The sequence below is a fragment of the Sipha flava genome, unplaced genomic scaffold (assembly GCF_003268045.1).
Source record: "Sipha flava isolate LNK unplaced genomic scaffold, YSA_version1 34_pilon_pilon, whole genome shotgun sequence".
Lineage (NCBI taxonomy): Eukaryota > Metazoa > Arthropoda > Insecta > Hemiptera > Aphididae > Sipha > Sipha flava.
In genome coordinates this window covers 1,772,654-1,843,886 of record NW_020273045.1, presented here as the reverse complement: position 1 = coordinate 1,843,886, position 71,233 = coordinate 1,772,654, and the positions used below count along the sequence as shown (strand labels likewise).

The 71,233-nt window shown below is 34.8% G+C and overlaps 2 protein-coding genes across 2 annotated transcripts; one reads left to right on the top strand and one right to left on the bottom strand.

Moving 5' to 3' along the window:
- Positions 1 to 21,530: 21,530 nt before the first annotated feature.
- Positions 21,531 to 24,421, bottom strand: LOC112687448. Its single transcript, XM_025560174.1, has 3 exons — positions 24,161 to 24,421; positions 23,043 to 23,428; positions 21,531 to 22,243 (listed from the first exon to the last, which is right to left on the bottom strand). The coding sequence occupies exons 2-3, from the start codon at positions 23,409 to 23,411 to the stop codon at positions 21,560 to 21,562; spliced, it is 1,053 nt and encodes a 350-aa protein (XP_025415959.1). The 5' UTR covers positions 23,412 to 23,428; positions 24,161 to 24,421; the 3' UTR covers positions 21,531 to 21,559.
- Positions 24,422 to 24,842: 421 nt separating this feature from the next.
- LOC112687447 (NK1 transcription factor-related protein 2-like) lies at positions 24,843 to 55,976 on the top strand. The gene is made up of 2 exons (XM_025560173.1): positions 24,843 to 25,789; positions 53,133 to 55,976. The coding sequence occupies exons 1-2, from the start codon at positions 25,168 to 25,170 to the stop codon at positions 53,801 to 53,803; spliced, it is 1,293 nt and encodes a 430-aa protein (XP_025415958.1). The 5' UTR covers positions 24,843 to 25,167; the 3' UTR covers positions 53,804 to 55,976.
- Positions 55,977 to 71,233: the final 15,257 nt, after the last annotated feature.

Genomic DNA, 71,233 nt, shown 5'->3' with positions numbered 1-71,233 from the left:
CCGGCCCGTAATTAAAAGCCAACAAAAATGGCGGCACCGGGGACGGGCGCACGCGCGCGCGCGCCCGGCACCAAAGCTCCCGGTCGTGTTTACACACGCCGCGGCGCTACCGTATAGCACTCGTCGTACGCACACCGCGTGCACGCGGCGCTATGCGCGCACCGACCGGCAGCCATGGCGAACGCGTAGCGCATGGCGGTTGCACTACGTACACTTTTGATAAATGCTTTTCCTACCCCCCCCCTCCTTTCACTCACGAACCATCGCATCCCGTCCGCGGGCAGGACACGACGCGTGGGGCGCGTGTTGTTTGCCTTCCCCGCGCCGGCCCTGGGGAATACCACCCCGTAGACGAGTCGCACGCCTGACTAATCATCATATCGGTTTCCATTTAATCATTTCTCCGCGTGCCGTTCCGAGAGATTGCCCCCGGACGGCTGCACCGCCATCGCCACCGTCGTCGACGTAATTTGTCTCAATGATTAACTAATTGATGTGCAAATCGTATGCGCCGCGAAACTCTCGTCGGTTGTAACGCACGATCTGTATAATCTCACGTCGGCACGAGATTCGATAATAACGAACGATATGCGCTGTACCCGTAAGTGGTTTGATCCAAAAGCAACGATGATGAAGATCACGATGTATCTATCTGTCTATCGTCGATCTAATCCGAAAAGTGTTAAACCTGAAAGAGACGATACCGCAAAGCAGAGCCGTACCAAGCTATTTTTTATCCCGAGACAGAACTGAGGCAATCCGCTTGTAAGGTTGTCACACTCACAGCTTTTAATATGTATAATACGGTTCGGAAAATCTGAAAAATTGTAATTAGGTTTCTAGCAAAACAAGAAATAACATTTCTTAAAATAAGTTCATTATTTAATATTTTTGCACCCCCCCCCCCCCCGATTCAGGCACCCGAGGCAAGTGTCTCGCTCGCCTCACCCTAGTTATTATTTATTTTTTAATCCATTTTTATCCTTGTGAACTATAAAATCCCGATTGATTAATTTGATACCTACCTAACAATTTTATTTTGCCTAAAAAATCATATTATGACATTTATATGTGGCATGTATCATAATATAAGAACAGGGTCGGACTCTGTGTCTCAATACTAATTTAGGGAAATAACTATTATCAGTTAAGACTTAAAATGCCCCCTCTCCGATAAGTCTCTGAAGCCGTAACAGCTTCTGGAACGTTTTACGAGGAAATAGTTCCAAGTACGAACTTCGTGTTACAACATCTACGATCCGTGGAAAGCTGCATCGAACTAATTTCAGGTTTAACGAATGAATATTATAGTATTCGTTTACGATTTACAAGAATGGACGTACAGTTTCAATGTATAAATTTATTTATATGGTACTTACGTAGAAACGTTTATTGTTTAACTGCTTTTATATAATATACACGCATGCGTGTATGTTATTAAATAGTTTACGTTCCGTTATATAATAACAAGTGTAATGGGTCTCGTCTTATTATATGTCTTTATACAGATATATTATTTCATTATTATTATTATATAAGACGTGTACATATACGTATAGTATACCACCCGTACCTATGTATAGAGCGTCCGTAATCGGAAACAAATAGCGACAGACATAAACAATGCATAATATTACGATTATCCGAACTCAATAAACGTGTGTAGGATAGTGTGTGTTATTAAACGAAAGCGAGACGGTGCAAAAGTAACAAGGACAAATGTATTTGTGATAGAACGGTGGGGAAGAAAAGGAGTGAAAGACAGACTTCACGTCACTCGTTCTTTCGCTATAATTGCGCGTGTCGCATTTTACAGGACGTTTTTCTCTCGGTCGCACGCACGCACGATCGTGACGCGCATACACCTGTGTTCATATATATATATATATATATATATATATATATATATACATATATATTCGTGCGTCCTCTGCCCCTCCTTAGTCCTTATTCGCGCGCGGGGTTACCACCGCCTGCACGATTCCGTCCGGCCTCGCATCCTGCATGCGAATAAAATGCGTGTAGTATTAAACGATTTACTTTTGCACGATCGTCTCATCGTCGTCGTTGCAGTCGGAACGCGGTGGTAGTCGTCGTCGTCGACGGTATATAGCCGATGGCGGTGGCGTGAAGGGCTCGGGGTTCAATGGGGTTCTAATAAAAATGTTAATGAAGTAGTTTGTATATACCGGCGGATTGATAAGCGCGACAAGGGGCCATGTCGCTAACACCCCAAAGTGATTTTCCGGTCGGCTGCAATCGAATTGCCGGCTGTAGCTTTCCATCCATTAACGGGTATCCCGGCGCAATCCTTCATCCGCCGCCGCCACCTGAACGACTATATATACGTATTCGCACCGCACTTCACCATCCCCTTCACTGGCAAGGGCGCGCGTGTATTCTCCTGTCGATCTGTCCTCCCCCGGTACAACTCCGTCTGCGTATCAGTGCATTACAATATATACTTCCGTATATTACGTTTACATTCACGCGGTTCTCTTGCTCTTTCCATCTCCACGCGTGCATGTTTACGGCATACACGTATATATATTTCCCGTAGTTTTTTTTCCCCCGGGAACGCATGCTCGAGTACGTGGACGGTTCGACTCGAACGGGAAAAAGGTTTCGTTTCACGTGTGTATAGTGCTTAAGAACGATTACAAACGAAAAACGCGCACGCACCCGGATTATACTATAACGATGCGTGCTCCGGCCGACCGTTGCGATGTAGTCATATCAATATGACATATAACTCGGTTTACTGTTCGAAGATTTTATTTTTACACGCGATATGGAATGATTTTCGATTTTTAAACCGATTGTGGAACTAAATATCACAATATATTGTTTAAATAATATAATTTAAATTAAATCTCGACCGAAGTGGAAGAATAAGTGAGTAAAAATTAACGGACCACCTAAAAAAAGATTTTCGGATACGTGCAGTTTTTTTTATTAATAAGCAAAGCTACGCGAAAAAAATTATACTAATACAACATAAAATTACAGTGGAGGGAGTTAGTGAATTTAATGTTATGTGCTTTAAGAAAAAAAAGATGTCGGATACAATAATAATAAATCTTTTTCAGCCTTATAATAAAACGGATTTGACTAGTTTGCACAAGATGCAGTTTGTTTATTTAACTAAGAGCTCATCAAAATTCACGCTATTTAAATAATACAGATATTTCTTCAGCTGCTTACCGTTAAATAAATAATTGTGACAAGATTTAAAAAACATAATATTTTAATTCACAAGATTAACTATCTTTTTTTTTTTCATATAAACGTTGTCGAGAATAATAAGATAAATAAGTAATGCTAACCGCATTTGTCTAATTTTTATAATTTGGAAATATATTTTATTCAGTATTCAGTTAATATTAGTACGTTCTATACCTGATAATGTATTAGTTATATATAAAAGTCAATTAACATTTTTAATTCATTATTTCAATGCACGACTTTGAATAGAAATTTTTTATTTTACCTTCATATACTAGTTAAATTAATTAAATTAATAGAAAATAGAAAATATTATTATTATTAATGTACAAAAAACGACAATAACAATCATAGTGAATCCCTACACAACGTCTGGAATTATTTCAGAATGATAATCAATAATTATTATTCGATGGTAGTGATTTAAAAAAAGAAACGAATAACTATTTTCAAAAGAGGTACGAGTATTAAACGATCATTTTAATTTAATTTTTCCATGCCGGGCGTAGAACAACAGTAGCGCGTGCGTGCGTAGGATGTTGGATCCAATTTGTGACTGAGCTAGAGAACCAATTACGGTCCGAGAGACCGGTAATTAGAAACGCTTGACAAATTATGTGTCTCGCGTTCCTCGATGATAAATGACACTGGGCTAACTTGGGAACGAAATGACAGAATAAAAAAAAAGAAAAAAAAAAAAAAATCTGAATAAAATAAAAACAAAGAGTAGGTATAATATTAATATATGCATAAAACGTTTCTTCATTATACGTATTAGACGTTGTGAGCCAATAAAATCCTCAACTTTTGACCATTAACTATATAAAATATTCTGTGATCGATGTTTTAAAGTTTCATTAGTATAATATAACACGATTATTCGATATAGTATATTACATTCAATAGGTAGTAATTATAATTAATATGAATATTATTAGTACGATCGTTTATAAAATCGTCTCGGCCCACAGGTATTTATATAATATACCTGTAAATGTTCCCAGTGACACAATGTTTCCGGTATATAACGATTTATTTTTAGACATCACGCAAATTGGCTGCAACAACTATTATACTAATTAATGGTATAGAAAGTTTTCCCCTTACAACCATTTTAAAAACCTAAGGCAAAAGATGGTTACACTGCGGGTGGGAAACTATTATTAATATATAATAAATGACGGCCGAACGTTTTTTTGTGATGCGGAAAATTCTTGTTTAATGAGCAAAGAAAGAGAGAGAGAGAGAGAGAGACTGAGAAAACGTCTGACTCAGAGTTGCCAATTTTAATAATTGGATGACATCAAAGATAAGTTAGGGCTAAACGGCATTTATTAGTAGAGTGAATGAAACGAAAGAAAGCAAAATGTAAAGAAATGAAAACCGGTGTATAAAAAATTAGTCTTTGACTTGCATGTATACATAAAGAACTGTAACAACATGGAATAATATTAATAATTGACTTAGATTTGAGTGTTTCAATTAAGCATTTATTTAGGTAGGTACGTTTTAATGTAAATATAAATATTTATTACTAAAATAATAAACCTCGACTGATGTGAATATTGAATAAATTAAAATACCATATTTTAAAGTTGCTAGTAGTTTAAAACATTGAATTTACTTATTATTAAAATATTTATACTGCATGTATAACACGACGTTTGAAACATTTAATTAGAGTATAATTCTGATTTAATTGCGTTGCCATAGTGATTTTTAATAAATATTATAAATGTCAAGTTAAAAATATATCTTTACAATGAAATACGTATTTAGACTTGCTGTTTATGAGGAACGAACAAAAAATGTAAATTTTACTTTAAAAAATACATTAAAAACATATTTACATGAAATAATATTTAATGCTTATTATATTTGCTATTTTTAAAAGCTTTAGATTTGCACAATTTTTTATACAACAGATTTCCTTAAGATGAATGGAAAAAATACTATATATCATGTAAAATATTTTATAATAATATTATTTCATATTATAAAGATAGGTATACGTTTCAGTTATAATAAATTGTTAGCAGTTTTGTGTACATTATTATTATCTTAAAAGTTATAATATTTATAAATAACCATTATCTTAAAGTTTGCACAGTTATTTCTCATTATTACCATTTTCGAATTTTATGCTAGTTTACGTGGTTTACCTGCTAGCGGCTTCGGTAACCCGAAAACAAGATGAATCATTTATGACCAAACCGTAATGACCATAAGTTGAGTTACAGCAATCTGATTACTCAACATAATTATAATATAAATTATTAACGACACTTCAAGTTTTAAGGGAAAATTAAATTATTTATTATTTATAACGGTTAGGTCTAATTCAGTTTAAGTTAAACCATAATATAACAACTCATGAATGTAAATTGACCGTGCAACAACAAACGTCTCATACATATTATATCCATTAGACAATTTAGGGTTGATAATCCTGTTAGCGAAGACTGTTATTGTTATTTTGTAATCGGAATTTAAATTTGGATAATTACTACTAAAACACGCTTACATACCATAAAATTATATTTGAAAAAATTAAAGTTAACATAAAAACCATCTTTGTACCGTAACTCCAGTTAGCATAAAAGGGAGACGTTTAAGGGACAAGGATGTGGAAACGTTACTTTTACGTGTATGCCTTTTATTTTAATAAACTGCGCGATTATAATAAAACAATAGATTTTTAAATAGTTTTCTGTAGTATAATTTTATCATTAAACTCGAATAATGTATAAGACTATGAAAAACGTGTGTGACTTGGATTCCTAACAGTTTTATACTTGTAACTATAATTTATTAAATATTAAAATGCATGTTTCGTTTAAAAGTTTATTCATAATTATACTGTTACATACAATTTTGATTATCATATTTTTCTAAAGTTTAAAAATATCAAGTACAATTAATTAGGCGTGTAAAAAACTTATCAGTAAACGTGTGCGCAACATAAATAAAATCGTTTACAAAAAATAACGTAACATAATATTACACGGTGCGCGGAAAAGCTAAAGATTATGAAAATCTCACAAAATATATATGATATGGTGAGCTCGATAATGTTTAGAGCAACTCGAAAAAACCGAATAAGTAATGATTCGGAACTCGAGGTGTTTTAACGGATGGAAAAAAGTTATAAGATTACGGATAAAAATAAAAATAAACGTTCACAACTCGCGCGAATAAATACTAACTTACAAACTAACCGACACGATAAATAATAATGCGAAAAACTTTGCCGACAACAGAACCGCGTGAATATTTGGACGAAAAACTTATCCGTAGCGTTTCTATTTCGTTGTTTCGATGCGATACCGTGTTACTCGGTATCCGGGTGGTCGACTCCTTCGTACGGTTCTCCGCCGAGTCCTGCGATCCGGGGGAAACTGATCTTGATCGCGTGATCCCGTACCATGTCCCGGACCACCGAGTCGACAACTGCCGACAACGAGAGCACGTCGTTGAGCCCGTGAGCTTCCAGCAGGCCCTCGCTGATGGCGGGCGCGCCGGACCGAACGGGCCGCGTCCGTACCGCGGTGACGAAGTCTCCCAGCAACCGGATCCGATGCATCCGGTTCAGCGCGTCCAGGTACACGGCCGTCTTGCGCTGTAAACACGTGTAGCTGACGGCCAGCAGACAGGCCACCATGTCCGGTGGTTCCGGTCGGTCATCGCGGGCGTCGGCCGGATGCTCGTACGACGGCACCAGTGGCGACCTGGGAAACGCCAGTACGCGGATCGCCCCATCCGCGACCAGTGGCGTCCCGGCGCAGTGCAACATGACCAGCGCCGTCCACGCGAGCGTCCAGTGCATTTAAGGGCCGCGACCGTCGATCACTGCGATCCCACGTGCCTATCCGTCCGGTACCACGGCGGTCCTGCTCTACGCACTCTCCGGTGTGCACTGACAATGCGGTTCCGTCGTGCGTGCCCTTGTACATCGGCCAAGACTTCCGGTGGTCCCCCGTTCGAGTAACGTACGAGTGAAATTTTTAATTACCGCGGCTCTGGTACTACACGATCGGGTCCGTTTACGATGTGTGCTCTTCCGTTCGCTCGGCCACGCCCGAATTCCACGATAATATGTTAACGACTTTGAGGAACGAAACACATTTGTACTTTCCGATGCGTGTATGTATAATATATACTGACTAACTCAGGTAGCACTTATAACTTGAAATCAGGCATACAACTTTCTCCGTGATGCATTTATCGTTGAAAAATGACGATTGGATGAATGGTTTCGGTGATTAACCATGACCGACAAAATACCGTTTCACATTTTTATATACATATTATATATATAGGCGTCACTTTATACTAGGGATGAAATCAGTTACCAAGTTAATACCGATTCGGAAGAATAACCGTATCGTTAAAAATCGAAAGATGAGGTTATTTATGGCACTTGCGTTTTAAGTTATGCTAATAAACATGGACACTCAAAGTGGAGGATCTAAAGCACATAAACGCCTTTGAGATGTGGGCTTAAAGACGAATGTTGAGAATATCTTGGATGGAAAAGAGGACTAACATCTCAATCCTAGACATGCTTAAAAATAAGACTAGCAGCGATTTGCGGGTAACAAGGTTTTCGGTCATATTATAAGAAGCAATGGATCGAGAATGATGATCGAAGGGAAGATTGAAGGGAAAAGGAGCCATGAGAGAACGCCGATGCACTGGATAAATCAGATTATAACTATCACAGGTTGACGTCTGGAGGACGTCATTAGGTTAGCTGAAAATCGTAAGCATTAGAAAAAAGATTGTTGTCGGTATTAATTGAAGGGTCACCTAAATTTCGTTTTTTGGAATATGAACTTAAGAAGATATTGTGTATATTTTTATACACCGTATTACAATAATATATATTTACACGTTGATGATCGACTGTATTGATAAAATTTTTACGTTCATCGCCATTGCTTGCGAACTCAATTGATTCATTAATTATTTAATTACATAACTTATATTTACCACGATTCTAAAATGACCATAAGATACCCACTAACAATTATATATTATTATTATGATGTAGTTATTAGAGCTAAAAAATCGATCGGCGTTTGTCAATTGTTTCGTCTTAGACGAAAGATAGGTACTGCAATAACTACCCCCCCTTCAATAAATTATGATAGATATTTTTATTTCATTTCGAGAGGATCATTGTTATTCACTCGTTTGTTACCACATATAAACGTATAAATATTAAAAATAAAGGTATATTAGCAATGAGTTTGTAATATAAAATAATTACTGCTCAACGTGTTAATTTGAGTCATTGATTGTTCTTATGTATACCCAATTAAAAAGTGCAAAATCGAAAATAATTTTTCTCGTTGAAATTATACTATATTATTACTGTAAAGTGACAAATTATAGTTTAGTAAGTAAAAGCTGGTTCGAAAGAAAAGTGATATCGTTATTGGGCGTGTAGTGTTTCATTAAAATATATGTTTGAAAACATCATATACCATTTCAAAATAAATCGCATGTCTAACTTTTGAACTCGTCACGGAACGAAGAATTCACGTCGTACAATGTTTGACGGAGCATAACCGCTCATAAGTCATCATAATATATATGTATGAAATATAGATTAGGTTCAGCTATGACGATAAAAAGACAAAAACGATTATAGGGAACAATAAATACATTTTCTATGTTTATTCAGTTTCTAGCTTTGCAAATGTTATGTCTGGATATATATAAAATATATTCAATACCTAAATTATATTAAATTAATTAACTATAAAAAATTGCTTATATTGCTAAATAGTACAATTTTACTTAATAGCACAGAATTGGAGGGAAATAGTACAGGATCGAGATAAGTGGGATGATTTAGTGAAGGCGGCAAAAACTCTTGGAGAGTTATGAAGGCCAGAAGAAGAAGAAGAAGTACAATTTTAAATTTTAATTTCAATACGAATAACGTTTCCCGTTTAGCTTCCCACATATGGTTGATTTACTATATAATATATTGATAGAAATAATTTAATGTCTTCATGAATATTGATCGTGGAAAACATAAGATATGTAAATAAAATATTATTGAATAGAAATAGAACTACTTCACAAGTTGTTTATGTATTTTCGAATTGTTTGGCTGATGATAAGTATTATATTATCAAAGTTGACATATTGAATGTTAGAATGGAAAATTGTTTGAATTGATAGAGCGGCGGAATTTTAATGGAGTTTCGTTTTACGTTAATTTTTATAAATTAATAATAATATACAATATCTAGTCGAGTTAAAAGGGTAGACTTAAGGTTTGCTGTTGTGCAAAAAAAAGACATGATAGATTTTACATTTGTTCATAAATACTATAACATATATGTGGGGAGTGGATTTATCTACTTAATTGGTGGTTATCCTCTTGTCTTGGATAAACGTTGCAACTACAATTTGAAAAGTTGCCACCGGTGGCCCGGAAAAACTAATCACTCGTCGCTAGTTAAACGCTAATGAAACGTGATATGAACAACACGTGGGCCACATTATTATAAATAGAGAGCCCTTCGTTCGTCCGTCAAAAAAAAAAAAAAAAAAAAAAGGAAGACAGAAAGAAAAGAAAAAGAAAGAAAAAAAAGGAAAAAAATTAATACACCGCGAACATAATGTTGACGAACAAATGGACGCCACATTTCAATTCGTATAACTGTTTATTCAGCCAGCATTTATTGCACGACGAAGAGATTTTGTATTATGTCCAAACGACGTCTCAATTTTCCTCTCCCGACCACCAGCACAATTTACGATCTACCCATAAACATTCTCACACACCTAATAATTCGTCGTCTTAAGGACCCTTTCCATTTATGTCACTCAGGCAAGACGTAATAACGTACTTTTTTTTTGTTTTGTTTCTAATTTAATTTTATACATTTAAATAAAGATAGTAATGGACCCGAGTGGAGATAAAAGTAACAACATCTACTCTATTTATTCCCGAGAACTTATTATTATGCGAGAATTATATTAAAATATTTGATGCTCACAGATTTTATTATTGAATAAATATAATTAGTATTTAATGTATGTTTTATTTATATACCGCTTAGTACATAAGATAGAAAAGGTATGTTTAAGAATGAATTTTGTGATTTAACATTTAAATTTGTCGATTATCGCCTAAGCCAGAATATATTAAAATAATATTAAATTGTCCCATAAAACCTAATCCCATGCATATTTATATATTGCTTGCAAACAATCGTTGTATAAATAAGTTCATGCTGTATAAACATTAAATTAATAGAAAGGGACTATTTATTTATTATTTATTCACTACAATCATAAATGGAAAATATTTTGATTTTCTCTTACCGATTAATTTATATAAAAATCAATCAAAAACCATGTATTCCCAAAATAATTGGTTTTATTCGATGAGTAGTTATAAAAAATGTAAATATGGATGATCCTGCATTTTCGATTACTCCGTAATTATTATTCAGTATGGTTTATCACCGATTGATTTAATTGTTTATCAAACATCAATAATTATATAAATAGGCTCTCTAAGCTTATGGTGAAGCATTAAGTTCTATAGGCACTGATAGTTGGTTAATTGTTGTGTGCAGTGCGTGTCATAAGATGAGCGTTAATCTCTAGCCACATTATTTACATAATTTTGAATTAATGCACTGCTACTGCCGAAAATCTGTAGAAATCAATATTTCTTTTGTACGAATTATAAAATATAATTTACATGGGTCGGTGAGTCGTATATTACTAAAGGGTGTAAGGAGTTAAAGTGAGTGAAAAATAATAGTATTATAACTATTTTAGAAACGATATCCGAAATTATTGACAATCATAAAACTATTCCATGGAAATTTGGAAATTATTCGCTTTGTTTGCCATCATTCAATGGCCATTTATTTTTTTCAGTTATTTTGGGGGAATTTGACACCGTTCCTCCTATTCTGCCTACAAGACAAACGATAACGTTCGTTCTTGATGGATGTTGGCATTTTAGGCATTCTGTGCATCATAAATCGCACATGCAGAACACGCGAAGATTGCTGCTACTATGCGAAATAAAAAAAAACCTTCGGCGGCTATCGCACACGCGCTCTAGAAAGAAAAGCCATACGTTAAATAAACAACCATCGGTTAGTGTGTGCGTTTGTGTGTTTATCACGGCGTGCAAATGACGAAGAAGTTAACGGGGCGCACGCGGGAAAAGATATGAAAATTGCGCCAGGGATCCATCTGCTGCGGTGTTCCGTGGAGGAGACGATGGTGGTCGTCGAACTCGGGGGACTTTTGAATTTTTTATCACTATCTGCCCTCTTCCATAAAAACAGAAAAAACATTTCCCGGCACTGATTCGTGTAGAGCTTTTCATTTTTACCCCTACCATTTTACTTTGGTCTTCGTCACTCATGGCCTACACCCTTGAAGCATATATTTTTTTTCTCCGTATATATTTCTGTTTTATTCGCTACCACGATACCACGATCTTCACCACCGTTATTATAATATGATTCCGCGAATCTCGCTGTATGGCGTCCATTAATACATCGAAAGTATATTGTGTAATTTCACTGTTTTTATTTTTTATTTTCAAAAATAGTAAAAACAATATGATTAGTCCATTCCTTGTCAATTGAACATTGTCTCATATCACTTTCATTGCTGTCATATAGTAGAATTATATTTGTTATTACTGTGACAATGCAAATGTTCAGTCTTAAATAAATTATTTAATCAGTTGTGACATTCCATCTTCAATGATTAAATACAGTTTTTTATAAACTATAAGAATACAAAAATAAAATAAGTATATTTATATAGAAATTTAAACTATATGTATACTTATTGTTTCTATGATAATACCGATTTTAGATACATTGCAGTTTTACACTACTATAACAGCAAAATGTAGAGCAACTATAGAAATAATTTAATAAAAATTGACAGAAAGACAATTTTTATGATTCATTTTAGTGCAATTTGATTAATTACATTTTGTGTATAATTAAAAACTTTATTTTCAATAATTATGCATCATTCATATAATTTTGATTTAAATATAATCTGGACCATTCGTAAGAGTGTGTATTAATTAAGTATAAAACTATCAAAATTGTTATTTTTAAGATAAATTCAATTATTATCTTTAATGTATTTAGAAAAATAAATCACTTAAAATCTCGTATTTCATTGATAGATGATAGATGATAAATGATTATATAACTATTATATTGTTTGTATATATTTAGTTTTTGAGTAGGTACAGAATAAAAAAATAAGCATAAGGTACAAGAAACCAATAATAAATTAGACAAATTTTTCCTAAATGAATATTATAAAAAAATTTTACTGCAATGTCTTTTTTTTAAAAAAAAAACTCTTTTCAATTTTTTTATTAATTACTTTTTATAAGATATTTTATACGTTCAACATATTTTTACAAAAGTTTAGAAGACTTCAGGTCAGTTAACTTTTATCAAAGTATGCTTAAATTATTTAATCATAATACGAGAAGGCACGAGTGCCTTATGAACCACCGATTCCGATTCCGATATAAATACAATATCGTCATACTTACGATAATACGTATAGTTGGCCAAAAATCTCGTGTAAACTCACAGTCAAGAATATGGTCACGCTGCGACATAGATTTACATAATATTTATGTAGTCATTTTTACAGTAATTATTATTATTATTATTAATATTATTAATATAAATATTTAGAGAGTTGTGTGCCAGCAACAGACGACGATGAAAACAGTATAACACCGCAACGTCAACACTGTGCGTTTAGTTAGGGCGAGCGCGTGCTTGCTGAGCTGCAATTTGTCATGGGGATTTTCTGCAGACCACACATGTGGATTTAATCGCCGATTCGCGTTTGGGCCAGTAGAATTATATTGTACACGTTTAATATTCTTCTTAGGATAAAACGGTGTATTTGCATAAATTTTTTGTCACGCATTATAACAATAATCACAGAGGCGACATCAATAAATATTAAATGCACGTATTCGCGTTACGATTCTACTTGTAAGCAAAATATTATTTCAATGTTTATAATACATTTAACGTTAAATCTCGTTCAATAATACTTCACGTAGAACACATTTTACTCTATATACGGTTATGTTATTGTGATTTATTTTGCTCAATTTTAGATCTAAAATGATCTATTATTTACTTAGTTATTGCGAAAAATAATTAAAATCTTAATCATCAATATATTATGTTTAGTAATAATTGGTATATTTGTTAGAAAAAAAAAATATATATATATATATATATTATGTACAATGATTGTAATTAACGGTGATTATAGTAAGAAATAGCGATTTTAATTTTTCTAGAACTGGAATAGATTACAAAAATCAGTATACAAAATTAAACGTTTCATTTAAAACGACACGTATCGTTAATTGCACATGTTGGCACGTTGCTAAAAAAATATAATAACTATATGGTAAATAGCATAATGCATTACGGTCTATTTCCAAAATGAAATGTAGCCAACAAGAATTTGATGGTTAAAAGGTTGATTAAAAAAAAATCGGGTTTTTTAAGCTGCCCGAATTAAATACCGACCTATAATTGGTATATACATTGAAATCAAAACCGAACCGTTTGCTATGTTCTGTTCACAGCACCGGAAATCAGATGTAAGGATTACCTGTTATGCGTATCACCTTAAACATCCACGTTGCCATTTACACGTGTTTCGGAATTTTTACACGGTTATGGTCAGACAGTCGAGCAAAACAACCCGTTGGAACGCTGTCGTCGCGCGAGCGTAGTCCATGCATAATACAGTCGATTCGGGGGTGGAGTTTTTTTTTTTCATTCAACCCTCGCGGTTTATCGCACCCCGGGGGACATTAGTTTTTAAACAAGTACAATTCTCACCGTAATCACGTTTACGCGCGCGCGCGCGCGATGTAAGCACATATATTTTTCATGCCATATTTATGGTCTCGGCGCATCGCGATGGCGGGCGTGTACAGTATATTACGTACAAATATATATGGTATACGCGTGTATACGTTGTTGATGGTGAACGAGGGAGAGGTGTACGCTCGTTACTGGAAAATGATCACTTTCCGAAAATATATATAATATATATAAAATAAAACGCGTACGCCCTCTGTGTCCGCAGGGAAAGTGGTAGTGGACGTCGAATCTCTACCGCCCGTACGGTGGGCCAACGAAGATATTATTACATAACATATTTATATCGCGAATCGCGCGCGCACACTGTCTTATATAAGACGATAACTTCGCGTTTAAATGGAGACGGTCATACGGTACGCGTTGTGCACGGGTGTTCCGTGGTTTCCAAGCGTTTCTAAATCGTATTATTCGTACTGTTGTAATATTATCGTGCCACGGACCGCAGTTTGCGATCCGATCTAGGAGTAGCGCATACCTTATACTTTGGAATAATTACGGCGGTGGCAATTCGCTAAATTTGTCTAAACCCAAATATTCACATATTCATTCTAAAATGACGAAAAAAATCTTCACTACAGACTCGAATTCTACACTCAAAATAATAAAAATACCAATAAGAGTGATGTGAATAAAGAATATATCGATGGCGTAGCGCAAAAATGTGATAAGTGACATTTTCGTGATTGTTCAGGAGAACGATTTTTAAGTTTGAGCTGTAATAACAATTCAAAAATGTAACGAACTGTAATGAACTTTTTGTTATGTTTTACTTGACATGTAATGAGTAATGAGGATTAAAAAACTTGCAATTACCACATTTGTATTCTTAAAAAAAATTTTAAAAAAAATAACACATCACATTTTTCTTCTAATTTCACTAAAAAACAACAATTACTTGAATAATGTTATAGTTTCATTTTTGCGTAGTGTCCAGAATTTTATGATTAAATTGAATATGCTCTTAACTCATTTTTCAAAAAAAAAAATGTCACTTATCATACTCATGCACTACGCCATCGATATAAAGTATAAATCGTATACTTATTTTTTTAATATTTTTAAAATGTTTTCTACAGAATCAATTAAAATTATTTATTATAGTATACCATAGGTTTTTTTTTTTTTGGTTTGTCTACGGTAAAGAAAGAACTTGTGTCAAAATTGAAAATGTGACAAAATTATGTACGGTTAAAATATAATTTTTTTTTTTTTTTTGTAAGCATAACTGCTGCAGAGGTGCTACAAGCAGATATTTGGCAGCTCGTAATAATAATAATATAATATTATGCTGTTCTGATTCCAATTAGTCGGACGACGACACAAGCATCGTTGACAGACAACCGACAGTGGTGGTGGTGGACCCATACTAATAATACTTGTACACTTACGGACGTGCATATAAGCGAACCGATTTATTAATGTCAACTTAAAAACTAATTTACGCGTTTAGATGTAATACCCTGTGTGAGGGGTTTTTGTAGATAGGTTCATTTCTTTTTCGTCATTCATACTCACGTCCGTACAACAGACACGTATTAATATATATATATATATATATATAAACACATTTTTTTTTTTTACTCGCAGGCAGGGTGGAGATTTATTACTTGCGGCAACGACAAATAACGTTCCGTGCGAAAGGCGAGAGCAAGTGACACGGTTAATCGTACTGTAGTTTGGTACAAACTTGCTTTTTGGTTGAACGGATACATCTCACGAAAGGAAAGGCAGTCTTCTATTGCCACTATACTTATAGACTGGAGTAGTCCGACCCAGGCTATACCCAACCCGACCCGTACCGGGCTCGGACAGGGCCGTGTCATAATATAAATATTCAGGGGTTGGTTATGGGTGGGATCGTAGTATTTTTTTTCTTTGAAACGGGCCGGTCAAAAATAAAACTACCTAAACATAATATAAGAGTACAATACTAATGCCGATTATTGGCGTTAGATAAGGGAATGTTTCCAAACTGATGGAATAGGCATGTCACAAATCATAATAAAAATATGTCTATATTATTAGTGTATGTGATATTTATAATAATAGATCACTGATGAAAACAAATAATGAATATTACGAACGAGCCCAGTGGGGTTGAACTTCAAAAAAAAATTAAGGGCCGGACTTAGGTGGGGGCATTTTGTAAAATTAAGTTTCGGGCCGAAAAAAGACGGTCCGTGCAGATCTCTATTATAGACTGTGGGTTCTACTTCAACATGGTCTTCTTAGTAAAATTTAATATAATATATATATTATGATTCAATATAATTTAATTCAATAAACGGCTGACGGTTATTAATTATTATATTATGAGCACGATTTCACCTGTTAGTGGTTACAATTTTGGTAACGAGTAAGTTATTTAATATTAAAGTGAAATTATTTAAAACAATAAAACATTTAACTCGAATTTCTTATAATTGTGAACAGTTTTTGTTTTTATTTTGTGAACAATATTATAATACTATTATAAATGTTGGTTTCAAATTATCCGTTGATTACATTAATGTTTAATTTAATATTCAAAACTTTAAAAGCAGAGCCATTTGCGGTTACCACGTGGTAAATATATAAAAAATATGTAAGCGCTGCTGCTTGCTGACTATATATAATGTAATTGTACGGTCGTTTAGTACGAAAGAATATTTTATACTTTGAAGAGAAATTTTAAAAAGTACAAAATTGTGTTAGAATCAAACAGTTTTAAAATTAATTTAACATTGTTTATCTAAGCTTTAGTTTTCATAGAAATATCAGCATTGTTGTGTACTGTATTCGATTATTATATAATAGGTAATAATGTTAGTAAATTTGCTTTTTTAATATGAGAATAATGAATAGAGCTGAATGGAGTTATTTATATTTTATGTGAAAGCATTATGTCATACGAGTGTATATAAACTAAAAAAAAAAAACGCACCTCGTTAATATTTTTAAAAATAAAATATAGCAAATTTAAAATTATTTAAAAGTACCATGTAATATTTTAGCGAGGATAATTCATAATGTGAAGTTTAAAATTGTATTCATTAGTTAACAACAATTAAAATATTATTTCAGCATCATACTTAAGTTAAATAGTTATATTAATTACCTGCATTAAGTTCGATCATACATACATAACGACTAACATAGCTTGTAGAATTTATAGAAAAAAACAATATTTCACGTAAAATGATATCGTCTTGGAAACATTGTTTGACGATGACATTATTGTATAGTATACATATAAATAATAAATATATAATACGCAACATAGGTTAATGTCTAGTGTGTGGTTTATGGTACACTTCAGTGTATTCCGACGTAACACATTGAAATATATAAAATATGAATGACATTAGCTGTGTTATAAAATTTCCATCGGTATATAAAATATGTTTTCTTTATTCATAATTATTGTTATATGTATATTATTTTGTTATATTTTCCCAGCACATGTAATCATTTAGTTCGTTGAGGTAATAATATATATTATAATTTATCATTGTAATTTATCTAAATGGCTTGTAAATAAAAATTATACGAGTAGAGATTCTAACCATCAACAATTAGTTTTATGATAGCAATTAGACGTAAAATATTTATAAAAAGTACATTACACAAAGTAGGTATATAAAATGAGAATTGAAATAAAAATACTTACGAGAAGTTTAGTCAAGACTACCGGCCCATGTATTACGCGTGGATTCAGATTTTGACCGGGCAGCACATGTTTTTTTATAACATTAAATCCGTAATCCTTCAGTATCAGAAGCCGTTAAGAGAGTCAACAATGTTATCATTGTCCTTTCGTATTTTCCAAATAAAACCAAAATATAAATTAACTTAGCTAATTTTATTCATTTTCCTTATCCTTTAGCAAATAAGTGGATTAGCAAACGTTATCATAGACATAGTTGTTTCAATAAAATAATTGTTTTAGAATCGAACAAAGATTTTTATCTAAATCCATTTTATTATGGTAAAACTGAAAATGATTTTAATAAATTGTACATCATTTTCGTCTTGGACTTAAGATTGAGACTACAGACCATATAATGTAAAGGTTAGATGACTTTGAACACATACTAATTATGTAGCTTCTACTTAGATTCCAACTTTAATGTTTAACTAAAATGCACGCCATACAATGTTTACCTTAAACTGTAATCAATAAAACTAAAAGTTGCAAAGATATTTTTTTTCCAAGCATTATTATCAAGACTTCTCTTGACCTATACACGAATAAATTTAATATTTCTTAGCTTTTGAAATTTTATTTAAGAATTTTTGATTTCAAATGGTTTTTTTAGAAGCGTTATAATTGTTGACGGGAAAAACGCTGGGCATTTCCCGCCTGGTTTCATCCCGGCACTGGTGATGAACAGTCGGCAGTGGCGCGAGGAAAAATGAGAAATCGCGCTCGTGAGAAATAAAACACGTTAAAATCGTGTATAGGGCGTTGTAACACGCGGAAGTACGCGTTTTATACGTAATAAAATGTATGTTTTGCTAGAACGGAAGCGTAAAAAAAATAAATAAATATTACGCAATGTCAAAACGTCGTAGTTGTGGCGGATGCGTAGTCGCGTACAACACGGGCTTGCTTTCCATACGTAAGTATGTGTATATTATATAACGATATTTCGACGAATATACGTATGTAATAATGTGTGCGTATAGAAGTCCGGATGCGCTAAACGAATATAAATATTTTGCTCTAAACATCCATTTGCGCTCGACGGGCGACGGGATTTATTATTCATATTCCTATTTCGGCGTGGCCCGTTCGCTCGCGCGTTTCGCGACACATTGTTGTGCGCGCCGGGGGCGGTATTCTGCCCCCCCCCCCACGCGCTTCGCAGGGTTACCGTTGTCGTTGCGAGAGGGGGTTGCACCACGCACACGCGTACGTCGTGCACGTTAAAGCGCTCGCGATGATAACGAGAAAACCGTTAAGGCCGTACGAGACGTTTAAAATATGAATGAGATTGGCGTCGGGGGACGTGTACGCGTTTACGTATAAATATATATATATATGTATATAGGTGTAGAGTCTCCACAGAAGTCTGGGCAGGGGTACGCAGTGTGCGCAGGGTGGGTCGCAGTCGAAGGAAGGAAACCGCCGTGTATTATATTATTATTATGATTGTACGCGAGCCGCGAAAGCGCTGTAGTATATATGTGTATTATACACTACACTGTGAGACTGATAGCGACGACGACGACGACGACAACAACGACTTGTCCGGCGGAAGAGTTGTAGGAGTCGATACTGAACTCGTCGGTTTTAATATAACAGCCTTCAACCCTCTCACGCGCCCGTCGTGTCCTGTGCACGTGCGCGTGGCTCATAACTAATACGGAGTTTTTGTGCAAACGACGCTTAACAAAACGTGCGTTGCTGAGCGCACGTTCTTTTTTTCTTCGTCGGGAATGCCATGAATGAGATCCGAGCTTTGTGTGCGCACTAAGCATTCGATTTCGCTAACGCATTTAAAAGTTCCGATCGGTGGTAAGTAAGACAAGTCCGTTGCGAAGTCTCCTTCCGGAAGAATCGTGGTTATCGGGCACAGCGATAGAAAGAAAACACGTTTAATCGGTAGTCCGTACGGGTAACGTTTGTTTTTTGCACGGAGAGAAGCATTAGTCAGTCACCTACTGCTATTTCATTAAAAGTTTTCTCAGCCGTTTTCTGGTCACGCTTTACACGCAAACTTTAATCGATCATGTGCGACGTGTCGTATCACTCGTATAATTCGGCGAGACCAGTACATGGTAACATCTTCACGATGTAGTTGTCAATATTGTCAAGTGTTTCTTTTTTTCAACATAGATATGCATTGAGACAAAGAGAAATTTAAAAGAAAACGACTGAGCGACCGTACATTTTTAATTCATATAACATTGTACGGTAATACGTTCAAAATAATATTTGCTTTGCGCAAATGTTTTTTAGTCAAAATCTTTCCCACGCTATTTGCTTTAAAGACCACGCGTAACCGTTTTATTCACATCGATATAGTATCATGTATATAGTTTCATATAATTCCACTTGAAACGATACCATTTTATTTCCAAATGTTATTATCGCCGTATTATAATACAGGCTTTATTGTTCGTAAAGTGCTTTGGTCGAATCGTCTATAACTTCTATATATACGTACCATATATACGCCTACGACCCCGAGAACAAACGTTAATTTCACGGTCTGCATTAGTTATTATTATTCTCTCTCTCTCTCTCTCTCTCTCTATGTCACATTGTTTTTTCTCTCCGTATCCAATATTATCGCGACCCCCACGGGATCTCAACAAACACTTGTTCGACAACATTCGCATCCGTATTATATGACTTTAAAAATCAGTCTATCATGCGTACACCTCCCCGTCATCCACGCTGGTTTCGTCTATCCGCATCGGTTCCACTCACCACCGACCCGTGCATGCGCATTATGTCAACACTTTAGGGTGTTTTACTGCGGTTATAAAAGAGTATCCCCTAGCGAACCATTATCAAACAATACAGGTCCCTTGTGTTGACTTAAAAATAAATCTAATTTCCCTCTATTTTGCTCTACGTATATATATATATATATATATATTTATAATTCATTATACATGTATACGAGTGCGTGCAACGCGGATGAGGGTCGCACACACGTATTATAATAAAAAGAACCGTTGGGTTGAACGAAAAAAAAAAATCATAATCATCTAGGAAGAGCGTTAATGATACGGAATCAAATGTTTTATTCAAGTTGATACGAGTTTTGAAATCATTTTAATTGTATTCGCGAGTTAACCATCTGCCACTGTATTTTTTCCGAGTTTAAATTCGAACAAAAACGTGGCATATTGTCAAATTCTGAACACTGATAAAAGCACAATACTTTATGGTAGCGGTGTTATTTCGAGGGATATAATTTATCAAGTTCTAACGCGTTAAATGTTCGGACGAAAAATAAAAGCATTGTTTTTCATTTATATTATACTTTTTTATTGCTGATAATTTGATTACAATATGGTTTTAGAAGATGTAAGAGTTAGCGATAACATTTATTAACTTAGGTTAACAATATAACCAGCTATGATAACCGGCATGTTATAATAAGAATCGCCGTCAGTATAGTCAGTTCAGTAGAAAGAATTTTTGAAACGTTTTTCAATTAAAAATGTACATTAAAATTATTAAGAAAAAAAAATAAAAATCAATACTGTGATATAAGTCAAACTGATACTATATTATATAGTGTATATAGAATATTGTATATTATATTATATAATATAGTATCAGTTTTACTATAATATAAATATTGACTATATATAATATGTCAGTTATCATAACTGATTATATTGTTAACCTAAGTCGCATGTATTTGATTTTGACACGGAGATTATAATTCGTATTCTTCTTCGGAATCATAATAATTAATTTTCCTATTAAAAACTGATGCAACAATACCCTGTAATTTGTCGTTTTTCTTTTGTTCGGCATTTAGCTGTTTTTCTAACGATGTTTTATGTATATCCATAGTATCGTAACTCTTTATCATGTTCATTAAGTCTTTCTTTTCTTTCTTTAGTAGTGTGATCTGATTTTCAGCGATCTTCATACTTCTCTTTTTTTCCAATAACTCGTTTTCGAGTAAATTAAATTTTTTTTGGTATATTAACAGTGGATTTTTCGCCGGTTTATTATTTAATTTATTGTCCAATACGACGCCAAATTTTTCTAAGTGCTCTTTGCAAATAGAGATTAGTTCTGGTCCAATAAGCTCGGATTCTTCTCCTTTTTCCAATGTTAACGCGACATGAACCATTACATCTTTGAGATTTTGAAATTGTTTTGTATCAACAATCTGTGCGAAGCTTTGGTGATACATTTGGTTAGCTTCGACTGCAAGCATAACGTTTTGCAAAAAACATTTGTCTGCATCGGTAATGGTTTTATCCAGCTCTGGTGTATCAGTTTTGGAATCAAATTCTATAGAACTTAAGAATTTTGAATCTATTTGAGGACTTTGATTTTTTAATATGTCTGTAATAGCTTCGTATTTTTCAGATACATGATTTTTAACCTGAATAAACATTCATAAATAAGTTTTTGCATTAAATTAAAAATAATATCATTACTAATTGAAAAATTTAATTTAAGAAAGGATATAACTAAGTAAATTATACTGTTTACTGTGTACTGCTGTTAGGTTAGTGTTCACTCAAACAATAATGTATTTTGTTGTATTTAAGTGAATTGAATGGACTAACATAACTATAAAATTCTATATTTTTTTTATTGGTTTATTACAATTGAAATAAATAATATCTAGATGTAAAAAATGAAAGAAATGTGTTACTTCTATACCAAATTGATATGATTATTTCTTGAATTTCTGTCACTTTAATTTAAATCGATGATATTATATAGCAATTTTATCGTCAATATCTGATATAACATAAAATTATTAAACATTTTGTAGAATACATTTATACTGCCTAGCAAAGTGTATATTCTATAAGTTTTCTAGGTATATTTTATAATAACAAGACTTCTAGCAGATAGTATGTATTATAATATAGTTAGGCAATCTAAAACAAAAGTACCCAATATAGATAAAATTACTACTCGGTAAAAAAAACAAATCTGGCGGAGCATTAAAAAAAACATGTGTCGACATAATGTACATTTATACCTACATATGTTCAATGTAGGATTAGCAATGATCTAAATTATACATTTATATCCACTTTCTTGGCTCGCTATTAAAATCTAGTCAACATACTTTGGCAAACGTATTGGATGATTACTACCCTTGATATACATATATTTAATGTTCACAACAATATTATATAATTATTAAATAAATAATAATTTCTTACGAAATCGTTAACATCATCCACCCGATCCATATCACCTTTCATATTTCCACAACTATCGAACGATTTTGCCATGTTTTGACAAGCCATGTTGAATAATTTTTTTTTGATTTTATAGTTATTTGCATGAGCATTGAGCCGTTTTTCTTGAATTAAATTATTATTATAGTCGATCAAAGCTTTTACATTAGAACGCTTTTCAGTGGGCTTATCGACTTCTCGATTATCAACGACAGCAGCGTTGAAAGTTTTGTCAGACATCATTGAATGATCTGAAGCAGGTAATATGGACGGCATTCCAATACAGGGTACAGATTTTGTACATCCGATTATGGATTGATTTTGTGGTACATCTGTGTTGTCGTTTATCATGTTATCGCTATAAAACCCTGTAAATAATTTTTTAAGCATTTTTTGCATTAAAATTTCAATAATAAAACTAGATATTAGTAAAAATAAAAATCAATATTAATTTATTGTCGGTTAGTATTTATGTTATTCTCTCTAGGCAATACACGTTATTATAACAAGCTATTTTCATAATATTTTCGTGTTATTTTGAATACTTATCATAAAATATATTATATTCTCATAATGTATAATCAATCGCGATTGGAATTAAAATTCAGATACATTAACAACATCGCAACGAATATTTTACTTCAATAATAATGCGTATATTATTAACAATATTGTAACAAGAAAAAGTATAAAAACATAGAAGAACATATATTATCAACACTCGCAAGAATATAATAAATGTAAATCAGAATATCATAAACAAAATAAAAAACGAAACGTAATTCACTCCGATGCTCTACCATAGCGATTACACTTAAGTGAACAAATCTGCACACCGATATATACCTGTATTATAATTCTCGGTATTTCAAGTATGCTCACGTAGACACCTACCAAATAAAACGATACGCGATGAGCGATAAATTATATTAGGGCGAGAAGGGCTGATTTCGATTCGTCAAAATTAAGTTGCGAATTAAATCAAAAGTGTTGCGTTCCATTAGATGTAAGCATGCGAGTGTATCATCTTACAGATCGACAATATATCAAGTTTTTGGTAAAAAAACACCTATGAGACACTTCAAACGTTCGAGACTCACATAGAACGACGAAGCGATACACCCTTTGGTGCAATCGACACGGAAAGAGCGGAACTCAATACTATTGTTCCGATTATACATATTACACGTCGACGGCGGGCGGTGATGGTCGAGCGATTTCGGCCCGCCGGCGGTTTATCGACCGGCCTCGGTGGCGCGGTTACGCCGACAACCGGCTAATGATTATTGTACGACCGGGTTTAAGTGAACGTGCGAAATTAACGTGGCTTCAATTATGTTTATCCGGTGCACGAACGTCCGAGTTCGGAGGGGCCGAACGTGTTCGCACGGTTAAACGATCGCTGCGTGTCCGTCTCGATCCACGTACGGAGCGCGCGCGGGTGGACGGCGGAAACGCCCGTCGCGGAACAGCGAAGTGCGGTCGGCGCGCGCGCGCCGGTACACGGGTGGCCGGATGACGGGACAGGATGACGGGCGCGGAGGGTAGTGGTCGCGATTGTTGATCAACGCCCGGCCGCCCCGGTAATAGAGTGTTACGCGGCGCGCCGAACGCCGAGCAGAAGCGTAAAGAAAAAAAAAAATCCCGGCAGCGGTGGGGCACGAAGGGCCGAAGGAAAGAATATAAAAACGCCCGGCCGCGCCCCCGAACCGTCTGCGCGCCAATCGGATCGGTACACGCCCAGCGCGGCCACGCCAGCCGGACGGAGAGTGTAGGAACCCGTCCGGCACACTCCGCGCGACGCTATTACATGTCGTTCTACTCACGTGTTGCTACTCACGCATCGTACGCGAACACCGTTGTCGTCGTCGTCGTCGCCGCCGCCGCGCGTACTAAAGTCGTTTTATTGCGTGTGCATTTTTCTCCCTGCGGTCCGCGGTCCGTTCGTTTTCAAATGTACCGTTCAACAGTGGAATAAACGTACGGTCAACGTGTAAATACGGACGTTTTCCCGTTCACCTATCCGTCTGCTCGCGTCGAACCGACCGTGCGCGCGTCCGGACCGCTCCGCGGCGATGCAATAAAGCGCGACGCGGAAACAGCCGCGATGATGACCATGATGATGATGCAGCGTCTGCTCCAGAACAACAACAACAACAACAACGGTTTCGCGGACGAGACCCGATTGAACGGTATACGCCACCATTCGGCCAGCCCGTTCTCGAAACCGATCGCCGGCACTGTGGCCGCGGCCGACAGTGGCGGCGAACTGGACACGGTGCAGCGGCAGTCGTCCGCGGCCGCGAACGATCTCGCGCAGTCGACGGGCACGTGCACGACGGTGGTCGCCGTGTCCGCCGCCGCCGAGGCTGGCGACCGGTTGACGTCCGACGAGGACGATGAGCTGAACGTGGACGAGCTGAACCCGGTGGACCTGACCAACAACCGGTTGCACGGTTCCGAGCAACTGCAGCTGGTGCAGCAGGACGGCAACAAGGCCGGGTGCACCGCGGCCACCGCGTCCACCGCCGTGCCCATGGACACCGCGGCCGGTGATTACGAGACGAGCGGCGGCGGTGGTGCGGCTTGCAACAAACAGGGCGGCCTCGCGTTCTCCGTCGAGAACATACTCGACCCGAATAAGTTCACCAAGAAACTCATCGCGCCCGCCGCCATCCTGCCCAGGTGGAGGCCCCGCGTCGATTTCTCTAACGACCCATCAGTTGCCGGTGAGTTGTAGTTTTAATTCGCGTTGGCGTTAAATGTTGAAGTTACCGTTCCGTTTCGTAGACCGCCTTTTGGTCCGCGCTCGTACGACACAGTTCGTCGAGTCCGCGTAAAACGTCCACGTTTATTTTCAGATCTTTGGTATTTCGCATATTTCACGTTGTGCGATGATCCGATGACTAAAATGTGGTCAACAAACAAATTGCAACGCGCGTAATCACTCTAATCCGCAGCACTTACCGTACGAAAATTTAAAATGTGTTACTAATATGCTCGTAAACGTATTTCCGATATCTACTATATACTATCGATATCCGATATGCAATGATTAATTGTAATAAAATTCTCTACATCGGTTCGGCACACTATATGTGGTTCGAAATCATAGATATTTCCACTTGGATCTTTTTATCCTGTTATACGTATATTATTAGCTAACGCGGGGGTCGGCAAATAATTTACATTGGAGTCCTAAAGAATAAAAAATAAATCAATGAGGTCCAGTGAAAATCTTTTTCAAATCATTATATTTTAAAAATAGCAGTATAAAAATAAAAAAAATTATTTGGTTATCAAAATTAATTTATATTAAAAATTAGGAGTATGAATATAAAAGTTTACAGGGTCCAGAGTATTGCCTTCCGACCCCTGGAGTTACCGACCCCTGTGCTAATGAACCAATAAACTCTCGATTTAATATCATTTGTATATCATTATGAATAAATTTGAGGATGATGGTGTACCATACTTATTGATATTTATAACATGTGGTAAATGCATTCAACATTAATGAACCGTATTACAGTTTTCCATTATCTATAATTGTTTTAAACACGGAGAGATGTGAATATAATAATTTAAAGGAAAAATCAGCATTTAATAAAAATATTGTATCTGTACCACTGATTTTCAAAAAAAAAACAAAATTTTAATTTAAAGTACGATCTATGTTTGCTTATCAATAACTTATTTTTGGTGATACTTTATTTAATCTTTGCGAAATAGATTACCAGTATTAGTATCATATTGCGGTGTAAGGTAAAACAAAAATAAAATAACATTTTTACTATTCATTTTTATATAAATTATAAGTAAAACTATAAAATTAACCACATATGGTATAAATACTTTAAATTTTTACCAAATTCATATTAGTCATTACAAAATGTATAATACTATAGGTAATATTTTATGAACAGTACGTGCAAGTACGATTCTCCATTTATGATTTCGTAATTTTATAAAGCTCTATATTTAAAGTGCAATATCCCAGTCTTATAACTATATTTATATTCATTGATGAGTCCATTAAATATATAGTTTGTGTTTTAATAAATTGTCTGTATTTAAATAATTATAATTAACAAATAATATTTTTATAATGTGTACCACAAATTTAACATATATCATAAATAAAATTCTAACATATCAAGTTATTGCTCAAACTTAGTTTATCATTTTTTTTTTATTGACATTTTTATTTATCTCAGCTAAAGAATCAAGTTTTAAGATAAAATAGGTAAGAGTACAACATATTTTGTTAATAATCATTGACATTTTTTATATGATACAAATATAGACTTAGTGTTAAATATTCTTTGTGTTTGATTTATTAATTATTTTTTTAATTGCCACAAGTATCATCCTTACACGCATTTTAAATTACAGAACGATAATTACAAATTCTTAAAATATTTATAACTTGATTGTAAATATTCCATTATTTATTTATTATGTTTAAAAACTATAACTTTTTGAGTATCAAATATTATTTCATACTATTATTGAAAAGGTGATATCTGAAACTAAAGATATTGCATTTATATTTTATAAAATTTACCTATAATAAAATATCAGAATCATCCTTTTATTTTGATAATTTTCCAAACTAAATTATATTTTATCAGTTTATACAAATATGAATTTTATTAAATTGGTCTAAATGCTTGACTAATAATTAATAAATAAATGAATTATTACCTAAATAATATGTATATAATTATATATATTATAATTATAAACAAATACAAATTTATGATAATGTGCCATAAACTAATATTTTAGATTTTCTTTCAAAGTTTAATTACTTATTATTAAAATCATTTTGAATGTAAAGCTAGAAGTTTGCACTTAGCAATTGTTTTTAGAGCTTTATACGTCATAAAAAATAATTATAAATATCTATTAATATAATCAATTATTTATATAATATATAATTAAATTAATAAATTGAAAATCAAGAATAATAAGTGTATTAATTTGTATGCTATTAATGCAAATCACTATATGGTATTTATATTGATAAAATTGGTACAAAATATTCTTACTCTGAAATATAATTGTTTTTTAAATTATTGTTTTTGTAATTCGGAAAAATTATTCAAAAGTTGTACTAAATTATAGAATAAAATCGATTCTGCAGTGCCATCAGGGGTGGATATAGGGAAGGGGTTCATGGGGTCAGCTGATCCACAGTTAATATTTGTTGACAAAATTGGCCTCTTGGAAATTTTTTTCTCTTTTTAGACCTTGATTTGGACTCTTGGACAGTTGGCCCATCGGAGTTACTTGAAAAATGAATGCCATGTATATTCAAAATTTAAAATTTTTCAATTCATAATTTATATTTTAAATTATATCGTTTTAGTAGAAAGTTAAGTAAATCATATTTTATTTCCTACGTTTGTTGCGCTGATAAAATAAGATTATATTTATTAATCGTAAATATGTCATTATCGGTGGTATCACTAATTCTAAAATGTAATATAAATATACTTATACTCTTTTATGAGCATATTATGTTTTTTTTTTTTTACAACGTATTCATTTCTAATTCAGTTTCATCCTTAATAAATGATTTCTTGAAATGGCTTGACCCACAGTTCCCTGACTCTGGATCCGCCCCTGAGTGTCATCGTATATAAAAAAAACATTATTTGGTTTTTGTGTGGCAAAATGAGCTAATTGAGATTTATTCAAATTCATAAAAAATGTATACTAATTACTTAAATATTTAAAAACAATTATGGTACACCTATGTACCCATATAGAGATCCTGGAAAAGTACATCATACACAACAATATTTGACTACTAAATTAATACATTTTTACTGTATATATAAGTGTGTATTAATATATCATGAAAGAATAAACGTTTTTATTTCAAAAACAGTTGTGTACGTAAAAGTTATTTATACTTCAAAAATGTCGGTTATGAACACTTACCTGCGTGTGTAATATTTTTAAGTTGAATGCGCATAATACACCTGTCATCACAGAATCGTTGGCTTGAAAATAATGTAGCGGAAAGTTAAAAATCGCATATACGTAAACAAAACGTCAGTTGTTTATTACAAACGTATTTTTAAAAGCTTTTTATACAAATATTTTATCTGAGTTTGGAAACCATTTTTTTTACGTTATTTAAAAAAGTTGCCACGACAGACAGTAAAAATCAATAAAGTGTTACAAAAAAAAAAAAATATCCTCTCATTAAATCCAATTAAAGTTTAAACTTTTTAATTTAAACAATGGTATATATATATATATATATAATATACCTATATATTTATAACAAATTATAGTTTAATGGTTAAATAAGTAAATTGTAGTGCGCGTGATGAGACTTAAAATGTATACACACAAGCACTTTACGTACATATTTTTAAGTATACGTTTTTATATTTATTGATAAAATATAGTTATATCATATATACACACACACACACACACACACACATACATACACACATGTTTAAAACACTGAGATTAAGATACATCAGATTTAAAAATTCAACGTAAATGTTCAATGAAAAAAAAAAAAAAAAAAAAATGTTTGCACCGGAAACGTTGTAGTAAATTATTATTTCAATATTATTTTAATACGCCACATGCGTATATTAATTAAGTTAATCTCCAAGATATATAAATAGATTAAACCATGTTATTTTAAAGCGTGAAAAAATTATAAAAACGTATATACATATAATTAAGTCTCTTCTGCACATTCAAGTTATTATCTATTTTATACGGTTGTCAAATAGTTGTAGTACATTTTGTTAGACGGTGTAAATTATGTTTTTAATATCAATAATTTTTTCTTTTATTTTTTTTTCATAAATTAAAGTATATTATGACGTTAACAAATTATGTAAGCATGTAATATGTGTAAATGATACAATTGTTTAGGTTAAACAAAATCAAATCGAGAACTATTATATAATAATATGTTTTAACCTTTAGAGATTAATTTTCAAGTGAAAGGACATTTGATAATACACCGCAGCAACAACAAAAGTTCGTATAGGTAATATTAATTATTTCTACTTGCAATATTTATATATAGGAGTATGCTAGGACGTGAATCTGAAGTGATTTTCGATCGCTATAAATACTTGACATATGTCAAACGAAATGGTCGAAAGACTCGGCATATAACTTCTTTAATTTAAAATTCAAAAGTTAAATACTCCGAGCTGGCTGAAATATTACTCATCACCTTTAATATCTATTTAAATAAACGGGGGCTGGAAAAATCCATGATTTCTTTATCTGAGCCAGGCGTAAAAAAAAAACTTTTTAATCTGATCCGCCCGTAAAATTAATTGAAATAGTTGAACCGAAAAAACGATTGTATTCCGCACTCCGGTCAAGTAGGGTAATTTTCCGAATTGCTTTTTCCCCGTCCGATTTAAACAGCCTCCTGACCGTATATTGTGAAAAAATAAAAAAATACGCACCTAAAACCTAGTTAAACACACGTACAACTTCCAAATTAATTAAATCGAATGATAATAATAATTGTGCTTCAAGTTTTTAAAACCTATATAAAATATATTCGTAAATTCATATTTACAAATTTATAGTTTTATATTTAACTATGCATAGAAGTAGATGGGTGTATATTACATTTTATACATTTACGAGAATTAGAAATAAAAAATAAACGTATTCGCCTTGTCCTTTTTTATAAAAAAAACTCGCAGCCGATGGCAATTACGTTATAAAATGGAATTAATAAAATTATCGCGGTAAGTAATGCGTTTTTAATTTTCCATTTAAATTCCCTTAAGTATCTTACTGTTTTGATAACAGTGGTTTAAAATCCTTACCATTTTATCGGTGGATTTTAAATGCCGGTTAACATTTTGCTGCCCTCCTCTTTGAAAATACACATCCCTTCGAATATATATATATATACTGTTTACCAAGAAGTCGGAGCGAGGATTTAGATGGTTTAAAATCCCATCCTTCAGCGCCACGTATATATTGTTCGTTTACCAACCGATTTTGGACTTTCCTGCCTCACAATCTTTTATTGTATAGTCCGACGATGATCCATCATATATTATAAATACTTGGTAATCGGAATATCCGCGACTCTAACAAAGGAATTTATACGGTTTCGATATGAATCGTTTAAAACACATCAAAACGTACATCATTTAAATTAATTGTTATTATTACTTCAATAGGCTATAGTTTGGAAATCGTCTAATATGAATTGATGATTGAAGGCTACATTGTTGAGGACTAAAACGAACAAGTGTATATTCTTTATTAATGTTATAGTTTTACAACATCGGCCGAATGGTTAAAAGAAATGACGACTTAATATTTATAATAACAATCGCATACTGTAGCATTATGATAGTTAGCTCGGTCGATCAAATGAACCGCTCCCTTGAAACGAATCAACGTCGTCCACGATTATTGTACTTAAAGGTCCTATCACACATATACGATCTGGGTCCGTTCCGAGTCCGATCCGTCCGGGCATCCGTGTACTCGGAAATATAAACTTGTTGTTTTCCAGTGCATATGTTCACACACGTCCGATCCGAGCTTTCTTGAATCCGAGTTCTATCCGACCAAAAAAATATCAGTGACCGATATTCCTCCGAGCTCAATCGATTTTTGACAGAATGATGCCGGATCGGACATGTATGAACACGTGTCGACTAGTGTGTTCAGCATATTATAATATCTATTGAACTACGTTTTTTGTCAATATTCATTTTATCATACGACACTGTCAAGTACATAATTTCATCATGGACAATACAAAATTAATTGAACTAATAAGAAGTCATACTGAATTGTATGACTTGAGTAATTCTAAGTATAGTGACAGTAATTGGGAAGAAAAAATATGGAAAGGAATTCGACTAAATCAACATCGAAACAACAATCGAATGCAAAATGACTAGATCAACATCTGCTTCATTCGAAATCAACTCATGAATCGTTTGGAAATGGGTAAAATGACGGACTCGGCTCGGAACGCTAAAAATCGGAACGGACTCACATCGGATATGTGTGAAAGGACCTTAAAACGTGTCAGTTTGAACACGGTCGACGAGATTTTCACTGTTACGTTAAGTTTTTTTTTTTTTTTTTAAACGAGCTCGTGCCGGTACACCACCGATTTGCATTTAATTTTAACGGTGCGCGCGTGTCTTTTATTTTCTTTCGAAAAACACTACGAGCACGCGTTTTTCTTTTTAATCTTTCTGTCGGCCAGCAATCTGTCCACCGAACCTCGCGTGCTGTCCCCGCGAATTACGAACGGCTTAAGATCTCTAGCGACACGTTTACGTCAACATCCGAGTTAATTACGCGTCCGCGTAGTGGTACGGGGCGCGCGTCTCGTTCGCATTACAGTACAATTATTTATATATAACGTATTAACACATACCAAACGCACACATACTTCACCGCGTGTGCGTCCGCAGAGGAGAGAAGTAACACACGAGTAAAAACCGCGTCCCTCACATAAAACCTTATTCGTTTATACTATAGTATTTATGCACACACACACACGCAAAAATACACACTGCTGAGCGGTGCACATTTTAAAAATAGACGTTTTCGATTAGCTCAACAAATCAAATACAAAGTTATACGTACAAACGTAAAAAAATATTATAGCAATGGCTAAACATTTATTTTACAAGATTTGACGTGTTACTAAGTTCGATTTGAAAATTACAGTGCACTTGATTATAGCTCTTAAACTTTCCGAACGATATTTTTGAGAGAAAAATATTGAAGAGTGTTCTTAAAAAAAACCCTTATTTTCATACGATCAACAATTTTGCACGTACGAAAATAGAAACAAGAAAACTGTGTAAAAGTATAATGAATATACGAAATGTTCTGTAACATGTTTATTTGTAAATATCTTACGTAATATTGTTAGTGAATACATACTACCATACCTGCTCGATTTCAAATTTTGCGCATTTGTTACAGAACAAGAAAAAAAATATCTATTTGGATACCTAAAATAATTAAATTCCTACTCTAGCGTCACTAACGGATGACTTCTCGTTCAAAAATCTCATGTTAATAATTAATTTATCACCTATTCTTTTATTAAAATTAAAAAAAAAATTAAAGAAAATATGTGAACAAAACGATTCAATGGTAAAAATTGTGGTGTTCTTCGTTTAAAACTGCAGATAAGCTATTAGACGGTTTCATCCGTACACTATTATTGTTAAAAGTGTTATGTTCGATTCTTGTCCGCTTCGACTTGTATATTATCCGTTGTCGTATACACGCGCGCATTGATCATTGAAACGACCTTAGTCTGAGATGGGTTCCGCTCCGTAGAACTTTATGCGACGCCTCGAGCGATTTTATCGAGTTCCCCGATCGTACACTACGATAATATTAATAATAATAGCTCGGGTCCACTATCTCTAAACGATTCATTCGGAGAAAATCTATGATCGTTGGTCGGGTTGTGTTCAAACGCGAGGTCCCTACACTGCTACTACATTGGCCAGGCGTTAGGATTAATAACAACCCGGTTGAAGTCGCGCCCCATTAAACCGTTCAATGCACAGGGGTAGTGTAGAACCTCATACGGGACTGTAGTCGATTGCGCATTGAAACAACCTCATATTACTGCCCAGACGCAAATACAATTAAAAAACGGCCGGGTATTTCCGTGATTATTACTTATAATTCGACGGGCACGGGAAAACGTAATAAAAATCAAAACAAAAACCACATATTGGTCGTAGAACGAACACGGTGTACGCGCGTACAGTGTTATTTTTCGCAGCCGCCGATGCAGTGCACATTACAACAGTGTTGTGTCTGAATGAAACGAATCAAAGAGACGCGATAGAAGTCGCGGCGGAAAGCAAAATGAAACAAAGTGGCCGTTGTCGAGGCCGCGATGAATGAAACCCTGTGCGCTGCACAGCTAACCGCTCTTGTATTTGTTCAACATCATTTTTAATGAACGCGTCTGGACGGATATTTGTAAATGAAACGACTGAGCTTTGGACATAATTAATGCCACCGGAATGTCTTTTAACGCTCGAACCGTAAAAACACGAACGGAGAACGACACCACTTCTCCCGATCGCGCGCGCCACACGCACAAAGGTGTACGGTGGCCAATTAAACTCGATCGAATGATATAGAAACGTTAAAATGTTTGGCTAAGAACATGTTCATGTTTTCTCTAGTGCGTTTAAAAATAAAATATTTTTAATTTAAACGTCCCGTTTCATTGAATGAACGCGTACACGCGCACGCATTGTGTGTCGTGCGGTGTCGTGTACAATGGAGACGAAAGAGACGGACAGACAGAGAGAAGGGAAAAGATTTTTTAACATCTGTGCATCATACTCGTACGTAGAGCATATCATGGTCACACGCTTGCCACGGCACAGCATGTTTGTCTCAAATTATGTGTAAAAAAAAAAACAAAAACAAAAACAAAATTAAAGTCTATAGGTAATATAACATAACAAATAGTATGGAGGACGTAGTGTGTATTACATAATTAACAGTTTTTGTTTATATATATATATAAATACGTGTAAATATAATAAATAGTAATAGAATAATCGAAGGGGACAACGGTCGAGAAAGAAAATATTATGTCCTGTAACGTTAATTTTCGAACGCGAAAACGACAACGTTATTAGACCGGACACAGTACAATTGGCACGAGCTGCAGTTGTATAACAACCGTATTGCAGTGTTTTCACCTTGGTAGTCGAAAATAAAATCACTCGTCTAAACGGAATTCTCGACTTCGACTAAAAATATGTTCGGCATCAATGTTATATGTAGCAACTGGAAAATCATCGAAATTTAATATTTCATCTATGTAATAAATACATTGTTTTTCTCTTCAATGTATTCTATAAATTGAATACAGACGATTGTGGAATATCATTTACAACGAGCAAAGGTATTATTGAACAAATCGTTCGATGATCGAGCATTATTTATTGTATGAAAATAAATGCTGTCGTTGATGGATGGTTAAAAAATCATCGGTTGAGAAGGAAATGGCTGTTATTTTTTACCGAGTACTTAAAAAATATTCGTTATTAATTGTATACTTTCGTGAGAGACGCTGATGCGATGATGGATTGCGTATTAGTTTATATATTTTTATAGTCCATCGACTTAATGATAACATTTAAATCAATGTAAAGGCAAATTCATTATGGCGTATATACAGGAGAATATCGATTACAGCGTGACTTCTGTTGTGAATTATTTACATCCCGAATTCAATTTATGTACAATTCTTTGGTCAAGAATAAAGCCACAGACAATGTTAAAGTTATATTCAATTATTGTTTACATAACGATTCAAAACAACACTTTATTAAATCATAATAATAATTAGGTAATACATTAATCTCCATAGTCCTTCCCTGCCCGTACTTACGCCGTTCAAAAATTGTCGATTACACCTCAATAGCGATCAATACATGTTAAGTTCTACGATTCAGTTTGCTGTAGACATTTTATGAAGCGTAAATGATATATTTAAACGAAAAAAATTAAAAATCAACGCGAACGCAATATTTGCGGCTTTACGCGAACTGCACCGAGGACGATAAAAACGCGCGGAATTAGATGCGCGATCATAATATTATACGATATAATTACTTAGTCATAAATAATAACTAGCATCGCGTAGAGTATATTTTATAAACAATGTATAATATCGCGTGTATTGCATTATAATGTGTGTTCACTACGTAATTCAATTAAATCCGGCTGGCCGATTTTCGTTAAATTTCCGTACACGGGAGTATTTTGCCGTTTGGTTTAGCATAAATTGCGTCAACAAAACATTTTACGTTATTATCATCATCGTCATCATCATATCGCGGCATTAATTTCGTCGTCATCATCATATACAGTAGACTTTAATCCAACGGATATCAAACCAGAAGACTGTCGGATCAACGAAAACACCCAATTAATGGAGTTTCACATAAAAACGCATTTTTACAGAAAAACATTAATTTATTCCACTAAAACTTATAAACAATATATACGTACTTACTAATTTATGAAATATACTGTTTATTAATCTTTTTATGGTAAAGATTTAAAGAAAATATCTCAAATTGTTTTTGTATTTTGTATTTAATAATGTTTTACGAAAAATTTCTAAATAAAATACTGCCAAATTATCGAACAGCCAGATTACGGATAGTCTATAGTCTATCTAAACTACGGCCAACTTCGCCATCATTTAATATCTGGCCCGCGAAAGTATTCTACATTACAACACTTATTTGTGTAACTATAATATTTTACATTAACGTAAAAAAAAAAAAAATTGAAAAGTTAAAAAATTAATTTTTTTATGGCTCGAGGTAAAAAATAGTTTGGCCACCACTGGTCTCGACTCTACAGTATCGTCGTTCATATACACGTGTATCCTTACGTGCAAATGCGTGCACGTACTCTTTTCGTGTATACGTATATTATAATTAACGATCACTCGGTACGCTCGTAGTTGGCGGGACAGGATCGAGAGTGTGTGAGGTCCGTGATTCGTAGATAACGGTTTCACGCGCGCACGTGTACAGCTGCGAGTTGGTCCATCGATGGCAGGCAATTGGGCAGATATTTTTCACGGACGCCTTATTACTCGTATGGCATATCATTCTAAATAGCTGATGCAAAACGTTTTTTCTTATTGCGGACATTATAATTTACCATCAAAGCATCAACAATACATTAGTTTATCAATCGATTACTATTACGAAAATGTATATTTCAACGCAGGTGTACCTGTGTTACTGAACCTAATACTGAAGTTTTAGTGATTGAAATGACATACACGTTTTCACGTGACTGGGGGGAGGCACTAGTTACTCGTAATTTATTTCGAAAAAATAAACAAATTTACACATTACATATACGATTAAATCCCGCGAAAGGTGCGCAGGGCCCCTGAAGTGTACGGCCAAGGATGGTGATTTACCAACGGTGCTCAGGTCGACCCATAGGGTGTAGGTGTGGTTGCAGGTGATACCACGCTGTACCTGTAGTCGGGACCGTGGTCCGAAAAGGTGTGCAGTACATCCGTCGGCGCTGGCGTGTTGGTCAACGGCGTCGGCGGACGGTGGATAGGGACGCGATCCAAATTACCGGGCACGGGATTAATCGCCGCCGTCTCCCCCGCCCCGGCCGTGGCCGAAAAGAGGGCTCCGCGGATACGGCCGCGTTCGCGCGCAAGATAAGCTTTGCGCACTATCATAGCACAATTGAAAGTTAAGCTCCGGATGATCCCCGGACCGTGTTGTACGATTGTCTCGTAAAAATCGTCCACTCCCGACCCGATTGCCGAACGCGCGCACCGCACTTTAAGTCGACGATAATAACGTGCTCACCCCTCTACGAACCGGGCGCGAATAGAAGAGGCGAGTATGCGGTGCGTTTATCGTTATCAGAACCGTGGCCCTTGGAAGAGGGTGGGCCGCGTAAGGCCTTCGTGTCGCATGGGCAGCTGGTCGAACGAGTTCGAGATCGCGCGGTACCGGTCGGTTAAAAACCAAATATTGCGCCCAAGGTGAAACTTCAACATACATATTTTAATTTATGAGAAAAATTCACAAAAAAACTGAATAATTTTTATAGACATATTATAAATAATGATTTTTCCTTATAATTATGTAAGCGTTATTTAATTTAATTTAAATCAATAACTTATTAAAATATACATAATAATTATTAGTAGGTTCATAGGTATAATATAATAATATTTATAAGTTATATAAGTAATTACATAAATACATAATGATACTTTTACTTATAAGTAACAATTAAATTGCAAATTTTTTATTTTTGGGCTCTCCCGGGAATCGCGCCCGGAGCGTAGGTACTTCTAACCCCCCTCACCCTTTACTACGGCCCTGCCGGTCGGGGTGAGCGATCCACTGAACCCGGCACTGTTCGCTGTCCGGTCGAAAAAAGCCGATCATCGGACGCGAACGGGTTAGCACGGTTAGCTGCCGGTATGCCACCCGCGTACGTTCGACCGGCGGTGGACACCATCCGCCCTCGCGTGCCCACATTTTCTTACGGCCGCCTATCCCTAGTAATTTATAGTTGCGGTCAACATACAATTCATATACATTAAATATACATATATATATATAGGGTTACCATACGTCCGGATTTCGTCCGGACAGTCCGGATTTCAAACATCTGTCCGGATTGGCGTCCGGATTTGAAAAAGTCCGAATTTTACAAAGATAATCGTTTAAAATGGTTATATTGATACAAAATGTTATATCAGGTGACAGATTTTCGTGTTTACTCTGTATAAATGTACAATATGTAATTATTTTTTTTTTTACATTTCATATTTGTATTGTTTTAACATATTTAACCTAATAACTCTTATGTAGACATTTTATTCATAAATCTAATTTAAATTGTATTAATGAAATAACAATATTGTTTACTTTCAATTTTTAGCCCCCCCCCTCCGGTGAAACGGAACTGATGTCCGGATTTGGTCAAAAAATATTATGATAACCCTATATATATATATACATAAATAATCGATAACGGCCGCGTGAGCAGCTGCCGTTATCGATTATTTTATTATTATCACTGCAGAGTTGAAATTATTTTACTGCTTACTGTTCCGGGTTTCGTTATAGTTATCACGCCACACATACATTTACTTAAACAGATACTTTACAGAAAATGGTTCGAAACATAAAATGATTATGTCCTCAAATGGTAAATATTTTTTTTTTTGTACGACCATGTGTTTGAAAGTTTTTAGGATGGGTGAAAAAAAAACGCTAATTTTTGTAGTTGTTATGTATATAGTTGAAAATGTTCGCAAAAATCCAAATTGATGTTTGGCAGAGTTCGACATTTTGAACAATTTAATTTTTATTAAGTAAAATGAAAGGTGATTCGTTAAAATATCCATAGAGTATAAATTAGTTCAACAATTCGTTATTTTTCGATTTCGAATTTAGTGACTGAAGGCCTCGAGTGGCTGTGCTATTTATACGATCAATACGCTTGCTGCAGTTTACTACAAAATTGCGTTTCTGTTTGTAAAACGTTTGATACATGTATTTTATGTTTGGTTGATTGCTTCTGTGTAGAATTATAACAATATAATAATAATAAGTGATGTAATTGCTGTTATACATATATTTTCATTATAGATTTTAACGTAAAACATAATAAATTATTTTAGCACTGTATTGAATCTTTTAGTCGCAATGCGAAAATCAAACGTACTTAAACAATGCGATTTTCGTTTTCTTTTATATTTATTTAAATGGCACACATTGTTCAGCCGAACAAGAGGAAATCAACATTATTAAGATGCGAAAAAATATGAAAATAAAAGCTCGCTGGTCGTAATTTGTGCGTACGCGTGCGCATTAATTTGTCGTCGGTGGTTAGACAGATATAAAATTGGCCTCACGTCAATAACGAGCTAAAAATTATTAAATTTACCACATTGTGTACACGCAGCCGTATGTGTATATGTAGTTATTTTAGTGTGTACAGTCTCGCGTGATAGTTTGACGGCGGCGCGGAGTCGTGCGTAATGTGAAAATTATTTTTATGTACAAATATAAACGCCTAATCACCGTGATCACGGTACGATGAACGCTGAAATGAATTCGAGTGCACAATAATATTATATGGTTTCATGTACATGGTGTGGCGATTGTAAATTCCGCCAGAATATCGGTTAAGATAAAAAAGTAATAGAAGGTCTAATGTAAACTCCACCAGTTTTTTTTTTTTTGTGTTTTGTCTGTGAATCCTTTCATACTCATCTACGAAATTCATTTTATAAAAGTCAACCGAATGTTCATATTCTTAGTAAAGTTTTTACCGAATTTCAAACCCATACTTATATATAACTAAATGGCATATCTCAAGTAAATAAGCTAAAAAATTCGAAAAAAAAAATGAAAGTGTTACAGGATGCTATAAATATTTAGGTACACTAATGGGGTAATACAAAACTTAGAATATTTACAAATTGTATCACATCATTTTGGCCTACATACATGACATAACCATATATTTTTGGATTATTTATTATGATTTCTTTCTATGATTTAAATATTTAATGTAAACGATATGATATATTATGTTATAATTTTTTTTTTAATAATATATCATATTAGTTTTATACTACTATTTGATTTTTTTCACTAAGGGAATTTACATTAACTCAATTTCACCTGATTTTTTTCAGTGGCGGAGTTTACGTAAACCCAATTTTACCTGTTTTTTTTTCTGGCGGAGTTTACAGTAAAAAAAGGTACTTGTGGAGGAGTTTACATGTGCCCACATAGTGTGTGCGCCCGTACGCACATGTTCATAGTATGTAATACGCCGTTGGCGTATACAAGGGGGTATGTGGGGGTCAGATTCCCCCTAGGGCTTTTTTTGTAAATATTATAAAATAATGTTTTTATTGCGAGGGTATTAGAAACGTAAAAAAAAAAACTGGTAAAACAAAAATAATGATTTGTATGCAAATGATCTCCCTCTGTGCAAGAGTTACGTACACGCCGTTGTAATATGCGTATACATATGTGTACCTACGTTGTTCGTAGCCGTCAAAAAGCCAAGTATTTGGTACACAATTTATTCTTGCCGTGTGCACGCATTATTATTATGATAACGTATACGTATAAATAAGAAACACTATGCTGTCCGTACAATTGCACAAGTGCACATTTAGCATGATCTATGGCCTTAAATGTCATTATTTTACTTTTTCGCTATAGATTGTCCGTCATATGCAGTAACGTAGCCAGGATTTTTCAATGAAGAGGGGGGGTTATGGTTTACGTCTATACAATAGGTAGGTTATACATAAAACATATTATTTTAAATTTTCTTGTACTTTATTTAAAGCATTTAAAGTCAAACAATATTTTAATTACATTAAAATTTACATCAACCGTAGTTTTCTTGTTTTGGTCGCTAATTTATTTAGGACATCATCAGGGTTTATCATTATATCACTGTGTATATTCATCATTGCCAAACCATTCAACCTATTTTCACATGTGGTGTTTCGTAAATATGTTTTCAATCTCTTTAATGTTGAAAAAGATCGTTCGCAGTTAGCAGTTGTAACTGGGAGAATTGCTAAAATTTGTAAAAGTTTGAAAGTAGAAGGGAAAATTGATATGTTACATTTTTGAAGAGCGTCGATAGCATTTTTTGGTAAATTTTTAGTTCCTCTAAATTTTTTTTGCCAAATTTTAATTTCACTCACTGCTGCTAACACACTGCAATCTAAATAACCTTGATACATTTTAATTAGTTGCTTAATTTTTTCTTCATATTGTATACTATTGGATGATGGTAAAAAATTTTGCTAAAATGCCAAATTTTCAATTATAGATCTATGAGATAAAAATCGATCATTTAATTGATTTAAAAAAATATTTATGAATAGAATGAATAAAGATATTCTGTAATAATCCTCAGACAAATCAACCTAGATATTGTATCTGTTTTTTTGCTTATTAGAGTTGTACGAGCAATAGATATTTCAATGTTTAAGGAGGCATCACACTTAGATTATACATTATTAAATATAATTTTAAATTCACTTTTATAATTTAATCTTAGTTGTTTAATTATATTTACTACGTCATCAGTGGTTTGAATAGCTTCAACCAGATCTATATTCTTTGTCTGAAGAAACTTAATGGTAATCTCAAACTCAATACATGTCCTAGTATATAACTTGCTAGTATAACAACACCTGAAGCATCCTTATCAAGCCAAGTACAAACTTCTGATAAACTATCAACTATTGTATCAAATAACTCGAGGAAAATAATTATTGAGTCATATCGGTCTACCCATCTTGTTGGACATAACAGTTTCAAACGGTTGTGGGTTAAGAAAAATATACACATCCTATTGATTTGGATAAAACATTTTTTTTGGGGGTATTTAAAAAAATTACAAACTTATAATGAGAGAAAAAACCGTTTTCGTACATGATAAATTGATCACATGGAATATCGATAGTCTAATAATCAATATGATGTTATGTACACATTATTACATTGTTACGTACCATTTTTCAAATAAGAACGCACCGTATGTGTATGCATCGTTATCAGCCACGGAGGAACAACACAAAATGAGTAATTTATTGTTTTATAATTGGTCACCTTCGGTTGTCTACTACGGTCGACTATTAACGACGCCGTGCATACAGGGAATTGAATAATTAAAAAAATTATTAAATAAAAACTAATGGGGGGAGGGGTTTCAAAACCTAAATCCCCCCTGGCTACGCCACTGGTCGTATACTTATCCGTAAGTATATATTTATTCATATGTGTATTTTGTTTATGTACATGCGTACGGTAAATAAACATATGGATAAATACAAGCACATATAAACGCTAGCGCGTACATCTGTTTTTTGAATAAACCGTTTCATCAAGAGCGAATAAAAATAAACGCGGTCTGATTGTGAATAATAAATATACAATCTAAGTCATCGTATTAAATGTTTATGACGGCAATAATATACTTCATAATCACAAAGCGGAAATGAAAAAAGTGCTTTATAAATTACTCTGATTCCTTTCGAGTAGTAGATTGACTTGGAATTTTTTTTTAATACCTCTCTTAACTAAACTTTTACTATCGAGTTTTATAAATATTCTTTGTTCGCACGGAATGGATACCACACTTCAGTCGAATAGATCTTAAAAAACGTCTGTTGGAACTTATGTAACTATAGAACTCAAATCCCTAGTAAAATTTGAAAAATTTAAAGAAAAAACATAGAAAACCCATATCCCGTTTAATACTTAATGTACTTTAGACAATTTAAATGAAATTAAAATCGAAAACGATTACGCGAAATGCAATAAAATTTTTGCAAGTACCCGTAACCACCAATCTTCGATCATCCGAACGACCATGTAAAAGATCTTTCCAACCCTTCGTCATTCATATTTATATCCGTACCATTATCTTATTATTTTCGAACTTTGTTCGTTTTTCTTATACCCGTCGTGTCGGATCTTAAAAATACATATATTATAGTATGTATAATATACATTTTGTTGTATACCTATCGTACTTATACTATCGCGTACACCACGCGACATTATAACGATGTACTCTTGAACATTTTAAACGTAAAGTTGTATCACGGCTATACAATATACGTACATATATATATTTGTATATTTATATCATTGTGCACACAAGAGACCAGACGGCTTTCCGGTAGTGATCGCCATGTATTTGTGTGAGTGCCGCAAGGGTCGCAGGACGAAAACGGCGAAAGATAAAGGTGGGTTGTGAAAAGGAAAGCTACTACAGGCGGGAAGCGAGCGGTATCTCGGCGTGCACGTATAGTTAAAATAATACAGAGTTTCCGTTGAATAAGCTTGCCGCGCGGCACAGTCGGTTCGCCTCGGTGATTCGCGGTGACGGTCTTATAAGTTTTTTTCGACGGTAAGTAATACTTCAGACCCAGCCTTCGTCCGCTCGCCCACGAGCGAATACGCATCGAACGCATTTAATCGCGTGTCGGGGATAGGCGAGAGAAATAGCGGGACGACCGCGAGATAAACAACGCACGGGCGGTTCACAGGGGTAGCAACGTGGATAGGTATCTTTTGAACAATTCGATTTTATATTTATATTTGTTCGGCGCACTCGGAGCGAGTAAAATAACACAGCACGAAAACCAAGGGCCCCGAAAGCACAGTGCCGAATTAATTCTTCGGTAACCGGATACATTTTACAAAATTCTTATTGCAAAACGATCTTCATGCTTTACACTTATTTTATTTACTTTATTTGTACTATTTCTACTATACTTTATTTGTCTGAATCTAGGTGATACCACATTGCGCACGAAAATCGTTATTTCCTAATTTATCGTGTTTAATATTATTATTATTATTAAATATACACCCAAGCGAGCTCAGAACAATAAGATTATATAATTAATTATAAACAAAAAACACAGATAAGCGAACAATTTTACAAAGTCGTGTGATTAATACAAATCAGTTATCATACAATTAACAAGCAAGGAATTAGAAATACGTAATAAAATGAGCTTAAAATAATTCGGATACAAATGTACATTTATAGTTATATTAATGATTTTAATTTGGTAAAGTTGTCCCAAAAAAATGTATTTATTAAGTTACTCAAAATTAACATTCCGTTTATTGATGCGAATAGATTGTGATTTTGACGATGAGTATGTGTATAAAACGTTTGTGTCATCCGAGACATTTGAGGGACATTTATAGGTATTTAGCTAAGTAATTTGAGACATATGATTGAAGAGTTAAGTGGTTTATGTAACCAAGAAACATCATGAAACTTCATTCTTTTCTCAAGTAATTCAATTTTGTATTCACTTACTATATTCTACAGTGCTACACTAGTTTTATATTCGACTATTCTTAAAAATCTATTCAGTACGTGTTCCATCTTAATAATTAAACTGGTTTGATATGGGTTCCAGATAACTGAGTCATAATCAAATATAAAGCGGACTAATGAGAAGTATAATATTCTAAAACAATTTGGGTTTTTAAATTCCAAACAATTACGTATAATAAAGCCGAGTGATCAAAATAATATATATCAAATTAATGTGATTATTAAAAATAAGTCATATGATGCCCAGCTCTTTTATCTGAGTAACTGTCGTTAATTTTGATAATAAAATGGAAAATTATGTTTAGTTTGCGATGTGAAAATGTTATTTGTAAGCATTTCTCTACAATAACTTTTAAACCATTTTACGTACACCATAAATAAAAACGATCTAAATCGGTTTGTAATTTACAACAGTCTTCATGTGAAAAAATAGGCATATGAAGGTTTAAGTTGTCAGCAAACATTAAGAATTTGCTGTTATTGAAGATATATTTAACATCATTGATAAAGAGTAAAAATAATATGGGCGATAAATGTCCTCCTCGGGGAACACTTGATGCAACATATAAAGCCGATGAGATAACATTATCTAGTTTTCTTGTTGTGTTCTATCTACTCTAAACATTTGTCCACCAATATCACTATATTCTAACTTTTTTACCAAAATGGGTAGACCAACACTATCAATGCCTTCCTAATGTCAGTGTTAGCTGCATCAACTTGGATATTTTTGCTAGTTAATGATATAAGGTCCGTATAATAAATTAATAGATTTGTCATTGTTGATTTCATGTGCTTTTATATATATGTATTTATACATGAATATGCATTCATAATATGTGTTACTAATTGTCACCATATAATGTTTAAGTAATATAGTGTATACATTTGTTTTTCATAATTAAATGATCGCGTCTGCTTTTAAAAAATAAATCGGGTTTTTATTTGATATTTAGTGATTTTGTTTTCAAAAATAATTTTAAAAATCGTTTGTATAGACATTTTCTCGAAAATTACAAGAAAATTTGAAAAATAATACCACTATAGAAATTATTTTGACATTACGTGCCAGCACCCACTTATTTTTTTTTCTTTAAACATGCCATTAAACATTATAAAAAATGCATATGTTTCATAAACATTTATTAATAAAGTATTAATTCAAAAAAAAAAGGACATCATTTGACTTTGATTAGTAATTTTTAATCGAGGTTTTAATAAGGGACACGTGACACTAAATTTATCAGTTAGTCAGTTTCTTAAATCAGATTTAATAAAATTAATATCTGAAAATAGTGAGAAAAATAGTAACTCGCATGAATAAGTTGAAGAAAAAAAAAGATAACATTTCTAATGATACTGAATTGCGTCATGATACGTTTAGTATATTATCTACGTTCTTAACGAATCTAAAGTTTAATTTTTTGAAAAACGTCAACAATAACGAAAAAATAATGACATTGTGATGTTGTAATTTATTATTAAATATAAAAATATTATTATAAAAATATCTTAATTTTTTGTGGGTCATCCAAGGCACTTATACCATGGATTTGCCATCTACTTTTAATATTTATTTATAAATAAAGGAGTTACACGAGATTTCGGTATACTTTCATTGCTTTAAGTGATATTTTAAGATAAATAAAGGAAGAGAATATGGTAATTATATTGAATCGTAATTATGGTGTATATCCTTTCGCTTAGCGCATTTAATTTTGACAAATAAAAACAAACATTTGGTAAATGAGGACTATAGACTTATATTTTCCTTGGCTCAATCGCTACGCCATTGATTACATTTATGGTTCATATATTTATTTGTATAAAGTATCAGTTATATATACTTTCATTTAGTATATCGACGTTTTATTTTGTTTAGTATTTTACATATTCAGTCATATTATAATACAGTTGTACGATTTTTTTTCAAAAATCAATTATGTGGGTACGTGCTTACGTTGTAGCTAACACATAATAAATGTGAGTTGTTAATGTAGAGCAGACGGCTCCGTCGTTGACTAAAATCTCATTATTACATGTACACAAATGTGTACATTTATATACATTAATACATGTGTATATACTTGTGTGTATAGTTATGTACAATATAAGTGCCATACATTATGTAACAGTCGACACAAGGACTCCTCGAAAACAATATTAGGGGATAAAAACACTACTATTTCTAAGTATATATTATGTGGAAACGTTACACGAGTCGACACTGTACAGCAACGATCGATTGTATACATATTGACTCGGACCCCGAATAATTCAATACATTTCAGGGAACAATATTTTTTCGACTCGTATATACGCGTATACTAATAATTTGATAACTCGGATGAATTTAACGCGAGACCATTGAGTAAAACGAAAACAAAGTACTTATATTTCTCGTTAACTTATCGACCGTGACGGGTAGGTATTATAGTAATCGCTTTCTACGGAAAAGATAAAAAGAGTATTGAATAATAGACTTTTTACGAACACAACATGCCACTAGCGAGGGGATGATCGACAACATTGCATCGGTTAGAGAAATGCAATTAGTATTATTCTTAGGTTTTTACATTACTGTACGCTAGATTTATTCCACATCTTGTGTATCAATGACAAATACAATACCTAATGTTATCAATATTTTATTGTTTTTACAAGTAATTTTATTCACGTATACGCGTTTCAAAAACTTAAATAAACGTGTTTTCGTGTATGTGATTTATGATTAAACCAATTAAGTTGATAAATATAATCAAGGAAAATCGCATTCCATCCAGCTATACTACCTACTACAATACTCGTATCAATTAAATTCGTTTCGACCGTTATAATGCCAATATTTTAATTTTTTTTTTTTAATTACGATTTTGTACTAATATTCCAACAGCAAAAACATTGATAGTAATAACATAATTTATTTTGAGAATTTATTTTTTTAAATTTATTCTAAAATAACATAATACACCGCTCAAGTTACCCTTCCGGAATAAACGATTTCAATTGCCAACGTGAATAAAGGCGGTTTAATAGAGTGTTATTTAGTATGTATAGGCGCACACGTGCCATATTATTAAAACAATTTTCCAACAAGGAGGATAATCTCCTTCCCGCACCGATGCGTACACATAAATTCAACCATTGTCTTCGTGAAATCCATTTTTGTGATATAAGACAAATAAACACTGTATGATTACCGAAGGGAGAAATACCATTGGTGCGGAGAATAAACGATGTAACTGTGGAAATATTTTCGCCAGTGTTTTTTTTCATTATTCATTTACGATCCGATCGTTATTTGGATACGCACAACAAGAGTTTTTGTCGACAAGTGCAAAAGCTACAACGACGATGAGAGACGAGCGGTTGGTCCCGCTGCATACGAGTGTATAGTTGGACTTGCGAACAAAGACTCACGAAGGCATCTAAGTTCTAGATAAAAATTAAATCGAACGGCGTTTTCCGTTTTCACGCCCGTACAGTAAAAAGCGTACTCGGTCATCGGACGAAAATCTCTCTTGCCAACGGTCCCGTCCGATTCGGGCCGTTGATGTTTTCAATCCGAACACAACTTGTTGGGAACCACTGGTATAAAACAACACGACGACAACGTGATCGTCCGCGTCGCGAAATCCGGGCGGTCTCCGCGTGCGACTTTATCGGAACCGCAATGGGGTTTGGCGTAACGGGGTAGTGCTGCGAAGGCGGCGGCACGCGGGGTAGGCGTCGGAGACCTCGGGGAAAACAATAGGGACTGTGTAAACAAACGATAACGTCACCATGGCTACCCGGCGGGGGCCGGAGGCCGTGCGCGCCGACGGACCCTTATAAGCGGTAATAATAATTGTGTTTACCTATACGAAATAATTCGCCCGCGCACACTTTCTCGCCGGCGACGGTCGCGAAGGGACGGGGTACCGCCGGTGATGGTAAAGATCGCGGAAAAATATGCAAAAGAGAACCGTTACCCGTCCGGTAGGTTATTTCGAAACACGTAAATAAGGTAAAGCGCATTACAATTCCTCCGTAGTCGCCCCATTCGGCAACGCGTTCGTTTCTCGCCCGCCTCATCGTATCTCCGCCCACTCGATATCCGTGTTCCGTAAGACACCGTAATAAACAGCCGAATTATTTGTTGAACCCGTTCGAGACGCCGGTCCTAGGGACCGGTTACGAATGCGTGTCGAACGAGAACGTGCGGGAAGAACAATTTAAACGGTGGCAAAAAAAAATATTCCATATTGCAGCGCAGACTTTTGAAATTCATTTTACGTATTGTTTTACATAAACATGTTTCTAAAAAATCATCGATTTCTGTTTGTTTCACATTTTTTTCTTATGTTCTTAGAACGGATGAAAGTCTCGTCGAACTCGTCGAGATGATGTAACGTTTAGTGAACATTGTCAAAAGATGCAATTAATATTTTTAGTTCTTTAACATGGTCACGTGCATTTTTAACCGCGATAATCCGCGTTGTATTTTCTTGTTCGTTGCATTTTTCCCGTACACAAGTCGCATCAGCCGATGGAATGTTATCAGTAATTATCCGATCAATGCTTTTAGTGTTACTTTTACCTATGTCTTCGTTAATATCTGCAAATCTCGGAAACTCCTTCGATGTCTAGAAAATCTTCGCTATTATAGGTGATATATATCTTTACATTTTATATTTATATCATTGACATTAAGAGCGTCTTGCCCGAAAACGTATTTTCCGGAATCAATTACAAGTTGAATGTTGTCAAAGTCAAAGGACTCGTGAAAATGAACGTATTACACAGGAAATTATCCTAGACGAAAATAAAGTTCTACAGTATTTATATAATGTATAAGGTATAACCTGATTCTATAATAAAATCTAAACTCTGAAGTATTATTATGGTTTACTGCTGTGCATTTACCTATAGTATTTTTATCAATAAAATTCGTAAAGATATTATTGGGTCATAATTGCATAATATCATATTAAATGAAGTAATAAAAATTACTATATTAGTTAAAAATTAGTAAGTGGTTAATGCTAGTAAATGAATGTAAAAATAAATAAACAAATAGTTTATACATAAAAATAAATTAATAATTGCTTAGCTTGAAGTATTATTATATTTGTAAAGTATGTACGACCGATTTCGAATTAAAAATTCATCGTGTGACTTTAGAGTAATGTAAATTAAGTAGTATTTAATTTTCACTGTGTACTATTATAACATTTAATTTATATTATCATATTCGAATATTCATCTAGTTAATACTGTCTTAGGTTTCGGGATAATTTTTTCTTGATATTGGTTATACACCTAGTCTTGTCACTTAATATACGATTGAAATAATATAGATACAAGTAGTGTTAACATTCGTTGACTTTTTAGCATAATTTTATTAACAAAACTGTGCCATGAGTAAATATTTTTCTTAAAGTATACATATTTTATAAAATCTAGTATATGGTAAAATATTTTAATTTAAAAGTCTAACAGTTAAAATTTCTTTGAATTTTTCGAAAATAACGCGTATGAGAATCATTCTGTATGCACATCGTATAGTCGATAGTAGTAATTAATATTTCGCATTATCAACAATAATCAAATAAATTTGTCCTGGGGTTATATTAAAACCCATTAAAAAAATTACTTAGGTTTAATCACAGCAACAATATTCATAAAGTAATATCATATTTTATTTTTCCGATCTGACCGTTAGTGGTTTCACAATATTTGCAACGTTATTTTAATGTTGACATTTGACACTATTATTGGTATAAATCGAGTAAATAGTGTACAATAACTGTATTGAATTATAAAATCGACGGGATGAAAACGAATTCATTATATATTCAACAGCTAAATATATTTTTACAGACAGATATATATATATATATATATATGACGTATTTTATTATGAAGGGTTGAAAAATTAAAAAAAAGTATTGCGTATTTAATGACACACATTTTATATAATGTAGCAGACGGTAAAATGGCGTTTTGTTTAATCGCTATAATTTTTTAATCACAATTGCTTTAGCGACTTTTAAAAGTTTTTTTTAGTCGAGCATTATACATACATATAAATAGCTATTAATTTTTTTTTTTATTCCCAAGAAAGTGAAATGCAAAAAGTCTCGATGCGACGAAAAAAAATTATAATAACAATAATAATAAATTACTTAAAATAAATAATATTACGTATACGCTTTGCGTTTCTACGTATATACGTAAAGAACGACGTTTATTTACCGAGAAAACAAGATTGAATTGTGTGCATGTGTGTGTGTGTGCACAAAAATCGAGATAAGTTGTTTGACTTATAATTTCGTAATGGAATATTTTACGAATTTATGCGTACAGAAATTAGATCTGAAGAGAGCGAAAAAAAAAGTTTAGAAACATTTCGAGTTTATTATTTGTTCATTCGGATATCATTAAAACTATTTTCACCTTCACGGGGAATCTTACCGGGAAAAGCATTATCGGGTTTCTTCGATGTCTTTATAGAAAAATGCGATTCGAATTTCAAATCAACCGTTTCCGTACAAGCAGGTATTGCAAAACGATTCGGAATCGAACGCGCATTATTTAAGCGCATGCTGCGGTTCGGTGTGCGCAACGACTCGGGGTGCGGTATATCCGTTGCGCGTTCACCCCTCAGACGCCTGAAGCGAAAACCCACCACAAACGTTCGACTGTATCGTGTTCACGTGCGTGCGCGATCTCGACGCGGTTTTTCGCCAAGAGTCACAAGATACACGAACGACAACAAGGTCCGCGTTCGGCGTTTTGTATCTCTCTCTTTATCTGGAGCTTTTTCTGACTTGCGGACGTGTTGTGTTTGTTGCAATCGATTCCGCGTTGAAATACAGATCGTCCCGTCTGAAGCACGTTCAACTATATCACGTCGTACTAACGCAGTGCGTCGGGTTCGACGCTATGTTCTTTCTAGATTTCTAGAAAAATACCTTATTGTTGCGATTTTCCGATTTTCGCTATCCATATCATGAGCACAATTTGGGGGAGGACTTGGGTATGCTTAACACCTCCAAATGTATTCATGTTAATTTACATTTAAATACTCATTACTACTCGTTATGTATGGAAAAACAAAGTTTTTATTGTATAAATATATAAATTTATCATTTAAATAATGTTGGTGGAAATTCGTCATTCGTCTTTTAGACCCTTAACTGTACACGTATCGTGTACGGGTTATAATCATTGAGTAATATGAAAAAGATAGAAGAGCTTTAGCACCTCCAGGTTTTTCATTAAAATCACGCCCCTGAACCGTACACTATCCGTCTAGACATAAATTGAAAACGCTACGTTTTTCCTGTCAATAGAAGTAAAACGCTAGTACGGAGATATTGGGCGAATTATTTTCTGGCAACAGGACATTTCGTCAAACTATAATAATAGCGATTTTTAAATTTTTACAACACGCGTTGCAACAAAATTAATCCTATTCGTTCGTCAGTTCGGTCGAGCGAGGTACGATTAAATCGTCAAACACAGGTTCTTAAACTACTTTTTTCCGTACCATTTGAGTATATTAAGTCACGTACCATCAACGATTAAAAATAAAACCACACAAACTTTACATAGTTAAATACGTTTATTTTAAATAAAATGGCAATAAAATAATTATTTATTTATTAATACAAATGTATTATTGTTTTTAAATTAATATATGAATTGAATATCAAATTTTTAATTTCGTACTACACACGGGGATGGAAAACGGGTTATTACATACAGTTATTAACAACTAGTTAGATGTTTTTAACTTTGTTAAGTATTAATTAACTAATTATGAAGTATTATATATTAGGTTCAAAACTCAATGAGTATGATTGTATGTTAATTATTAGAAAAATATTGTCGCGAATTGTATTTGATTATTGGTCTATGATAGGGCGTAATCTTAACGTTTTTCTCGGGCGTAAAAATTTCTAGGTCCACCTCTGACTACACACTTAACATTTCGTACTACACAAAACGTGTCGTACACAGTTTTAGTCCCTGGTGCCGACTGCACAGAACACGTACTGCACTCGGAACGGGCTGATCTGCTGGATCGCCGAGGAAAGCAAAAATCAACAATACTTTAGTCTACGAGATTCATGGGTTAACGAATATTAACTTTCGACATTTGGACGAATAACGATTATTAGAAAAACACCACGCGAAGTTGACGACAGTGTGCATACAAAGGATAAACCGTAGTCATCGCGGAACGGAAACAATCATTTCTTTTTCGATCGGAAACATAGAAACCGGTCAGGTGTCGACGCGCATTTTTATAGTTTTTTCCGTTTCGGCCGCGTGATTTTCGCGCACCACGTCCGGGCGCGTATTTAACGACCGTACACGTTTACCGAATCGATATGTCACGAGATCGATGTTGGGCAACGATAACAGTAGGATAAATTCGGGGTTTCTGGTACACCCTCCGAACCTCCGAACATCTAAGCCCCACCCTCACTACCGCAGATTCCCACCCAAACACCCGATTGATAACATATTTTTACATATAATATAGTAATATGTGTACTGTTTTTCTTGGTTTTACGTATTATTATTGCAATGCACAATCGACGATCGTTTGTTTTTCAGGCGAAGAATGCTCCCGCAACTACATCATGGACGAGGACGACGAGGACATCAGCATCAGCGGGGGTGATGGTTGTGGCAGCGACATAAGCGACGACCGGGACAAGGGCAGCGTCGACGGGAGCTCGTCGACCGGTTGCGGCGGAAAGAAGTCCAAGTCCGATCATTGCGCCGGCGGAGGTGGCGGCGGGAACGGAGGCAGTGGTGGCGGCGGCGGAGGAGGTGGTGGCGGTGCCGGTAGTAGTGGTGGAGGGGGTTCGAAGAACGGAGGCAGCGGCAAGCCGAGGAGGGCCCGCACGGCGTTCACGTACGAGCAGCTGGTCGCGTTGGAGAACAAGTTCAAGACCACGCGGTACCTGTCGGTGTGCGAGCGGCTTAACCTAGCGCTGTCGCTGTCGCTCACCGAGACCCAGGTGAAGATATGGTTCCAGAACCGGCGGACCAAGTGGAAGAAGCAGAACCCCGGGCTGGACGTGAACAGCCCCACGGTGCCGCCGCCCGGGCCTCCCGGACCGTCGGCCACAGGCGGGCCGCCGTTCTTCCACCCTCTCGCCTATTCCGCGGCGCACCACTACCAGACGCAGCAGAGCTACTCGGCCGCCGCGGCCGCCGCGTACTTTCACCACCTGGGCGCGCACCATTCGACCATCGGCGGACACCATCCGCCCTCGTAATGCGCCCGCCCACCAACCCTTAGGTCGCGGCACCGTGACCAGATCTCAGTAACCGCGTCGGCGACCACTGCGTGCGCGGCCACCCGGAAATCCTTTGTCGCCTCGTCCGCCCGCGGTCGTCGTGCTCCGCGACGTTCGGCCACGCCGACCACACCGGCGTGTGCAGTTCCAGTTATTGGTCATTATTATTATTATCATTATATTATATTATTATTATTATTATTATTATTATTATTATTTATGCTATTACTACGATTATAATTATTTTTATCATTATCATTATTATCGTTGTTGTTGTTGTTTCCGTTGTTGTTGTACGAGTCCGCAACGTTGCCGTCGTTTTCGATTTCGCAAGAGAGCCAAAACGGCATTAGATTTCCGGTGGCTCGCGCGTGTAGATCGTGTCCATCGCGTCCCGGTAGACCCGTGAATCGAGTCCGACCATCGGGCGCGGGGAAAATGTCACCGAAAACGTTACCCATCCGATGGGGATCGCGCGGTCGGTTGTCGGGCACGTCGCTCCCGGAGACCGTCCGACCGGTCGTGTGGCCGCGAAACGGTCGGTCGTCCGCGAGCCCCGTTCGTTCATAGATCGTGCGATAAAAATACGATCGATTGATGTTCACCATTGTGTCGCGAACCCGATCGTCGGTTACGATTGAACGGCCGTCCGACCGTGTTGCGCGTGAACCGTTTGCCGTCGTCCAATCCGACACTACCGGTGAGAAATAATAATACCAACGGATCGTTTCGCGTCTTCTCGCGGTAAAGCGTTGAGATCGCGTACGGCAGCTCGACGACATTATTTATTGTTTTTGTTTTGTTAACATGTTTTCACGTTTCCCCTAGTCGCACCGCGACCGGTACGCGACGAGAATTCTCTGCTTATCCTATTGCTTTTGTTCGGCGCGCACCGCGTTCGCGTCAACGCGTAAAAATCGTACCGATCTGCGGTACAACTGTGTGGCGGACTTGCAGTGGCTCGAGGGAGAAGATAAACGTCGGACGATCGCGTTGTCCGCGCAGCCGGGTGCTCTTAAGGTTCGGTCTCCGATCAAGTACGGTACACGTGTTTATCCAGTGCTTGGCTTAGCAATAAACGGTGAACGCATTCTTCTGAAGATACGTTTTGCGTACCCGACTAATTGAAAACCGAACATCACCGTGTTCACCCCCTTGCGACACCCTCGAACATGTTACCGTGAACCAACGAATATTCCGTATTGAATTTTGTATTACTTTCAACATTTGAACCTCGACGTACTATGTACGTTTTCGCCCAAAGACATTAAAATCAGTCCAAAATCGTATTTGTGACAAAAAAATACCACCACGCGTTCTATTTAACGGTAATAGGTAAAACGCCGAGAAAAATTCTCGAGGTTAACGTTTCATTATTATCAAGTACCGCTGCATCGAAAATTTAACACTTATTGGGATGTGTTTTTTATAAAAATATCAACTTTTTGTAATTTTGTGAAAGCTGAAATCGAATCAATTACCGGATTTTTTTTTTTTTTTAACTATTAGTGGAATAACTGAATAACTGATAATTTAGTCGGGGTATTCAATCTCCCCTCAAGCCAAGCACTGGTGTTATGTCATGCGGGTTACGTAATAAATAATTACAAACCGTCCAACACCTCGTAGCTCAGCGACGCGCTCGGGAAACATTTCACACAAACGGGTCCAGTGTACCGAGTATGTGAAACGGAACGTATGACGTGGACGATACGCCTCGCGCGAAACGTTCCGTCTTTTGGACTTGACGGTGCGACAATCAACAATCGATGTTCGTATGAATCGGACCGCGTACAAAAAGTGTGTAAAAAAGAAAACTATCGTACATTATGTTATTGTGTATAATTACTAACATTGTATAATGTTTTATTATCATCATTGTATGTTCTACTGTAATATTGAATACGGAATTCGGTGTCTGTCGCGTTAGGCGGTTACATTTAATTTATTTATTATTTTTTTTTTAATATTGTTTCTATCGATTGTTCGTGAGTATTATGTCATACGTGTAAATAAACCTCACACACACACACACACACACACAAGCGCGCGCCCATACGCCCGTTGTAAATAACTATATACCATATGTGTACAGTAATAAATTTCGAAAAATAAACGATAAGCGTATTTATGTACGTACCGTGTCCTTAAACACTGTTGTTGTCGTTTCGAACCCTTACGACTGTTATTGCCCGCACCCGTCGCCGGGATAGTAACAGCGACGGAGTAATAATCGTACGCAAGTCGTGTCCGGGCGCATGTGTACACCGCCACCCGTGTTGTACGCGGAAGTTCATACGATCGTATACGATTAGTCGTGGTACAATCGTTTCGGCGAGAGCGTGGTAAACCCACGAGGGATTAGACGGGCGCGTAATTCGAAAGGAGGAATAACGAATATCTAGGGGCGGTGGAAGAAAAAAAAAATGATCGTGCAAAACCTGTGACGGTCGGGGGTGGGGTTAGATGGATATGTAATGTATTGTGCTATACGCGGGCCGATCGCGCACCAGCTATAAAATATCGCGTCATGCGCGTGCACATCTATTATTCAACGACGCGACGCCGTAAAAATCGTTTTCGTTGCGAGGCACATTATTGTCGTCGCAACGCTGCCGGTGATGTAACCGGTCGTCAGGCACAGGTCCCTTGTTTCGGGGTCGGTACACGGGCAAACATTTCGCTCGTACACGGCCCCGAGGAAAACGCAATACTGCCAGCCGTATGGATCGTTGCGTAACGTGGCCGCGACGGTATTGAAAATGATCAATGATCACGCGCGCGTATACCGGATTACACGACCGGCCGACGGGTCAAGAAGAATCTTTTCGGGGACAGTGGTAGGTGCGCGTACTTGGAGATCGTCGACGGAAAGCAGTGGCATTACGCACCGTCGTGCCACTGCACTACTCGGTCAAATACATCCCGGACCGACGGGAGCAATTTTTTTTTTTTTTTCAACGGCCCAAAGAAGACCATTGTAGACATAAGACGATGTGCGCTGCACTCGTATTGTTGGTTATACTTGTGAACTTGTGTACAACTATACTTGTTGGCAATCCGTTTTCAAGACGGATCGCTACGTTTCGCGTACTAAATTCTGAACAGGCGGGTGTTTCGGGCTCCGTGAACTGACCAGTGCTAACGAGTCTCGCAAAGGTTAGGTGAATTTTTTTTTTTTTTTCAATTCTTTATTGATTTCCCCCCGCGGCATTACAGTAACACTGTTACACACACCAGATCAAGTACGCGAATATTTATAGTACGTTTTACGAAGTGACGCGAAATCAATAATAAAATATCTAAATCACTAACTCAATACATAATAATTATTGTGTTTAAGAATTTAACTCGTAAGCAGTGGCGTATCCAGAATTCATTTAACGGGGGTATTTTAAAATTTAATAAACTTATGGTAAGTAGGAGGCTCTGCCGCCCCTCCTATATCACATAAATAAATACCATGTATTTATATAAATTATTATACTAATGAAAATGATTATATTAAGACAATGTATGTAAAATCGACAAGTTGTATACAACGTTTATTCAAATTATACTGTAAGTTTGTAATTTAATGAAATACCATAGAATATGGTCGATGGGGTGTGTTCTAATATCCATATCACCCCCCCCCCCTAAATAGGCCCTTCTCGTAAGTATTATTCGAATTGCGCAGTTCGAAAAATAGAGTAACATATAGGATCTTAAATCGTCAGCTCGAGGTGTCGTATAAACCGATCGCGGTAATATTTTAGGGTGACATATATTTTTTGATTTCGACGTACTGAAAAACACCTTTTTAAATTTTTACAGTTATTGGTTATAATAGGTATTGATGAAAGTGTCCACTTATTGTTCCAATATTATTCTATTATTATACCGTTTATACGTAGGTATATTATTTATAGTATATTTCCGTCGTGGTGTAGGTCGATGTGCCGCAGATTATGTGCATAATACAAGTGTTAATAAATCAAACTGAATATTTAGGTTAAAACTGTTAGAAATGTAAAACTTTAAATTAAAATTTAACGTGGCAGCGATAAAACTATACTCGGAATTCCAGCTGTTGCATTTTTTACTTTCTTTTCTCATGAAAATCTTAGAAAGTTAAATGATTTATGGACTGAACATTTTTAATTTGCTTTATGTATACTTTCATAAGACTAAAGTCTTTACTTTGTAAGCAATGTATTACAAAGTAAAATTTTAAACAAAAGAAACGTTTCATCAATACCTATTATTTTAACCCAAATTACATTTACCTCCTACATCTGAAAATTATGTGTAGTTAAATGAAACATAACTACACATTAAATTATTGTACACAGTTCTTTACTATAGGATTATAAACAATAATAAGAAAATAATTTATGATTTCGAATAAAAAAAAAATGGTTAAATATTCAAAAAGAGTTTTTTTTTTTTTTTAATAATAATTCCTTAAGTTCACATAAACAAAAGTGAAAATTATTAATCAACTGTTTAGTCTGTGATTCGTCCAACTCAAAAACTGTTGAATTTCTATTTTGATTTTTTTTTCGAGTTTTTTGTTCTTCTAAAACGTGTACAGCACGACATTGTTGAAATTATTAAATAAATCGTGTACGCAAATACGTGCAGTTGGCATGCGCACACGTTTATACGCCTCCTACATGCTTACTTCAATAAAACGTTTTAAATGGGTTTCCGAAAACTTAAATCAGATTATCTTACAAGATTTTAAAGTTGTCATTAGAAAACATTATTCATTTGCGATGGAAGAACATTCACTTTGTTGCCGACGTATTTAAACACATAATTATATGTGTATATAGTTCATAAATACATTACGTTGGTCGTAAAATTAAAATACCGGAATCCCACGAATTAATATCATTAATTACATTTAAAAATTAAGTCTAAATATAAAAAAAAAGTAAGTAAATCTACTCACATATATATAATATACATGGTTAAATCGATTCACACGTACTGTGTACTAAAATATTAGAGTTCGATATTAACATATGGAATTTAACGGAATTAATATTTGAACTAATCTTGTCGGTACACTTCGGTCCAATCGAAAAGCTATTAAATGTTCCAAATAATATCGATAAAAAAAAAGATGTAAGCTAAACAACTCAGCTGCTTGCGCTGTTTTTCGCGCAAATATCTATGACCGGTTTCGATTTAAAAAAATTATCGTCGGAGTAGAAAATGTGATGGCGAAAACCGTTTATCTTTTTCTTCCACAGATTATGTTTCGATTGTTTAATAACTGCCGATAATTCGTGCGTTGGTCGACCGACGGACACTTTGCACGCAGTCGATTTATAATATATAACACCGCACACGTCCGTGCAGTACTACATCGATGGTCGTCTTCCGATCGTACAATGTACGTTCCCGACGTCGGTCTGCGGACTTTGAAGGTTGATTGAAAAACCCGCAGTCCGGAGGGGGGGCGATGTTCGTAAAACGATGTTCCGTAATTCAATTGTACAGGCAGTGGTGTATTGATAAATATATTTCTGGGTATACGCACTAAAAAAAAAAAATATGGACGTTAATCCTAAAATAAGTTTTCTCGCTTTGCTTGACAATTTTTTTCTTTTGATACTTTCGAAAAAATTTAATTAATCCTTTATGTCCTACATGTTTATAACTTCTAACTATAAAATATAACACCACGATATATACATTTGCATGGGCTGAATATGCCTACACTCCATACTATCAATACTTCAATGTGATTCGCTACAATTAACAAAATACATTAAATACAGCGTACACTGTAATCTTCGACGGATAAATATTTCATTTGATTTCATAGTTCATAACAATTTTTTTCCAATAAAATTGTTATTATTATTTTTTTTTTTTTTAGTTGTTGAGTTATTTTAGAAGCGTATACCCGTAAAATAATATTTTACATTAGGTATATGCAGAAAATCGAAAATCTGCTGATGAGTATACGTCAATACACTCCTGTAACAGCACAGGTCATCTGTTATTTTACCGTTCGCACTGAATTTACACGATATGACGTGGACCAGGAGCGCACACGGGGCCAGTGTTAGGGAGAGGCAAAATGGGGCATATGTCCAGGGCCTCTAAATATTACGATAAATTGGCCAAAAATGATGCGCGGGAGGAATTAGCCACTTCTTACCAATTTTGTTTTTTTTTTTAATACATTTTTATTTTTACAAAATATCTCATGTTATTAAAACCAAAATTATAATAATTATTTTATGTGCCTAATAAATTACATTAGTAGACGTACCAAAACCTACATATTTTACATATTTATAATCATTTTTTTATACTTAATTTTTTGGTTAACTTAAATTTAATTAGTTTAGTTTTCATTTTTTTTTTCAATATTCTTAAAATTTAATTTTTATTAGCTTAATGTGATGGTTGAGACACAAGTTTTTGAACGTCGTATACAGATAAGATCTATCAATTATAGAATTAAAAATATTAATAATCCAACAATATTGTATTAATGCACTCATGTCACGTATTGACGTACTTTATGTGTTAGGGCTACCGTGGACCCCCAACATGAGTATCGTGAACCTCTAAAGTAGTGGTTATCAACCGGGGTGACATGGACGCAGTGCAGGGGTGATACGAAATCTCCACGGGAAAAAGAAAAAATAAGAAAAGAATTTTAATAAAATCTTTATTATATTATTTATATTTATTATTTAGATCCGACAAACACGTACAGTATTATGACTAACGCGAACTCGCTGTATTATCAATTATTTTATCAACTTAAGTCGTTAGTCAGTTATTTTTTAGTCCCTAGATATGTAGTATTATTATAGTATATTATAGCTCTACAACTCTAGAAGACAATGAGACTCAGTCTTTTCACCATCAGCCCTCGACTTCCTCAACTTTGTAAAAACCACCAGGGCCCAATTTCTCATCAGTTTTTATAAAAATCATTAATATTTATTATCTCTCTCTCTTTTTTTTTTTTTTTTTTTTTTTTTTAATTTGCAAATTTAAACTTAAATATGTCATTGTTGGACATTTTTAAATATCTTTATTTTTCTTTTGTTATTTCAAGAATTATTTAAGATAAGTTAAGATTATTTATTATTTTAAAGTGACGCGGTGTTTGATTCTAGTGGTTAAAGGTGACACGAACGAGAAAAGGATGAGAGTCACTGCTTTAGAGGGCCGCGGACTACAGGTTAAGAACCACTGTGGTAGATCATTTCAATAACGATGATGGGCGATATTTACCACCAGGCGAATGATCGGATGATACGAAAATTAAAAAAAAAAATACTAACAGTTAATAGGATATTGAATGACAGACTCGAAGTATATTATTCGCGTTGACCATCGCTCTCCGCATATACGTACCGTGTATAGAATTGCTTCGGTACATTATTATTCGGTTATGGATACTTTTATTATTATTATTATGGTCGTGTGTATATATATATATATTTATATTTATTACGTAGGATCAATGAAGTCATTCGATATCCTGATGGCTCGAGGATATTTAGATTTTTTACGGCTTGGTTTTTCTGCGTATACCCTCGCACCGGCCGCTATTACTTATTTCGTTTACGATATTCTGTACGCAGAAAGCACGGGTATCCTGTTCCTAAAAAAAAATGAAAGTAAAAAATCTCGACATCCGATCTAATATTGTATATTATTATGTACTGTTGTAATTATTTTAGTTTCGAATAATGATGCGACGAGATTCGTTGTAATATTAATCGCGACTCTAACGTATACGCGTACACGACACGATTTATTGTCCAACAGAAGAACACAATTTACAGCGGTTATAGTATTGTAATCATTTTGAACATGTACGTTTATTATAATTATACTGCGCTTTCTCTCGTTGCTTGTACCAACTAAGCTATGAGACTTTTTAATACTTCATCATTTTCTCTAGGCGTACACAAAAATGTGATACGCATAATAACTGAAGTAAGCCAAAAAATTTGGTTTTCAATTCATCCTGTAGAATTCGAAAAACCGTATCAAAACATTGAATAATCCAATAATGATGATATCTCTAGGATTAGAAATGTTCTCATTACATCCGCATAAAAGTAGCCATACATTTAAATGTCATTATTTGCGTTTCTCGAGAACCATGTAATCGTAACAATGTACAAGTTTAATGTTGTTTATAAACCATAATACTGTTTAAACTGTTTTAAAAGTAAAAGTTCACGATGATGAAAGTGGTTTCGAAAACAATTGATTTCGCCGAGGAGAGTTGCGAATATTAACAAAAACCGTTGCAGAGTTTATGCTCAGTCTAGTCAGCTTTACATCCCACAACTATATAATATATGGGTAATACATTACGATTGATTATTTTTACGAACACTGATGCAATATCTGCCGTGGTATACGCAGTAGCTAGTGGTCTGCATGGTCCGGTCTAGTACGGTCCTAACATACAAAAATTAATGAATCGTCGGTTTGGTCCGGTTTAATAATTTTTAGGAGTAGTTCGGTCCAGTTCTCAGATCAAATGCATTCAGTCCGGTCCGGTTTCAAAAAAAAGAAATAAAAATCAATCCAATCCGGTCTCAATCATGGTACTTAAAATCTAAATACAGAATTTGCTATGTAAACAAATAAAACGAAAAAAAATCTCAAATTTTAGGTATATTTATAAAGTCGGGTAGTCCGGTCCAGTGTAATACTAAACGCATCATATTGTACGGTCTGGGCTAATACAAACTGAACCTTACGGACCGGTTCATAAACTGTCCAAAATGTTTTTTAGATCGGACCGACAGTCCTGTCCACGGTCTACTTTAATAAATGTTATTTAATTACTGGTCCGGTCCGGTCTAAATATAATATGAAGCCGTCGGTTCGGTCCAATTTTGGTCTTCGATTAACGTTTAAGTGTGGTCCGGTCCGACTTCGGTCCCGTGGTAAAATTTGTAGTCCGGTGTGGTCCTTAAAATAACGGACCGTCCAGAGCACTAGTAGTAGCTCATACGAACACTTCGAGGTACGGTTGAAAATATGTAAACGCGAACGAATGGAATCGGAAAGCATTTCGTCGGTCATTTCGATAATTTTTTTTCCGGACTTATACGTGACGTCTAGAGGGAGAAAACCGCGTTGGTATAATATTTATACCATAAATATATATACATGTACGTTTTACGACGTTGTCGGTCACGGGTGTACGTGCGGATTTTGATTATCATAAATCGCACCGGGGACGAACCGTCCAATTAGCCGTGCGGCGCGCAAAAATATATATATGTACGATAATCGACGGTAAGGACGCGATGGCGGAAATAATAATATATAATAACACGTCGATTGTCGTTTGTTATATGGTCATCCGAGGAAGTGGCTGTGCGACCGGAAGGAACAAACCCTGCCGGCTTACGGGGTGCGCGCGCGCGCGTCCCTGGGGTGGCAGTTAGTTATAATTGGCATGTAAGGGTCTGCAGGCGCGCGCACGCACACGCACACGCGAACACGATTTAAAGTTGATAGTGTACTATTAAAATTAATGGACGCTCAAAGCATATGTATGTATATATATATATATATATATATATAGATGTATGTATATAAATTAAGTATACGATATCTTTGTGACTAAGCCCTTATCAATATAACGCGTTGTAACACTACTACGGTGCGTGTGCGTGCGTGTGCGTGTTTACGGCGTTCGCGATCATCCACCCGTTTTAGCATTGTCGTTCGCCGCCGCCGTCACGGTCCCTTGCACCGCGAAATGATCTCCCGGTCTCTCCCTTTTGTGTCCGATACATTGTGATTTGCAGTCGCTTTATTTGTCACGGTATCTTGGGCCGCCATTAGGCAGTCATCGGTGAAAACGCAATTATTACGCGAGACGTCGACCCTATCGCAAGACAATACGAGCGCGCGCGCGCGCGCGCGCACCCCCCGGTTCGTGTCCCTGCTGTACGTGCGCGCAAACGTACTACAATACGCAGCCCCGAACGACGGTGACACAATAATAATAATAATATTTATACGCGCCAGTGCGCGACGGACTTCTAATTGGCAACCGCGGGAAGTTTCGGAAGTTTCCGAACGCGATTCCGACGTGGATTCGCGAACGGAAATCGTCGTCGTTCGCGTTAATTGGTCCCGAAGCATAAACAATAATCGCATAATTATACCGCGCGCGTCATAGTCTGTACCATTGATCCATATACATATATACAGTCTTGTAAAGTATTTGAGTAAATGTATTTAAATCATTTTGTAGTATTTAGAATACTTTTAAAATACTTTTTGATTTGAGTACTTGGGAAGTATTTTAAATACTGTCTTGGACGTATTTGTATTTGAAAATCAAATACTTTTATACAAATACTTTTAAAAAATTCAGTCGTCAGTCATCACATTTTTTTTTTTTTTTTTTAAATTATTATACTATTTTATATTTTATATTTTTTCACTTATTAATGTTGAGAACCCCTATAGCTGAAGGTCTTCATTCGATTCCCATATTGAAGAAAGTTCTTATCAAGTATAATACTCCACTGCCGTCAAGTGCTCCAGTTGAACGAATATTTAGTGTTGGGGGAGCTATTTTATCAAAAAAAAAGAGGAAAAATGAATTATGAACACTTTGAAAAAACTGTGTTACTAAAGTGTAATAAAAATTGTTGAGAATGATTTGTTTTTAAATGCTCTGTATATTCTCTTCAACAATTATTTTATTACTTTGTATTAAAGAATTACTATAGTAATTATAAAACAAGTTTTATTTATTTTAATTTTTCAGTATAATATAGTTAAGAAGGTGATACAAAAACTTTTAATAATACTTAGTTGAATGTAACATAATAGTATTTTAAAATTAGTCATTACAAAATTAATTTGGCTTACCGACTAGTAGAAAAGATAGTAAAAAAAGTATTTGAAAACTATTTAAATACATGTTATGTATTTGTATTTGTTCTTAAATACTTTTTCCTAGAAGTATTTGAAATGTATTTTAAATACATTCTGAATGGATGAATTTGTATCTGTATTTAAATACAATTTTAAAAGTAATTTTTACAACACTGCATATATATATATATATCTTTCTAAGGGGACTATTTCTTATCGATTTTAACTGAACTGAAGTTCAGTTATCGCTCGTAAAATTAACCGGGCCCTTTTAGTCAATATTTATAACGTTGATACCGCTGCATTTGTGTCCAGGAGCCGCGATCGTACAGCTGCTGGAATTTTGTGTACTCTCAAACATCGCAATGACGATGCGTGTCACAGCAAATAAAGAAAAACATGGAAAATGCATATAAATAAACAATTAAACCAACCCTATACACGATTGAAAATCTTATACCCCTTAATCAAATACAGCTCAACACTTCCGATTAAATGCTCACTTCTAATATACACATCAATTGTAAGACCATTAATTGCATATGCATGCCCAATATGGGCAGCCGCATCCCAAACAAAAATTACAAAATTACAAATGATACAAAACAAATTTCTTAGAATAGCTCTTAAAGCCCCATGGTACATGCGAGATACACAACTCCACAACGACACTGGAATACCATACCTAACCATATGGATCAATGAACAATTAAAAAAATTTCATTCGAAACTAAACACAACAGAAGGAGTCCTAAATTTTAAAATTGGGAAAAGAAATAAGAACCGCATTCTAAAGTCACATCTTCCACAAGATGTCTTATTACCTACAGAATCATCATCATTCCTTGACCTATTGAAACAATTGATAAATTAAGCACATTTTGCAAAATTAAAACAATATATAAATTATCTTATTCTATTATGCCTACCTAATTTTGTAATTTATTGAATAATATATAATAATGATAATAAAAAAAAAAAAAAATTATAAAAAACAAAGATTATGTTGAAACAATAAAATTTAGTAAATACAAAAAAGCAAATAAGGGTTTAAATATATTATGCTTCAATATTGATATAAAATTTTCAATTTTAGTTTAATGAATCAAACGTCATATAATGGTGACTCATGTAAAAATACATAAACATTTTTTTGTTACTATTAAGGTGATTATACATTTTTTTTCTTTCCACTCGGTACGTTCACTATTGGCAATTGTCTTATCCGTGTGACTTGAAATATTGTATACAATATCCATCCATTGTTTGCAATCGTTTTTATCTACTCGGACCGTAACTTATACCCGTACAATAACTAACAAGGGTATATACAGGGTGAAACAAATATAACGCATTGTATAGTACCATGTATTTCAGCGGTCACCTGCGCATGCTCCGGCACATGTGTTAGCGTACAACAAGGAGATATTTTTCGTGCCTGCGAGCCACAGTTTTTTCACCACTCGCACTTGTTGAGAGATATTTGAAAAAAAAAACCAAAGTATAAATATTAAATCTGAACTAATAATATTTCAACGGCACACCATATTTCGTATACCAGAACGATGCTCATACATTAAAAATAGCACCTCTACGATTTTACGGAACACATTACATTATAAATAATTGTCCTATTCTGTTCATGCGATTTGCAATGTTCTTACGGCAGTAATTACATCCGGTCGCGATAACGCATTGATTATAATGAAAAATATGGTTACGACCTGATTGTAGTTTGCGCATTTGAAACAATACTCGTATGTACACGACTCCGAATCGGAGTGTATACGCGTTAAGTTGCAAAAATATTGTTCACGGAATCCTATGCTGAAATGACATATCACGTTTGACATGGGACTTGTACCTTATTGGTACGGAACGATAGGGTCAAAAACGGTGTCTACACGATGTCATACGTACCAATTCATATGAGAATCGTGCGCGTATGTTATACATAATTGTGTGATTTTTGATACTCCGAATAACATTTGTTACATCGAGAAAAGTCAATTTCGTAACAACGCGTCGGTATATCACATCTCAAGTCCGTCTCCTTATTATTATTATTTTATTCCATTGTTTTTTTTTTTTTTTTTTTTTTTTGTCGTGCAGAAAACTCGAAATCGGACATAGCGCACGGTAGCAATAAGTTTATGTAACGGTTAAATAAGTGTTCTGAATTATAAATAATACACGCCCCAGCATTTTTGATACACAAACATAATACAAGATGTTTATACAATTTTCTAAAATGCTAATTTATTTTGAAATATGTTTGTGCAATATGAGTATCGTACTGATTTTTCCCGCGTGATAATAAATATTATTACGATCACGGTTTTCGTAACACTAAATTTAAATTTTGGTGTATAAAACGACCGTTGCAAGGTTTGCATGGGCATTTTAAAAAAATCGATTTAATGAAATCTTCTACAGAACTTAATTATTGAAAAAAAATGTATACATTTCAAATGAATGTGACAAACTATTTTAATCATTTTATATTTATCTCGTGAATGAATATTTGATATTTTAAATAACATTGTTACACTATTAATTAATATACTAGGTAATCGTATGTGGTCGGTAGATGGCGGTGCTGTGTAGCAGTTGGAAACTTTCGGTAAAAAGCATGAGAGTACCAGGGTCTCATCCTTATTAGCGGAATAATTTTGAAATAATGTGACCGTCAAGTTATCATTTGCTCGGTATTGTCAAAGTTTAAAGTATAATAAGTCGGTACAACGAAAAAAAAATATCGATTTACCTAATGATGGCACCAATAGGAATTTGAACAAACATTTTCAATAATAAAATTATCTTGACAACGATTCGTTGTTTTCTTCCACAGCTTGTTAGTCTTACGACCGTAAGATATTAAGTACACGGAAATTAAAAATGTATCTTAAAATGTAATACACACTAGTTTTTTGATTTAACTAACATTTATTATGTTTTTAAAAATCTAAACATCAGTTTTAAAATTTTCAACACCGCAAAGTGGTGTTATAAATGTAATTATATTTTTTTGGTTTTTGTATTTTTTTCATAAGACTACATAATGTTAGTTATAACGTTGTGTACATTTTAGATCTATGCTAAATATACATCAAAAACTGAATCACAACAATTCGCTAAATCGGTAGTATGTTTCACATTCGAACAGACTTTATACATGGATATTATTTTCATATATTTATTTTATGGAGTGTGCCGTTTAATCATAAATTATTTACGCTTTAGACGAACGAAACGTGTATGAAATTGGTGTGAAATAATAGACGAGAGCTCTCTCTCGTCGTATACGGATTCGCGATGAATATATTTGTTTCCGCTACTGCAGATATAATCCCTTGGACCCCTCGCTAAAAAAAATTATGTTTACCGCAACGCCACTGCTGATTACAGCCCTCGCTATTTTATACACAGCTATTGTGTTCGGAGTGAAAGAAACGCGTCAATCGCTTAAAATGTATACGATTTATTTGCGAGTGCATACGCCCCGTACTTTTTAATCATCTTTGTAGCCGAACAATTATTTTTAATGCTTGTCCCTGAAAACTCTGTTCGATCATTTCATTCGGTAGCATTGCACGCAACATATTATTATTTTCACTACACGACCTTAATTGGTACATATGTGTCAGTAGGGCAGGTACATTTGTAAACAATTATCCGCAACAATTTCAATTAAATATCCCCGCGTAGCGTTGTATGCCGCGTTTGGACCACCGGAGATCAGTGGCATTATATAGTATTGTATCCGGGCCGCGACGAATCGTTCATGTTTCGTGAAAATAACGATTTCCAAAACGAACGTAAACATCGATGAGTTTATTTTCGCAAGTATTTATTGAACTTATTTGTATTTTACCGTGTGTATCACACGTAATGTACAATGTACAACTAAAAGGCGCAAATAATGACGAGAAATCGCACTCGAAAAAAGCGTATTTATTATATAATATTACGATATACAAAACACGGACACCTAAGTGTACTCTACGTTTCGCGCAGTGAAATAAAAAATAAATAACCAAATAACCGTACTGTGATTTTTTTTTTTCCGAATAGCTTATAAGATACCTCTGACTGGGCCAATAATAATGTTTAATATATTTGCGCACGAAATGGATTTATAATAATATCGTATATGTGGCCGGATGTACGGCAATACATGTGTATATTTTACCGGTTCGAATCGAAATGTAACGGAATAAAATCGAGCAAAGTGGCTTTGTTTCTTAAAAAATCTTTTCTTCTCGGTTAAAAGCACTATGTGCGGGACAGGCGGCAGCCGCGCGCCATCGGATACTCTGCAGCGCACGGCCCGGAGAGTTGAATATTTATAAACGATTGGTAAAAGGTTCAAGTCAGATGCATTTCACGGGATTTAAACCCATTTATAAAAGGGTATTGCCCCTATACCGCCATTGCTGCCGCCGCCGATCACCCCTCGCCGCAGCTTCGCGACACCCTGCTGGATTGTGTCAGTCTTAGATTGACGGCAAAGCTTTGTTAATGCCATGGGAGCGGTAACAACTGAACTTTTAGATATGTAAATAAGATTTCCTCTGCCTGTTGTTGGAAAACCTCGCCAACATTATTTTGTTGACCTACGATAAAAGTCGCTTTCGCTTCTTTAGACTTCCACGTACCTCCGCCGTTCTATACTTACAATATTTTGATAGAGCGCAAGAGGGTTTTTAAGCCGTTTAATGGTGCTACGAGCGTACGGATTAACAGTTTGTCCCTATTCCTGAAGTGTGTGCGTGTGCGTGTGTGTATGTGCGCGTATGAGTGTATATTCGTGGTATGTGTGCATGTGAACATCGTGTGTTTGTGTGTACAAATATATGTATAAATATCTTATAGCGTTAATTGGTTCTTATTGAAATGATTGAAAATCAATTAATTCAATCCGGTAAAATGCGAAACAGATCAAATAATAATAATTACCATAGTGTTCAAAACGGCATTGAAATCTTGGAGATATTTAAATAGTTTATGGTTAAAGCTTGATTCGTAAATAAGTAAAGTTTCGAAAGCAAAACGTACTGTATATACAGTACCGACATTTTGTCGTAACAATATTTGTGGATGGGTATCCGAACACGGAACGGAAATAGGATAGAGTTAGATGCGTCCTACCAGTGGCTGTGCGATCCGGTAAGGATTTGAACTAACCATCAACTGTATGATACCGGAAAGGTTAACATTTCGTTTTTCCTGTGATCGCATACGCTTCTTGATATTAATTCACATTTTCGTTGGATACAGCACAAAAAGTATTTAAACTTTCGGACAGTTTTTGAAACCCTTATCCAACCAAAAACAATACTATATATTTTATATTCTATATTACTTTTTCCCGTAAACGGAATAAATATTTAGATATAGGGATGCTGCCGACGAACATTCCATACTTATTCGTTATAATTGTGTATTTTAATATATCTATTTATTTTATAGTTTCGCTAGTTATTATCTGTGTAACGCAGTATTTTACGATGCTATAAACTAAAACTATCCAACTACACGTGCATTGTTCAACAATATTTATTGGTGCTATACACCCGTTTTCGTTAGGTGTTCCAAAACAATATAAGTATTATACCAAAAAGTATTTGTATCGAACTCTCCCGTAACAATCAGTTTAAACAATTTATTGTTAATACCGTTTAATCATTAAACAGATATATACCTGATTGGTTGTGCAATGATTCATATCACAATGAATTTTTTTCCAAATTTAATGTATTAGGATAGTTTCACTGCGATGTAGCTAACGATTTCATGAAATAAACTGTCGTACACGGACTAACGAGTAATGAAAACCTCATCAAACGTTTAATAAATATAAAAATCAATCAACAGTGCCGTGTAGATACGTTGTACCTATTACATATTATACTATGTATGTCCGTACTCAAGCCTAAAGAGAAGATGGAGGGAAAGGGATGATCGCCCCCAGGTTTTTTTAAGAGGGCCCGGAAATTAGGGACTACAAATTATTAAAAATTCAACACAATTAACGATAAGAACTTAATGAACACTGCAGAAAAAATTAAGATATACCTTAATATATACCCCCCCCCGGGCCCGAATTTCTCTCTCCACCCTGTCCGTACTATATTTTTGGGGTTCGCTGTCGATTTTTGTAAAATATTTAAGTATTATTCTTATAAAATTTCGATTTCGTGCTGTAAGACTTTATAATAAGTTTCTTGTACACGTTCATCCACTGTTGGCGGTGTTAACATGTCATATCGTGATAATATGCATAATCCACAGGTGGATAATCGGACGGATAATTCCATAACGCTTTGAAATTATTCCCTAGGGTGTTTGTACAACTGCGGCGGAAACTCTTTCTGTACAGCATATTATACACTCGGGAACCACAGCGATTCATGAAGATCAAAGATTTCAACATGTGCCGACGTATATTTTCCGGATGCATGTACGCGTGATACATTACGCGCTAAGGTTAGGACACGCCTCATGTATTACGAAATT

Bases quoted from the DNA above. Each gene is read 5' to 3' on its own strand.
- LOC112687448 (XM_025560174.1), bottom strand. From the start codon at position 23,411: ATGATAAACGACAACACAGATGTACCACAAAATCAATCCATAATCGGA. The intron at 22,244-23,042 runs GTAAGAAATTAT...ATGTTTATTCAG, and splicing joins TGGATGATGTTAACGATTTC to GTTAAAAATCATGTATCTGA.
- LOC112687447 (XM_025560173.1), top strand. From the start codon at position 25,168: ATGATGACCATGATGATGATGCAGCGTCTGCTCCAGAACAACAACAAC. The intron at 25,790-53,132 runs GTGAGTTGTAGT...TTTGTTTTTCAG, and splicing joins TAACGACCCATCAGTTGCCG to GCGAAGAATGCTCCCGCAAC.